The following is a 60948-nucleotide window of genomic DNA, read 5'->3' as shown; positions in this document are numbered from 1 at the left end:
TATCCCCACTCTCACTCTGAAATCCTTTTATTGCGTACTGTGTCGAATTCCGCAATTACGGCTCGTATTCTATCAAAACGAATAAAACTTTCGGAGCAGTTTTGCCAGTTAAACCTAGTCATATCAGTCGTTAATGCAGTAAGCCAGGCACTTATGTACCGAAGCTGAAGATTTTCTCGTGGAAACGGTCACTGCACTCGAAAAAAAGTCCTAATATTGTACGCCCGCATTTTGAATGCACAATAGGCCTAGCGCTGGGGTGTGACAATTTTTCGCGTAGATACTGGGGGGCAGTGGTTCAGAAGAAATTTCACAGCTGTGCGTCTCTACGGCCAGCGTTTCTAAGGCGTGGGATAGTCTAGACGCTCGCATATGCGTCGGCGTCTGGTTTTAGATAATAGACATTGTACGAAGAGTGCTAGAAATTCCCTCTAGAGGCTACCGCAACCCTTTGTGTTTCCGAAGCCCTGTCAGAACGTTCATGGCCACCTGAAGAAAGCCGACAACCGCGGTGCCAACGACTATTTTTCAATTTAGTTTTGTTTTCGCTGTACTTTTTTTCGGTGTCACTAAAGCCACGTACAAACGTCACAACTGTGAAAATGCGGAAAAGAAGAGGACAGATTCACCTCTTGTAATTTTGGTAAGTAAAATTTCAGGTTTGTTTCACTTACTGCCAGAAGCTCAAACAGCTATTGCTTAGTAGAACGCTTTGATATAGAGGCCGTCATGAGGACTCAAATCCAGAGCTAGTAAAATATGTTCTTGCCGAAAATTGACCGCTCACAATGATCTTTGCTGCGGCTGATCTCTGTTCCAGCTGCGTTGTGTACGATGTAAGTTAACCCATGAAAAAACTAGATTTACAAGGTCCGTTTTCTAAAAGCGCTCTTTTTCTTTAAATAGACATATTTTGCGACGATCTTCCGGAATATGAGACGAAAGTGAACACAGTGAATTTTATACGCCCTCAGGCAGATTCCTGCTGTTCAAGATGTTTGAAGCAAAACAGCATCATGCGTAGTGCCTTAAAGAAGTGCAGCAATTTATTTCAGCCCAATTAATATATGGCGTGAAATTTTATTTTTGGTTTCATATAGTGCCATACAAATCTTGTCGACACACTGGATGTTGCACACATCGTGAGCCCTCTGATCTTCGCGTAGATTTCGCTCACGAGACACCTGCAAGAGAGCGGTAAAAGGTGAGAGTTATTATACCGAAGACCTTAACGCTACACGAGACGTAGCTTGTTAGTGAAAACATCGTCAGTGTCATACAGTGCATTTTGATTACCCATCCTCTACGTAAGAGGATGCATGGGAAACAACCGCTGAATAAAAAACATGGTCATTGCTCATATAGGACTGAGCCCTTGTTCCAATCTTAAATATTTCCCCTTGAGCATCTAAGAATCTAAGACCTTCTATACAGAACGATTGGTGAAAGGCAGGACCCACCAAATCATTCCAGCCTGGATGTAGCAAAGGTTTTTCTTGCTTTTTTATGGTCACGAAACGCATCCAGTCTGACAAATATCAAGGTACTTATGTGCCTTTCAGTTCGTGTGGTATTGTATTATGTTGTCATCATATCACTCCTACACATGGGATTGTAAGTATTGCAGAGGAAGCCACTGAGGCCGCGTCTAACTGCCTTTAGTTCCGACTGCCAATATGGCGTTCTATCGTTCATGAGCCTCGCTTGCCTCGTGGAATCTTCGTTCATGTTTCCTTCTAGCGCCATGGCGCTCATTTTAGCCAAGCAGCACCAATTACTGGGCTAACTTCTTCAGCATTTGTTAAAATTCATCACCTCCCGATTGCACTTTTTAAAAGAAATAATATATTGTTACCGCAGCAACTTTTACAGACAAAAGAAGGAAACCAGTTCTTATTGGTTCCTCTGTTATTGAACTATGGCGCTGAGAAGCATACAGTATTGAATTAAATGGTGGGATTTGTGCTACTAAAGCTAAGCATCGCTTAACGTGGCCCAGAAAGGAACATGACAAACCAGGGAAACCAAGTAGGTGCAAAAATCAAGCCGTTACAAAACGCACGCCATGATGCAAAAAATCTCGTGCACAGAAGCTACAGCGAAGGCGGCAGCCTCGCTCCTGTGCCTACTTTCCCAACATGCTTTCTAACCCAGGTGGCAGATGTTGTGGTAGCACCTCTTGACCGACAAAGTGTTACTCTGGGGGGCTAGAAAAACTGCGTTCTAACCTAGCCAAAAGCTTCTCAAGTCAGGGGGTCCAAAACAGATACCACGCTGGCAGCTGTCATCCTGAAACTGCAACCTTTTTCAGAAAAGGCACTCAGAAGCATTTTAAATATATTGGCCGGAATATCGCACTTGCTGAAGCACTGAGTCGATAATTCTATATTTCTTTTTGTGCGACCAAACTTGGCAATACAGTGCTGGCGACGTAGGTGGTTCACACCACCTAATCTCCGCACTTCACTTCCCGGAAACCTAGCGAAGGCAGCAATGCCCGAATGGTGCTGTCTCATGGCAAGGTGTTGCATCGCAGAAAGCTTGCGGATGTCATTTCGGTGGTTGAAAAGCGAATTTAACCTTAATGAAGCGAAAACAAATACAACAAACGAAGTTAGGCTATGATTGAAATGCTTGAAATGAATACTGTGCTTTAACGTCTTGCTTTTATAATCGTCAAATATTGAGGTTTCGGGAATTTGCCTCTTAGCTGAGTTTCTTGTGTGTGTGTGGGCGCTGGACCTTCCAGCAAGCTGGTGACAATGCGCACCTGCCGGCGCGCTGCACAGCTTGCGACACTCGGGCGCTTCTTGATAAATCCAAAATTTTCCACATATGCGGGTGCGTAGTTTAAACAAAGAAATCTATGAAGCATATAAGGTTTTCGCCATTCTAGAAAAGAGGCTTTTCTAAGGATGTTACCCATTTTCTTGCTCAACAAAAAACGAAAGCCTTTCTCTGAGCTAGAGTGAGCTATAGTTTCAAGATAGCCTTCTTAAATTCCTTTTCCTTATTTTCTTTTTACTTACTTGTTAATTTCATACTGCCTGACGACAACTGCAAGGTTGCTTTCTTGCCCGGCAGCCTGACCTTGACATGAACTCCGATCACGTGCGCAAGCGGTTTTTGGCATGGTGGCACATCTTTTGTACCGGCTTTGACACTTAGAGATGTTTTTTTTATTTTTTTATAGGGGAGCAAAAGGACTTCTTTCCATTAAACCAGTTTTTTGGAAGCGAGCATGAGTCATATGTCCTCTTTTTAGTCGCTAAGAAATAGAGCTCTGATTTTTCTAGTCGCTGGCGAACCATTTGGGCAGTTTTTCTTCACTAGAATGGTGAAATAGGGTACGTGAAATGATGTTATAAACGCATTACCGGGATTCCCACTCCACGTCCCCTTCTAAAGAGTTTTCTTGTGCACACGGTACAAAGATTGCTGCTGTACAACAACGCTTATACTTTTTCATGAGCGGAAACGATGTTCCGGGCCTGTATTTGACACCTGGTTTGGGAGTTAAGAAACTAACGCGTTTGATCCCTACTGGACTCTGCTTTTTTCTCTCCCTCGATATCCTCCGCTGGCCTTCATGAAGCCTCCACCATTGAAAGCTGTGGGCCAGATTTGTCAAGACTAAACACACTCCCTGTGGCCTCTGGGAAAATAAAAGCCATAACATAAAAGGGTACTTCAGCAGCGTTTGCTTGGGGGCTTGTTACTAGTTGGTTCGTATTTTCAAGGCGGAATTCTTGTCCCCTTCATGTCTTGCGCTAAAAAGAATTCCGCCTTGAAAACTTAAAAGGGCTACTTGCAATGTAAGGTTCTTCTTAAAGTTCCAAACCTGGAATATCGCTCCTTCAGGAAACTAGTGCGATTGAAGTAGCCAATTGAAAACAAAGGAACAGGTGAAAAAATGAACTCATATATTCCTCAGCTTAAATGGCGCATCCGCATGACTATTATTTGCCTGCAAAAATGTTAGAATCAGTCTTCTTGCGACATTTTTGTCTTCTCTTAGTAGTCTGACTTGCTGGCTGTAATGAAGAATTCCTTCCGTGAAAAGGAATCCTGGCTTCTTCTCACTAAAGAGGCATGAAAGGGACACTGAGGAGCGCATCTAAGTCTTCTTCCCAGTAAAAATTCATTATATGGCTTTCTTTTGCTGTTTATGTCCAGCTGTAAAAGGCGCATTTTTTCTGAGTCAATTCAATTTCAAAATTTTCCCGCCCGTCGATTTAAAATTGGGACGCCAGTACCGACATGGACTCCGTGATCCAGCGCTCTTTGGCCAAAGATGCCCTTGCGCCACAAAAATCCATCATCGTCATCATCATCATCACAAATTCTCCCTTAGTGCATCTTTAAGACGCATAACAATTAACTTCGCATATCGCGAGAACAGCAGTCTGATAAAGCTTCTTTATGTAAACCATTAATACCTTAAAATTTGTTTGAAGAGCATTGTGTCTCCACATGATCTCTAACAGCAAAGCCAAACTGCGCACATCAAGCCTTTGAATAGGTGCCTTATGTAATTGATTCTGACAAAAAAAATGTACCTATATTATTCTGCCGGGTTCATTATCACATCTCCGCAAACCAGATTAAAAAAAATAAATCCATTGTTGGCTGTCAAGCTTTTTGTTTTGTTTTCTGCTACTGAGCAGTGGAGTCTACAGTGCGATATTCTGCGACGAGAACTGCTCTGCCATTCATGTCGAAGCCCGTGTCTAGCTCATTCTTGTACACTGGATGCATGCTTAGCGCGGGCCAACCATGGAAGAATCGGTTTCACAAATTCGGCCAATTTTTGCTTAAATCTCTCTTCTAATCCCCAAAACTAACTACTTCACCTGCCAGTCGCATTACTAAACAGCTTCATTCCGCGGGGTCTATATTTCAAGATTAAGAGATCAAGGTTAAAAGAAAATAAAAATCGTTCTTCCTAATTAAAATCAAGGGAATGTTGTTAAGAGTCAGCTAAAAGGGGGCTCTGAAAAGAGCTCTCAATATGTTGGGCTATGCTTGATGATAAAGGATGCCCTTTCACACATATTGATGCGGGTAGACGACGACGACAAAGAGGGATGGCACGAGTGAGAAGAGTAGAAGACGACAACGAAGTTCGGACTGTGTTCTCGCTGCCACTCGCAGCTGTTCTTGTCTATTTGTAAATATCTGTAAATATATTCTTTCCCGCAACATATTTGGTGGAGGTGCGGATTTCCCCTACGTCTACCGACGACGGAGCTCCGCAGCGGCCGCCAGTTGCCTTCACTCATCATGACCCACGACGCCGCCCAGCAAACCTCAGCCCCGGCCATGACATCACTCGTTCTTTCTCCCCCTCGTGACCCTGGGACATTTTCTGGTACCGACAACACTGACGTCGACGACTGGATCAACATGTACGAGCGAGTGAGTACCTACAACCGCTGGGATCCGACCCTTATGCTCGCAAATGTAATATTCTATCTAAAAGACACCGCCCGGGTCTGGTATGAGACACACGAAGACCATCTCACCAGCTGGGACGTGTGCAAAGAGAAACTCCGCGAATTGTTTGGACGGCCGCTCGGTCGAACGCTTGCCGCTAAGAAGGACCTCGCCTCCCGAGCTCAAACAACTACGGAGTCCTATGTGTCGTACATTCAAGATGTGCTGGCCCTCTGTCACAAAGTTGACGCCAACATGCCCGAGTCTGACAAAGTCGGCCACGTGTTGAAGGGAATCGCCGACGATGCCTTCAACTTGCTCGTATACAAGAGCTGCACTACAGTCGACGGAATTATTAAGGAATGTCGACGCTTCGAGGAAGCCAAAAGCAGGCGTATCAGCCAGCCGTACACACGCCTCCCCAACACGGCTGCGACTTCTTCATGTGAAGACCTGCGACACCGGGCAACTCTAGCGCCCCCAGAAAATGTGACCCGCATCATCCGACGTGAGCTCGAAGCTATGTCCCCTGCCCCCCTGCATCTACATGATGGCGACACCCGCTTACCTACCATCTCTCTGGTACAAGCTGTCGTCCGCCAAGAGCTTGCCAACCTTGGTTTCCCGCCCGTCAGTCCTGTACGGTCTTCACCACCACCCGAAATCACTGCGATTGCTCCTGGACTACCTTCGTACTTCACTCCACGTCGCCGAAACCCTAACGACTGGCGGACAACCGACGACAGGCCCATTTGTTTCCATTGCCACCGCATTGGCCACATCTCCCGCCACTGTCGAAATTATTGGTCCCGTCGCAGCACATACCGTCCTCTCAGCTCCCACCGCGACGACGAACAGCCCAGCCACTACACGCTCCCTCCAGCTCAGCACAGTGCTCCAGTCGACGGCCAGATTCCCCGCTCCAGCCGCTCCCCGTCCCCCCTGCGTCGCCAGTCTCGTTCGCCCCAACGCCGTCGCTCCTCTCCTGGCCCCTACGGACGCTCGCAAGCGGCAAACTAGACGCTGCAGTGTCTGGAGGTGATGCTGCAGTACAGCCCCAGTCCCGAAATCCTCGATTAGCCATTCGCGCACACCATAATTTGCTCGCCATTCATGTCGATGGAGTGCCTGTGAGAGCCCTGATCGATACAGGCGCGCACGTATCCGTCATGAGTTCAGCCCTACGACTCCGCCTCCGAAAAGTACTAACCCCTGCACCCAAAGCCGTTCTCCGCGTTGCCGACGGCGGAACTGCTCATGTTGTTGGACTATGCACAGCCCGTGTGACCATATCCGGCCGCCATACATCCATTCTGTTCTCTGTTCTGGACCAGTGCCCTCATGAAGTCATTCTTGGCCTCGACTTCCTGTCTGAGCATTCAGCCCTCATTGACTGCGCCACTAATGTTGTTCTGCTTGACCTTCCTCTTTCTGCTGAGTCGCCGTCCCCAGTTATCCACCGTCTATGTGCTGTCGACTTTGTCCGTCTACCGCCTCAAGCCGCAACTTACATTTCTTTCTCCTCTGTTCCCCCTGTACCTGATGGTCACTACGTAGTCACTCCGGAACTTGACGTCGCCCTGACGCGCAGCATTGCGCTTCCACACATTGTATTTACAATGTCGGCCAACCGAGCTTGCCTTCCGGTCCTGAACTTCGGTTCATCCATCCAACCGCTCCCGCAAGGCATCTCACTCGCCACGCTGTGCCCTGCTGCCGAATGTGTGATATCAGTGGTGGACAGCTGCTTACCTTCCACTCAGCAATGCCGGTTGCCTGCGGCCCCATCATCAGCGAACCCAACGGATGACTACGCAGACATGATCGCTTCTGACCTACCGCCGATGCAGGCTCGCGATCTTAGGTGTCTCTTATCATCTTTCCGCGACATCTTCGACTTTGATAGCCGTGTTTTGGCTCGGACCTCTGTGGTGACGCATCACATAAACACCGGTGATTCCGCTCCTCTCCGCAGACGTCCGTACCGAGTGTCCAGCGCCGAACGCACCGTCCTAAATCAAGAGGTGGACAAGATGCTCGCAAAAGACATCATCGAGCCCTCGTCAAGTCCTTGGGCTTCACCAGTCGTCCTGGTGAAAAAGAAGGATGGCAGCTGGCGCTTCTGTGTTGATTATCGGCACCTCAACCGCATCACAAAAAAAGACGTATATCCACTCCCAAGGATCGATGATGCCTTAGATTGCCTCCACGGCGCCAAATATTTCTCTTCAATTGATCTTCGATCGGGGTACTGGCAAATTGCCGTTGATGAAAAAGACCGCGAGAAGACCGCCTTCGTGACGCCTGATGGCTTATACCAGTTTCAAGTCATGCCGTTCGGCCTCTGTAACGCCCCGGCTACCTTCGAACGAATGATGGACTCCCTTCTTCGTGGCTTTAAATGGTCCACCTGCCTCTGTTACCTAGACGATGTTGTGGTTTTCTCGCCTACTTTTGCCACGCACCTCGAGCGCCTCTCCAATATTCTGACAGTGTTTCGTAACGCCGGACTTCAGCTGAACTCATCGAAATGCAAGTTCGGTCGTCGCCAACTCACTATTCTCGGACACCTCGTTGACGCTTCTGGTGTACGCCCAGATCCCATCAAAATTCAAGCTGTGAAGGACTTTCCTCTTCCAAGGTCGTCGAAAGATGTGCGCAGCTTTGTCGGCTTGTGCTCATATTTTCGCCGTTTTATCAAAGATTTCGCCGGCATCGCTCGTCCCCTCACCGATCTTCTGAAGAACGACACGCCCTTTACCTGGGGCCCTGCTCAAGAGAACTCATTTTCATCTCTCGTCCATTTGCTGACCACTCCGCCCATCTTAGCACATTTTGACCCGTCGTCTCCCACTGAGGTTCGCACCGACGCCTCCGGATATGGCATCGGCGCCGTCCTAGCCCAACGTCAACAGGGTCAAGATCGAGTCATCGCTTATGCCAGCCGCCTACTTTCAGCCGCAGAGCAAAATTACACCATTACACCATTAGCGAGTGTATTGCCCTTGTCTGGGCAGTAGCTAAATTCAGACCCTACCTGTTCGGCCGTTCATTCGCTGTTGTCACTGATCCCCACGCTCTCTGTTGGTTGTCTTCACTAAAAGATCCCACCGGTCGCCTTGGTCGCTGGGCATTGCGCCTCCAAGAATACTCATACTCCGTCGTGTACAAGTAAGGGCGCCATCACCAGGACGCTGACTGCTTATCCCGATACCCTGTGGAACCACCTGACCTAGAGGACGCTGAGACCCTGCCCTGCCTCTTAGCTATCTCCGATCTTGCTGATATTGCCAACGAACAGCGTCACGACTCATCTTTACGACCTATCTTTGATGGCATCCGTTCTGCAAACCGATCTCCGTCTCTGAACCTTTATGTGCTCCAGAACGGCATTTTGTATCGCCGAAACCTACGCTCCGATGGCCCTCCGCTCCTGCTCGTGATACCCCAACGTCTACGCTCTTCTGTCCTTGCAGAACTGCACGATCTACCGACAGCAGGTCACCTTGGCGTGTCCCGCACGTACGCTCGGGTGCGGCATCGCTTCTTTTGGCCTGGTCTCTATCGTTCCGTCAAGCGTTACGTGGCCGCTTGCGACCTGTGTCAACGTCGGAACAGGCCCTCCACTCTGCCTGCCGGTCTTCTGCAACCCATCGACATACCTCCGGAACCTTTTCACCGTGTTGGCCTCGACCTTCTTGGCCCTTTTCCGACGTCCCTCTCCGGCAACAAGTGGATCGCTGTCGCAACTGATTATACGACTCGGTACGCCATCACACGTGCTTTGCCGTTCAGCTGCGCTACCGATGTTGCCGATTTTCTTCTGCAAGACGTCATCCTTCACCACGGCGCCCCTCGTCAACTGCTTACCGACCGCGGTCGTTATTTTCTATCCAGAGTAGTTCACGACATTCTTCGTTCGTGTGACACGCAGCACCAGCTCGCGACAGCTTACCACCCACAAACCAATGGGCTTACGGAAAGGTTCAACCGCACGCTCACCGACATGTTAGCCATGTACGTATCGCCAGACCACCGAGATTGGGACGCAGCCTTGCCTTATGTGACATTTGCATATAACTCTTCCCTTCATGACAGAACAGGCTATTCTCCTTTCTACCTTTTGTTTGGTAGACATCCCACCTTGCCTTTGGACACACTCATGCCGCCTTCTTCAGCCCCCACCACTGCTTACGCTCGGGACGCCATCTCCCAGGCCACGCAGGCGCGCCAAATAGCGCGTAGTAGGCTCCAAGCCTCTCAAGTTTCCCAGAAGTCAGCCTACGACCGCCGTCACCAGGCCGTCGAATATACCCCAGGATCACTCGTCCTTCTCTGGACGCCCTCTCGCAGCGTCGGTCTCTCCGAGAAGCTTCTTTCGCACTACCGTGGCCCTTACCGTGTCGTGCGCCGTGTTACCGACGTGAACTATGAAATTGCTCCCCTTGCAACCTCGCCCTCGTCATCTGGCGCCACCACCGACATCGTCCACGTCTGTCGCCTTAAACCTTACCACGACGCTCATACGTCGCCGCCCTAACGCCGAGACGGCGTTTCAGCAGCCGGGGGTCCTGATGCGGGTAGACGACGACGACAAAGAGTGATGGCACGAGTGAGAAGAGTAGAAGACGACAACGAAGTTCGGACTGTGTTCTCGCTGCCGCTCGCAGCTGTTCTTGTCTATTTGTAAATATCTGTAAATATATTCTTTCCCGCAACAATATCTTCAGGCAAGAATTTTTCAGATACATTTTTGTTTAACCTCATATATATGCAGTAAAAATTTGAATTACCCTGTCTTAGTGCCTTTCCTTCTCTTCTAGTCACTTTTCGCACGCTGAACTGTCGGCGCTCCTTCGCCGGCCCCGCCCACTCAGTCCCTCCGCCGGCTGCGTATACGCCTGCAGGAACTCCGCGAGGGGCGGAGCTTTCTGACCCGCCGGACTGGCCGCGGACAGCGAACCAAAGATAACCACCTGGCTTTTAACGTCACTTGAAGGATATGACGTCGTGTGTCAGGTTTCCAGTGCATGCCCGACAACGCTGGTCGCCGCGAAGCGCGAAAGCGGGAATTTTTAAAATGTATTGTAAATTATCCGCTCACTTTTGAGGTCTCTTACCCATTTTGCCGAAAGTAACTGAGCATTAGGTTTTTGCTTCTCAACCGTATAACGCAGCCTTTGCAGAACCCCTGAAGAGCGAAAGGTGTGAGAACATAGGGACAAGGGCTCACCTTTTTTTGGACCGATTGAGACCTAAATGGCTACCACAAGTTATTCGCTACGCGGCTAAGAAATAAAACACCGTTCTCCGGTTACTTTTGGTAAAGACGGTGTGTGGCATAATGCTCGGTGGCCTGTAATCTGCTTAATGGAAACATTTCATAGCCAACTTCTAACAACCCTTTTCACAGGCTTAATATGTATAGGCTGGTATTTGTTCCTTACCCCTCCTTTAGTATTTAGCTTTTTATAACGCTTTAAACTCCGGGAAAGCTGTCAGTTGCTGCAAAATAGTCCGACTGAGGAGCTTGCGTCGAGGTAGCCTTAGCGTAGCCGTTTTTATTTCGTAAAAAAATCTACGCTCGCGAAATTAAAAAAAAAATGTCGCGTGATAGCGTGCTCCGTGCGTGCGAATGTACCCGCGATTACAGAGCTCTCATCCGCGACTCGGTCTAAAGCGCTGCCTAAGATAGTGCTTCGAGATAGTGCTTCGCGCTGTATGTAGGCTTGTAGCTGGTTCCGAAATAGCAGCCAACGTTTGCTGACAGCGCGCCTTTCCGGCGAGCCAAGAGCCGACACTAGCGCATACCTCGCAATCAACACAAGCCAAAAATTCTGACGTGGGCATTGGAGAAGGAACAAATTTGGCAGCGGCGCATTCTGGCCTATGGATCATATTTTCATGAGGTATTTTTTTACTATTCACGAGCTGCGATATTTGGCGAAGAGAAATGGCTGCGCGGAGGCTACCTCGTCGGACCATTTTCATGGCGCCAGACTAATGTCCTATTGACACCTGGGAGTTTAAAGCCATGTTTAGAAGCTTAATTAATGTCACGCAATTATTACGTAAGCGGAGCGGGAAAATTGCTAGTCTGTACTTTAGAAAACTCTACACACATTAACTTGATTTTAGTTAAGAAGGGCGCTTTGGGCTTTTTTTACATCTTCATCCGTTTAAGCTACGAGAACCTAAATACAGGGTGTTTCACCGAAGACTTGGTACTTCATAAAAATAGGCTTTTTTGTGTTAAAAGAGCGCACACTTCGGCATCGAATTGTTAGAGATGTGTGCGTCATGATGCAGCTATGACGTGTTTGCTAGCAGACTTGTCAACTAATACTTGTTTTCTAACAGACTTGTAAACTAATCCTGAATAGCTCACTTTATAACCATTAGTGTTAGGCTCCTCGTTTAATGAAAGGTCTGTAAGCCACCTACCTGAAATCCGTATTAGTTTTTAGATTTTCGAAAATGCCATTCTCTTCGCCGCTGCGTTGCAAGGTATTTTTGTGCCGCACACCGGAGAAAGCGAAGCAGCGTGTTCAAAACGAACGCTTGCCGCGCCTACCATTGCACGTCGCAAAGCGGCGCATGTGTCACGTTCTGTCTTCGCAGCGCCCTTGTGGGAGGGGCAAGCAAACGCAAACCACGGGCAGGCCCGCCGCTTTTTCACGCGCTCTCGTGGGTGAGAGTTAACAGCTTTTATGGTCGCGCGGATGCCGGTTTCGCTCATGTGCAACCCCAAAATTTGTCCTGCTGCAGCGACAACGACAATTGTATTTTCGGTCAATTACAAACTGATATGATATTACTTATTTGGGCTTACAAGCTATTTAATAATTAAGAGCCTAACTGCAGTAATTAGAAAGCAAACCGTTTAGTATTAGTTAATCAGCCTGTTTGTTCGCACGTCTTACTTGTGCTCTGATGCACACAATCGCAGGCAATGTTTTGCCGAACTCAGAAAAACTATTTAAGCATTTTCTAATTGCGTTTTGTGGAACCCCCATCATATACACTCGTCTTCCGACTCCCGTGTGGTGGAGAACGTCGCATTCGTAAGAATATCGGAGCTCCTCTACAACAGACACAGCCATCTGTTCAGAGTTATTTTACCAACATTCAACTTTTCACTGCCTCAACTATTTATCAGTTTTTTTTCGACAGGATGGCAAACAGACAATTTCAAAACAATTTCATCACAATATGATTGCTGTCAACTCACAGGTTCTGATCGGGTAGCAGGGTTTTCGTATACAAGGCCCCTGGTGCACTACGCAACGAGTTCCAATGGGACAGATGCGATCCTGAAAGTAAAAAAAGGAAACGGCACTACTGTCATCCAGTAAGCATGACAAAACGAGATGGCTTCTTTGATTCAATCCTGCATTTTTGGCTTGCCTCCTTCGTTTCAAAGAATTGTCAAAATTCGTAAACAGGGTATATTATTATCAGGAAGAGGGTTTACATTGGTTATCGTCTTCGTGCTGTATTTGCTTCAAAGCTCGCTTAGCCCACTTCATGCCGTCACAATTCCTCTACGAATATCTAATGTTCTTCTGAATCCTGATACCCTTACCGAATCCTCGGTACCATGCAGCGCTTATAATTTACGATGTTTTTCACTTATATTTCAAAAAAAAAAAATCTGCAAAGGTCAAGCTGTGTGTTCAGAAGTTTTTCGTGACAAAAAAAAAAGGCAGCAGCAATACTAAGTACTCGACCACAGCTCATTTCCTTTTTTTTATTCTCTTTCAATTTTTTACGGTTTCCGACGTGGGCACGCTTTCTCCCTTGATTGTTTATTTTTTTTCGCAAATCGAGACGCATGCCTGTCTGTATCCGCTGTAAAGCACAGAGCCTTTGATGCCTTCTCAGTATATCATTGCCATAATTCTTGCTTTCAGGCGCTGGCCATTGAGAAAGTTAATTACCTAGGTCGGGATTTCAGAGGCACTGGAGAACTTGCTCTGTGCGTTCACGGGATCAGAAAAAAGCTTTATTGCACACGCTTTCCTTGGAGGGAACGATGGCTATCTCTTACAAAAATTTCAACGACACTTTCTAGACTTTCTGTAGATTCTGTACTAAAAATTTTCAGAAGAGGGAGGCAATATAAAGGTGTCGCGGCCGACTTTTGCGCCCCTGCGAAAGCAAAAATTCTTCTCATATTCTTTTGCACTGAAATCTGTCTCGATTGCCTATATGTTGAAAATCGTCAGTCTCAGACCGAAAGCTGGCCGTAGCACAAACCTCTTGTTGTGATAAACTTAGTGTTGTTGTAACCGTACTTCGGACCACGTGGGCCCGATCAAGCCGCTACCGTGAACATTCATCGAGGCCTGCTGTTGTAACCGTAATTCGGACCACGTGGGCCCGATCAAGCCGCTATCGTGAACATTCATCGAGGCCTGCTGTTGTAGCCGTACTTCGGACCACGTGGCCCGATCAAACAGCTACCGTGAACAATCACCAAGGTCGACAACCCCGCGACGACCATGGGAAGTGGGATGTTTGGAATGCCCCTCCGAGCCTCAGCGGATTAGTGTAGCAAGAATGTCGAGGGCCATTGTCAGCAGAAACCCCAGCGACCACAGCGGAGATGACCACTATAGCGGCGACGAAGGCAGGCGAGGCCCAGGAGCTTTTGTCCGAGCAACCACCGTGAATGCGGAGGCGACTTGGCGGCGCCGGTCACGCTGGCGGATAATTGAAGAATTCTGTGTCCCCGACTCGCGTTCTGGGAAATCGGCGGGGAGGCAAGTTCATTCCCCTGCTGGAAGACTTCGGGAGGTTCCTTTCCCGCTGGGCTGGTTGAGTCAGCATTCTCCCCCTCTCATCGACCCAGCTGCGTTAGAGTGGAAAAGCTCGCACCTGCCCAGCCGTGGGTGGTGACAAGAACGTCCCCTTCGGTCCATCGGATTGGACAGTGCTCGTCGACCATTATTCCCCAGCCAGGGATCTGGGGAAACCGGACGATATTTAACTCGGCCGTGAGTGTGGCCGAGAAGCCTGCTAGCTCCAGTCGACTACGGTTGACGAAGACGTTGCCCTTCCACTGAGAGCCATTCTCAGCCCCGCTCTATGTAAATAATGTAAATATGTGAATACAGTTTTTCCTTGACTTCCCCTACTCCCCGTCTCCGGCCCACGTTCCTTCCTCCTTCGGCATTGCGGCGGTGATCCTGGACCCGATGCCTGGTGGGACACGCTTCTAGCATCGACAAATATATCAACTGGTTGGCAGCGGCGGGATCTTCCACGCTTGGTCCTGGCTTCAGCAGTGGTGAGCGCTTGACTTTCTTTAAGAATCTGCCAGGCTTGATAACTCTGGAAATTTATCACTACCTGTAGATTGTTTTTCTGCACGTGCTCGCTTAAGCATTTCACGTAGCAGCTTATTTTATGAAAGTCCTCGTTCGGAAGTTGCCATGGATTTGAGCAAGCTAAAGAAGCCAGAGTTGATGTTGCTGTGTGAAAAGCTGGGTATTGAGGCCAGGAAGAGTCACAGAAAGCCGCAGCTGATTGAGGCTATTAAGGAATGTGGTGCTAAGGAGGAGGGTGACAAAATTTGGGAGACCTGGGAAGTCATTCAGGAGGGAATCAGGAACGCTAAGGAGGAGGCCGACAGTGTTGAAAAGGAACGCAAGGAGAAGGCCGTCAGGGTGGAAAAAGAACGCAAAGAGAAGGCCGACAGGGTTGAAAAAGAATGGCAGGAGCAATGCCGTAAGAGACGCGCTGAGCTCGAGGAACTACGTAAACGAGAGCAGCAGGAGCTCATACGTACGACTCAATTTCTCAGACGGAAAAGGGCCCGAGATCGGTTGAGGACTTTTCAGAGAGGCGAGAGCTTCAGAACGTTCCTCGCGAATTTTGAACAGGTATGTGCGGAGGAGGAACTAGATCAGGGCGAATGGTCAATGATGTTGCTGGCTATCCTCCCTTGTGATGTCGCTGCCGTATTAGCGCGACTGTCCGATGAGGATGCCCGCAACTACGACAAAGCCAAAAGTGCCCTCTTCCGATACTTCGGAATTCGTGTACAGACCGTATCTAAAAGCCGAAGTGATAGCAGCGGGCAGCGCTCCCATCAGTGCGTCAGTGACCAGCCAAAGAGCCTCGCTTGGTCAGCTACGCACAATTTAACTGCTCAGAAGAACAGTGGCAGTCGGGAAGTTGAAGCGATAATCTGCAGCACAGAGCGTCGTTGTCAGTCACCTGACAGCGACTGTGGCGCTCCAAGCCAGAGCGCAGCGTTTGCTGAAAAGCGGGATGCCGCAGAGATTGTCCTTGCAACCCAGATAGGCGTAGGCGCAGCGCAAAAAGGTAGTCCTCCAGAAAGCAGTCGCGCGCTGAACGCGACAGATGAAAGTTCTACTGTTAGCGAGGAATGCGCCTCATCGCTGCTTGGAAACAAAGATCAGTTCAGCGATAAGGGAACGACAGCCGCTCGCGACCGAACACCCGAAAACGAGTTATGCGTCAATGAAAACTGCGTGTCTTTGCCAATTGCCTGCGTCGCGATCGAGAGCCCGCTCGGGGTGCGTCTGACCGAGGCAGCCATCTCCCAAAACCTGCCTAAGCAGCATCCCTCGATTTTCCCTAATCGCTTGGATATGCTGCCCCAAGAAAAAGGCCTTTGTTTTGGAGATAACGCTGCGAAGGTCCTTACCATTTCGAAGGCTCGTGAGGTCGCGGCGCCAGCAGAGCACGTGGTTGAAAAGGGCAAACCTGAACCTGTAAGCCCGAAGCCTATAAATTCTCACAGTGGTGAGCCAGAGCCGGCTCTAGTAAAGACTGGCGATGAAACGGACGCCGGCGACTTAAACTGTGACGGCTCCGCGTTACCTAATGACGAGTCAGCACAGGACTTACTCACTTCTAGCACAGGGATAAAGAGCACCGATAGTAGTGCAAGCTGTAGTGAGTCTTCCGAAGCAGGCGCAAGTGATGAGCTGGGGCTAGGTGAGGAATTGAATACCAATCTTGTGTTGCCCCACTCAGATGGCTTTCTCGAACTCCTTCGTGTGGACAGAGAAACGTTCACCGCTGAGCAAGAGAAAGACCAGACTCTACATTACTTGAGTCACCAAAGTGACATAGGTGTGTCACGGAAGAACATACCTTTCCAGCTCCGTTCTGGCCTGCTGTACCGCCAGTATAAGGATAGGAAAGGTATCCAATACGACCAACTTACTGCCCGCGTCGCGAACGAGAGCCCGCTCGAGCTGCGTCTGACCAAGGCAGCCGTCTCCCAAAACCTGCCTATGCAGTATCCCTCGATTTTATCAAATCGCTTGGATATGCTGCCCAAAGAAAAAGGCCTTTGTTTTGGAAATAATGCTGCGCAGGTCCTTACCAGTTCGAAGGCTCCAGAATTCGCAGAGCCAGCAGAGCACGCGGGTGAAGAGGGCAAACGTGGCCCTGTAAGCCTTATAAACTCTAACGGTAGTGAGCCAGAGCAGGCTGGATCACAAACTGACAATGAGGCGAACGCCGACGACTTAACCTGTGACGGTTCCGCGATGGCTAGTGACGCGCCCCGCAAACCAACAGCGAGGGTTTCCACAGAGCGGCGGCGTATAGAGGTGGCCAAACGGGGAATGTTAATGAAGGGGAAAGTGCGCCTCATGTTGACTGCTGCACAGAAAACCGGACAACCGGTTACCCGCCCCAATTTGGCACCTCAGCGCTCAAGAGTTCGCACGCGCCGCTTGAAGGGAACACAAGCTAAGGGGACGCAACGCGCGAACCCAATCCGAGAGAGACGGATACGCTGGCACGGCATTCGCACCCGTTCGTTCCCTTCTCGCATTCTGCTTTCTGAGCGTCAGCCAAACTTCAGAACCGCGAGACTTGGACGAGGAACAGTTAAGGGTCCCAAGCTGAAATTCCTAGCCTTGTGTCCTGTTGCACCTGCTAGAGTAGCTATCGGACCGCGGCCGCGCAGGGGGCGGCTGAAAAATAGGAACCAGTAAATTCCCTGAGTCGCACCGCTGTTTGCGGGCGGGTTCGAGGAATAACCCGTTCTTGAGTTGAATGCTTGTCTCTTTTGTTCATTTAACTCTCCTGTACAGAAATGCAAGCTGAAATTCCTAGCATTATGTAATGTCTTATCTGCTAAAGCAGCTGTCGGACCACGGCCGCGCAAGGGGCGGATATGACGCATAATCTCATATTGAGTTTAATGCTTGTTTTTGTCTTTTGTTCATTACACTCTCCTATGCGAAATGAGAGTGAAATTTTGGAGCTTGGCATTGCGGGACTCAGTTTACATGCGTTGCAGTAAAGTGCGAGGTAATGGAAACGCTGATGGCCTCAGCCGAAGCTTTCCCGTGTAATGCCCTTTCATGACTCCCCAGACGTTATTCCGCTATGCAAATTTGTATTGTTCTTTTGCTTTAGCGAGAATCATTTTTGCCTGTTTGTATGTGTGTTCAGCAGCTCCACCTTCCCTTTGTGCTCTCACGGGCGGTGGCTTTCTGTGACATACACCGTGCTACGGCACCCCCCCCAAAATTTTAAAAAAATTTTTCCCTTTTGACTAATCAAGCTCTGTGTATTCTGGTTTGGTCAAACTTGGAAACTTTCGGAGGAGGACGTAAATTTCACGCGACAGCTCATTTTTTCTAAACAGACTTTGTCGACCGAAAACAGCTTGGCAGTTCTTAAAGTCGGTTTGGCGCTTTCTGCTGGTTGGGCTGTGTACCTTGCTGGTTGAGCTCGTTACAGCTGTCAACGAAGCAGGAAGAACCTTTGGGCCCAGCTGTGACCAAAAGCCGAACGGACACAACTCCAGGTCTCTGCGCGCAGCAGCGTTGGCTGCAACCACTACGAGACCTCTTCGGGCGGCGGACGTGCTGTTGTAACCGTACTTCGGACCACGTGGGCCCGATCAAGCCGCTACCGTGAACATTCATCGAGGCCTGCTGTTGTAACCGTAATTCGGACCACGTGGGCCCGATCAAGCCGCTATCGTGAACATTCATCGAGGCCTGCTGTTGTAGCCGTACTTCGGACCACGTGGCCCGATCAAACAGCTACCGTGAACAATCACCAAGGTCGACAACCCCGCGACGACCATGGGAAGTGGGATGTTTGGAATGCCCCTCCGAGCCTCAGCGGATTAGTGTAGCAAGAATGTCGAGGGCCATTGTCAGCAGAAACCCCAGCGACCACAGCGGAGATGACCACTATAGCGGCGACGAAGGCAGGCGAGGCCCAGGAGCTTTTGTCCGAGCAACCACCGTGAATGCGGAGGCGACTTGGCGGCGCCGGTCACGCTGGCGGATAATTGAAGAATTCTGTGTCCCCGACTCGCGTTCTGGGAAATCGGCGGGGAGGCAAGTTCATTCCCCTGCTGGAAGACTTCGGGAGGTTCCTTTCCCGCTGGGCTGGTTGAGTCAGCATTCTCCCCCTCTCATCGACCCAGCTGCGTTAGAGTGGAAAAGCTCGCACCTGCCCAGCCGTGGGTGGTGACAAGAACGTCCCCTTCGGTCCATCGGATTGGACAGTGCTCGTCGACCATTATTCCCCAGCCAGGGATCTGGGGAAACCGGACGATATTTAACTCGGCCGTGAGTGTGGCCGAGAAGCCTGCTAGCTCCAGTCGACTACGGTTGACGAAGACGTTGCCCTTCCACTGAGAGCCATTCTCAGCCCCGCTCTATGTAAATAATGTAAATATGTGAATACAGTTTTTCCTTGACTTCCCCTACTCCCCGTCTCCGGCCCACGTTCCTTCCTCCTTCGGCATTGCGGCGGTGATCCTGGACCCGATGCCTGGTGGGACACGCTTCTAGCATCGACAAATATATCAACTGGTGGCAGCGAAGTTGATATATTTGTCGATGCTAGAAGCGTGTCCCACCAGGCATCGGGTCCAGGATCACCGCCGCAATGCCGAAGGAGGAAGGAACGTGGGCCGGAGACGGGGAGTAGGGGAAGTCAAGGAAAAACTGTATTCACATATTTACATTATTTACATAGAGCGGGGCTGAGAATGGCTCTCAGTGGAAGGGCAACGTCTTCGTCAACCGTAGTCGACTGGAGCTAGCAGGCTTCTCGGCCACACTCACGGCCGAGTTAAATATCGTCCGGTTTCCCCAGATCCCTGGCTGGGGAATAATGGTCGACGAGCACTGTCCAATCCGATGGACCGAAGGGGACGTTCTTGTCACCACCCACGGCTGGGCAGGTGCGAGCTTTTCCACTCTAACGCAGCTGGGTCGATGAGAGGGGGAGAATGCTGACTCAACCAGCCCAGCGGGAAAGGAACCTCCCGAAGTCTTCCAGCAGGGGAATGAACTTGCCTCCCCGCCGATTTCCCAGAACGCGAGTCGGGGACACAGAATTCTTCAATTATCCGCCAGCGTGACCGGCGCCGCCAAGTCGCCTCCGCATTCACGGTGGTTGCTCGGACAAAAGCTCCTGGGCCTCGCCTGCCTTCGTCGCCGCTATAGTGGTCATCTCCGCTGTGGTCGCTGGGGTTTCTGCTGACAATGGCCCTCGACATTCTTGCTACACTAATCCGCTGAGGCTCGGAGGGGCATTCCAAACATCCCACTTCCCATGGTCGTCGCGGGGTTGTCGACCTTGGTGATTGTTCACGGTAGCTGTTTGATCGGGCCACGTGGTCCGAAGTACGGCTACAACAGCAGGCCTCGATGAATGTTCACGATAGCGGCTTGATCGGGCCCACGTGGTCCGAATTACGGTTACAACAGCAGGCCTCGATGAATGTTCACGGTAGCGGCTTGATCGGGCCCACGTGGTCCGAAGTACGGTTACAACAGTGTAGAAAGCAATGTCTCTGAAATACTCTTTTGTCCTCAGTGAATGCCACTCACTCCGCACAGCCTTGGGTTAGTTCCCCCTGGAAAGCCTCCCGGGTGAACGTCCGGACCGGGGAATCCTCCCGGTATTCGTCCGGGATAACCGAAGGGTGAACCGTTCGGAATCCTCTCCGGGCCTCGCTCAGGGTAGCCGCCAGGGAACCCACCGCCGACCTCCCGGCCAAGCCCGCCGCCAGGAACCAGTCCACCCGGACGGCCTTCTGAGAAGTCTCCGGGCACCCGTCGTATGCCGCCGCCGTAAGACTGGGCTCGCACGGCGAGCACTGCACGGTGGAGAAAAAAATTCAGGTAACGACAAAGTACAATGATTTTGCGGCTAAAAATGTAAGGCCGAAATGTTTCCATTTGAACGCTTTCAGGTTTCTTATAACCGGATGTTTACATAAAAAGGATGTCAAATTTGTCCATACTGGCACTGCTTATATGGAGGCATCTCAAAAGCCATGCCTATTCGACATCAGGAAAGCGCTTAAAAGAAGGCTACACGTAAAGAGTAAAGGAAAATTGAGTAATTTAGTTGATTCTGACAGCAAAAGAAACTTGCCTTTTTTGGTACACCTTATAAAATTAATTATTCAAGTATATTGATATGTTCTCATCAATTAGAGGCACCGTTAAGGTAGTACGGTGCTAAATAGCAGACGAAAAGAATGCATTTCTTTCTCTCGCACTATTCCGGCGCCGGTACATCAGTTACTAGAAAAGTTTTTATGTTTCAAACAAACCGTAAAATGAGAAACTTCTCCGGCAGCAGCGCTCGTTTGAAGCTTTACTGGCTTAAAGCACTCCTTTAGTCGTAGTTATAGTTGCGTGTTTATATTCCCGCATCTGCCCTTGCTCTAACACGAGAGGCCGCTATCTTCGCTCACCGCGAGTTTCGCGCACTTCGTTGTGAGACCGGTAAAAGCGTTGTCTTTAGCGTTTAGGAGAACAGAAAGTGGGCAAGTTGTATTGGTTTTATTAGAAAGCAGCGCTAAAAGACGAACATAGAAACCACAAAATATACACCACACCAGTACTGGCGCGGTCTCTTTTTTTTTTGTCGTTTCTGTAGTTACCACTTCGCGCTATTTTCGCAACGAAATTCTATAGCTTGCATTCTGTCTCTTTCGCTTGTTTCATCCTCGTGCGAGGTGCTAGTTATTTTTTTTGCCTCGACTTTTATGAATAGAACTCCATTCAGAATGATGCTGTTGTCAAGGAGAAAATCGATGATAAGCAGAAAGTCATAGCGAATGGGGCAAACTTAGTCTATACAGGTTCAAGGGCAATAAATTTAGAGGAGCACTTGAAGAAGAAAGCGTCGGCTTAATCAAGGTCATCGTGACTAGACGGCAATGCACTACACGGAGCTGAAACTAGCGAGCCAGTCATGAAGCGCCCTCAGTGGGGCTGAACGTCGTAAAAATTAAGTGCAAGGATGTGAACATGGCCTCGAAAAAAAAAAAAACACACGCTGCGAACGTTTAGCGCCAGTGCGTGGAACAAAGAAAACAATAGAGCACTGCTTGCTGCTGATTAAATTTAAATACGCTGCAATTGTACATGCAGCCGTCTCCATGCACATGCGCATATGGGTATCTTCTTTGAGGCAAGATCAAAAGAGCCAACGGCAAGCAAGTTACACTCTTCTGCATAGGTAAATACTTGCCCACGCCTCTCGGTTCTCATCCCTAATGCTGGTCGCAGTTCATTCATTCATTCATTCATTCATTCATTCATTCATTCATTCATTCATTCATTCATTCATTCATTCATTCTCCATCATAGAGCATCTGACAGCAGTCGTGTTTAGAAGTGACTCTAACTTCGATATTTCAAAACAATATTTTCAACTTTAATGCAGGCGAGCAGGCGTACATTTGAGCTTAGTTATATCATGTGTTTTCAGGTTAATCTGAAAGCAATCTCCGGTAACAACATTCCTAATTAAGATTTATTGGAAAGATTTGAAGCTCGATCGGGTAGCGCTAGGACTTTTGGATGCATTTTGTTAGAAAGATCTCAGTACGCGACAGCTCGCTACAAAGTGTTCGACAAATTTTAGCGATGAATAAAGATCGCTACTACTGCAATAACCTGTGGGCTTCGGATCTCCTGTCCCTTATTAAGATCGTACCCTTAATGGCCATTAACTACATCCGCCAGCAAAAAAGTCTACCATAACCGACTCTTCCAGGCATAATCCAGTAATGTGGCTCTTTTAATCAGGGCTGAAGGAACCTGAAGTTTTAAGATATTAATTAAGGCATCGTAGAGTTTGTAAAACTCGATATTTTTTTAATGCTATTATAAGGAGGTTTCCAAATATGACCGACCCTTACAACACCGTATTGGAATTGAACTGCTGACCAGTATTAGATCAGCTCTCATGAGAACATGTCAACAGCGTTATTTCCTTAAGACAATCCGTGACTAGAATGACATTAGATCAGAAGTAGCGAAGCGACTTCAAACCAGCCATCGAAGACCGTCTTTACTCACGTTAATGCTATTTTTGTTTCCTGTTGTCAGCCCAGCCTTCATGCAATTTTTCTTGTGGAGCTTCCAGGAAAATTATCGATGACTAAATATGAAAAGAATGACCTGACAGCGAAAATTTCTTGTATAATTCAAGACTTATCAAAGCTTTTGCTCTTCTTGTAGTAAAAAATTAAGACGTCCCTCTCCTCCGAGTAGATGAGTTGCAATTTCATGCCTATGTCGTCAGGGAAGTTACTCCGAATAGATGGCCCAGACCGGCCGGCAATTCCTTGTTTTGCACTGTATATGCCATTTTTTTAATATCTAGAGCAAATATCCAAAGAGCATTATCAGTGTTCCGTGCCCTGAGCTCAGAAAAACTTGTGCCAGTTGCACATCCAAATGTACTGCAGCATGATTTGGTAAATGGGAATTTGTAAACAATCACGCAGTAAAGCTCCTTTGCCGCAACTATATTTTTGGGTATCACAAGACGGTAACTAGAAGCTTCAGACTGAACGGCGCAAGCCAGTGGGTTGCTGGAATAGGCGCACCACCCAAGTATCCAGTAATTGCTATTGTTTAAACAAAGTTTTCAATCAATCAATGAAGCAATCATCTAAAACGCAAATAACCCGGACGTGGTAAATAAAGAAAAAGCTCCGATAATCTCCGGATTTTCCGGAAAAGCAAAAAATCCACTCCAACACCGTCCGAAAACCTCAAAGACGTAGTTGAACCCTAATCACGCGCTACGAGCTTGAACGATGCATTTTACCTTCCACTAAAATAAAGTAGTAGCAGTGGCTGCGAGCACCGCGATCGCTACCGCGCCTTAACGCCACTAATGTGAAGCAATCTGTTTGCTTCGGTGTCCCTTAGAGCAGTAAGTCTTTTTAAATATGTTGACTTCCTTTCATCGCTTGCACCTTTTCTGCAAATTTGTAAGCACAGCCATTCACTCACTCTGCGTAACTTTCTACTGAAACCAGCTGTCATGAGCTAAAATACGACACGTACACCTCAGACAGCTCCCGTACGCTCCCGACACTCGTGCTGCCATCTAGCACGAGGCAACGAAAGCACACGGTCCGGAGCCGCTGCCGCTGCGTTTTCAAAACAGCGTCAGTGAAGAGCTTTCTTGTTCTTTGCTGTTGCGCTTCCCACATTGCCAGGTGTCTTGTAAGGGTAGGGTTAGCATGCCCCATTTACCGCCTATACGAAATTGCAAGTCCCTCATCTGAAGGACGAGTCTGTGAAACCCTCATCTCTATGGAGTCCTTCTTTATGCGACGAATGGTTCGGTAAATAGCTCGAGGCCGTCGAGTGTTAGGTGCACGTGTTCGGTCTTCTTCTCTGACCTCGTTAATTCTGCGGGTGCCAGAGCCTCCCTGACTTGCCCTGTGGAGCCGGCCCCGCATAGCGCTGCCTGCCGGGCAATTATTAAGCTACGCTTTCTGTACAATTAGCTTTTCGCGTATATTTTTTTACTTGCATTGGACTGTCGAGGTTTGCCTCGGCATACCTCTGGCTAGAGCTGCCTAAGAATCTGCCGGATGTCATAAATTACGTACGAGAAGAAGCGTTCACTGTCGTTAGCGGGCGTTCTTGATCCTTTTGACTTCGCAACGACCGGAAATATGTGAACAGCGCATGAAGGCTTGCTTTCTTTCGCAAGTTATTTGCAGGGACTCAGACCCTGCCTAGCCTGTTCGTGAGCGAGAATTTCATGCTCCTCCGTACGACAGGAAGACCGTCAACTGTTCATTGCTGAGGTGATTTTTCAAGCTAGCTTTTCTAACTAGGCTTCATAATCCGAAAACAGTTTCTAGGCGTAGACCTTCCATTCCCTCGTTGGTCGATTTCCTCAAGCTTTAAAGAAGCACCTCTGGTCACAACTCTATGCAAATTTAGTTAGTTTGAAAAAAAAAATAACCTTTTTGCCGCACAGCTGCAAAAATGAGAACATCCAGTTTCTTCCGGAATATGCGTAGCTTCCTCTTCAGCAGGAAAACGATATCTGAATGTTCCTTCCATAAGGAGGCGTCGGAGCGCGGCAGATACAGTTCATTAGGACTGATGCTTGGGTGAGTTGATACGCCATTTTCAAGAACAGCACGAAATAGACAAAGACTAAAGGAAGATACACACAGACAGCAAGATACGCACAGACAGCAGCGCCTGTCTATGTGTATCTTCCTTTAGTCCTTGGCTATTCCGCGCTCTTTTTCTTGAAAATGAGATACAGTTGAGGAGCGCTTAACGCCCGTGAGCTGCATTTTTCTTTTTCGTTTTCAGGCACAGCCCTAAAGCGGCGTGAGGTGACAAATGACCGAACAGAATCCGAAGTGCGTCAGAGACGCCTTTCAATGAGTAAGGTCGTCTTCTTTTATGAGAGGACAGGATCCTTTTTCTTTCTTTCTTGCAGTCTCATTGTATCTAGTATCAACATGGCTCAACAAGGCTGTGATAACTGCCCCCACACAGCAACGCTCTCGTTGCTATCCAGCCAGTCCCGAGTTGCGTTCCCCTTTCATACATAGCTGAAAGGCAGGAAGTAAAAGGGGCAGTTCATTGCTACCTGTGTATTTCCCAGTGCAATCCGGAATTCCAGCCTGATAGCTAGACGTGGCAACAAGCACCGCACGCGGAACTACGTGCGGTATTTATTCCACAAACAAACCTCTTCAGTTCACTTTAGTCACCTGATAGCAGATATGTCGTACTTACTCAAAACAACGCTTTTTTTAAGCCGTAAATTTGCTTAGAGGTGTGGTACACGTGATGCCATCACTTGAAGATTTGAATATTGTGCATTGATGAGGACCCTTCGTACGGGGTCATTGATATAACACTTCGATTTCTGCCTTGTGCTTCACAGGTTACTAATTAAGCTTCAGGTTTTAGCAATGCTGTTTTTGTTCATGGTTCACAAATTGCACTCTATTACATCAGCAAGTTTCAATTGCGTGAGCTCCTAAAACCTGCATGCAAGGCGAAAGGAGCAGCAGCGACATCTACTCGGGCCGACGCAAGTGGCGCCCCGTGCCACTACCTATACTCGAGGGCGGGCAAATGCCTCCATTTGGGCCTGTTCTCCCTCACCCTCATCAACTTCATCTTTGGACTATCCCTGATCCTCACTTCGTTAAATTTGCTAGTGCCCCCTCACCCTCATTAGGCTGGCCCTACCTCACCATGAATGGGCAACTAACATTTGAGATATTTTTTCATAGTGCGGACATGAGCGGATATCCATGAGTAATCAATGTATAATAGAAGCCCTGAAGGATTTATTGACCGAGCTAATTTAGAGCTGATCTTGTAAAGCTCTGATGTTTAGGTAAAAGCCCTCATAGAGAGAGGTCGTTTAAGTTTACTTGTGACGCATGAAACATTTACGAGTTGGGCCCTTGAGTATCACTCCCCGTGACATCTGCTGCATGCATTTACGTTCCCTGCACCTGTAATTGTTTTGTTATCGATACTCACTGTCAAAATGAGTAAGTCGATTGTTAGTCGTGTGTAACAAAGCGAACAATAATAAAGCTGCCACGGTGGCCCAGTTGTTGTGTTACTCGGCTGCTGACCCAAAAAAGACGCGTTCGATCACGGCCGCGGCGGCCGGATTTCGATGGAGGCGAAATTCTAGAGGCCGTTGTACTGAGCAACATCAAAGCATGTTAGAAATCCCCGGCTGGCCGTAATTTTCCGGAGGCCTCCAATGCGGCGTAACCTCATAGCCTGAGTGTCTTTCGGGCGTTAATCCCATAAAACAAAACGAAAATTTTATGCTCCAAGAAGATGTGTAACTAAACGCACTAGCATTTACAGCATAATTACAGTAAGTGCAAATCGCAGAATAGTTTCAGAAGAAGGAGTGCGTCAATAAAAGTTTACTCAGGGCCGTTGAAAATCAAGGGGCTGCTCTTAATAGTAGTATGTAAGCCTAAATATGATACTAACGAAATCGCCAAGCCTCATATGCACGTCTGCTCCTAACATAAACGCTGAACACGAAATACACTCAACGTATCTCTGTCCCAAGTATGCTCGCACAAGAACACGCAAGCAGGGACACCAATAACACAGTGTTGAGAACGCACTGTTGAGTGTTGAGAACGCAGTGTTGAGAACGCGCTCTTCAGGTCCACTCATACCACAAAAAAATGCGCCACAATCCTTCTAAACCCCACACGCCAAGCTGTTTTTAGCTGAAATATGTCACGATTTTTTCACGGCACTAAAACAAAAACTATAAAAGAATAAAACGTCCTAAAATGAACAAACAGCTTTGAGAGATACATTAAGCGCTTTCGGAGCAGGACTCCGCCAGGGAAGAGAAAATTAAGAGCACGAAAGCGAGGAAGTCGCACTGGAGATGATTCTTTATTTCTTTATATACCTTTCCACCTACAAAAGTTCTGACCTAGCTGTACCTGTGGAGCAAGCTGCTTTCCTCCTCGATTAAATCGAGACCTGTGTGCAACCCTACGAGGCTTGGAGGCTTCAGCGTTTTAGGATCCCAGAATGTCAAGGCATGTAACCAATTTGATGGATGAAATCTGACGCGCGACCGCATAGATACAGGCCAAACCAATGCAACTAATAAAACAAATTATAATCCTGTTATCTGCATAGCAGAACAGTGATCCGTTCATTGGCATCTCGTAGAGTGCAATGTGGTGGGAGTGACGGTTTATCATTGTTAGAATGATAAATGTACGCTGTTTGGCCTTTGGAGAGGCATGGGAGAGGCCTTTGCCCTGCAGTGGGCGTACTCAGGCTGATGATGATGATGATGGCCTTTAAGGTTCCGGTATTCCAGAGTACCCTAAGTTAAGAGTACGTTTCGATACGCTGGGGTACTGCAAGCGAATTCCCCCGCGCCAACTCAAAGTAGGGAGTTTTAGCAGAGCAGAGGAGTAGTACTACACCGGATTACAGGCGGCTAACTCGCATCCTCAGTAAGAAATGCGCCCGTCGTTTGCCGGTAGTTCGCTATACGTTTACGCTGGTGCTTCCGCACTGTGCTAGAACTCTCAAATTTCTCGCTTGGGTTTATAGCTAAGTGCTACCGTATCGTGCGGACACGAATCTATACACGCCCTGCTCTCCGCACTCGAAAGTGGGGCGCTTCATCAGATAGCATTGAGAAGGTTTCATACTTTTCGGAACAGCCGATTTCTTCGAACAGGTGCTATTACCAATGACACCGATACGAGCTTTGTAGTCCCCCGCATGCATAGCTCTCATTCAAGGGACCGATTGGCGGGACGTATCTGATAACGAAGCGACCGTAGCGGCGACGCCACCATGGAGCAAACATGATCGCAGCGTCTGACGTTTCATCCTCGATACGAAGGGCTGGAACTCAAGACATCCATCCATTCAGTCTCCCACTTCCATCTGTAAGCGCCTAAGGTCGGGTTAGGCACGGCTAAGATAAGTGTAACGACGCTGTAATCATTATCGCGCGTCCGCACAGATTTGCTCTTGTCATAATCTACAACTATAGTACGACAGACGCGACACAAAATAAAAGACAGAAAACAGCGCTGCTTTGTGATTTTTCTGCTGTGTCTCGTCCGCAGAACTGTAGTTATGAAATACCACTAACAACTGCACCAACAACCTGTATCGTAACCAATCTCGGTTACTCAGTACAGCTCAGTCCGCCCCCTGGGTTTCTTGCTGAGTTTTGTCCTCCCATTTGCACGCATGCGCTCAAAAGAAAAAGAACACGCACGTGAACACTCTCTTTTGCTGGAATGTCACCAAGCGTACAGGGTTTTGTTCATTCCGTTTGATGGTACCTTCAAACCGCTGTGCTTGAAACCAAGCCTTGGGGCGGAATGCGCTCAGCACCGACAGCTTCGGTTCTCTTCGCTTTCAAGTCAAAACACTCCATTAATGCTTAAGAACGAGAAAAACCCACACAAGAAAAGAACACGACGTCTTGTTGTGCACCCCGTCCCGTCTACCTTCTCTGTGTCCGTATGTGTTTCCCGTATTTAACACGGCGAAGGCTGCACGAACAGATACGCAACGTATAAGCGCATCACGTCATCTTGCCTGACTTATATTGCACGTAATCTCTACGTACGGCTCCGTGGCAGAGCCCACCGGGATTGAATTACCTGTTTTACATTTGCATCGTTTCATGAAAACATACGCTTCTTCCTTACGACAAGGTGCACCCGCTGTGGAGACCACGCACCATCGCGATTCCATCATCATCATCTTCAGCCTGACTACGCCCACTGCAGGGCAAAGGCCTCTCCCATGCCTCTTTAATTAACCCTGTCCTTTGCCAGTCGCGGCCACCGTATCTCCGCAAACTTCTTAATCTTATCAGCCCGCCTAACTTTCTGCCGCCCACTGCTAGGCTTGCCTTCTCTTGAATTCCACTGCGTTACCATTAAGGACAGCGCTTATCTTGCCTTGGCATTGCATGCCAGGCCCAGCCCATGTGCCCAGGGTGGCTTAAACACCCGCGAGAGATGCAAACGTAGAAAATTTAAAGTAACCAAAGAATACCTTTTCAGTGATGGTGTAGCGTTTAAACTTCTCACTTATGTTACAAATATGCCCTAAGAAAAGGATATTACGATTATAATGTGCTTTAAGGAAAAATATTAAGTTCAACTGTAAACTATAATACGCAGATTAGGAGACGTGTTTCGGCTATTTATATTTTCATGCACTGCCCATAAAAGTCACAGAGTATACTTCAGGACTACAGCTGTCATCATCGGCCCGTGGATGGTGCCCTCGACACTCCCTTACCTCACGACCTCCTCCCTCCCTGTACCTAGCCTAACGAATTTTTCTGCGCAATCCTCCCTCACCCTCACGTCACCGAGTGAAGCCCTCATGAGGTAGGGGTTAGGACGCCCTCATCACGGCTGGCACACTGTCGTGAAGGTGCTTATATCTGTCAAACTGGCACTTAAAAGGCGTGGGTTCGAATCTCAGTCGTGTTTTATTTTCGTGCGTCTGATAGCGGTGTCCGCAGGTGAACGGACTGCCAAAAATCTCCGCACAAGGAGAATTGGAAATATAGCCGTTCGATGCATTCCTGCATTAATATTATCCAAGAAATTCCAAAGTCGAAGCATCCATATGCATGACTGTCAGCATGAAAAAAGGAAGTACATTCTCTAGGTTATTCCCGGCTAGATGATATGTGGTGCTGACATCGGGCATTTCTTCCAATGCATACTAGAATAGACTTTCAGAACGAGTACACACACACACGCTCGAGTGGCCACTCACGCTATCTAAGCTCTGGATAGACATAAACATAAACAAATGGCGTAGTTTTGGGGCTTAAACCATAATGTGACAAATTTGTTTTTAGCTTGTATCGTCTGTGAAGTAGTCCATTGCTTTGATAAGTACAAACTCCGTTAATCTACTGCAATCCCTGTTACCAGTGCATACTCATTTCAACCTGAATTCCTTCCCAGCATTCAACGTTAGGACTGTCTGGGCATTATATACATATTGTTTACGAATTATATTTATTTATTGGTTTGACAACCTTCACTAGCTCCAGCAGCGCTTTACGCCTCACCTCTAACAGAGTGCTGTTTCTCAGAGGCAGTGAGACAGCAGTGGGATATATTTACTGCAAGAGGCTGTAAATATATCCCTCGCCAATGTTGTCTGCGCGCACGTGAAGGCGAGTGTTTCTGTACGCAACTGATTTCCGTTTTTTTTTCTTTTAGTTCCCCCGAAAGGCGCACGTGGTTCGAGGTCACTACTTTGCAGTCAGCCTTACGTTCACCCTAGCTGCATGGCCTAAAGGTCACAGACGTGCCGCGCAGTTTCGCCATGCATATACGAACGCGCTTCGTTGCAGTTACGGTGTAATAGCTCTTAGATTATAAACGGTGAACGCCAAGACACTGAGCTTGCAAGGGTACGCCGCAGAAAAGCGACGATCATTCAGCTACCCAAATGAGTATTCTGATGCATTCAGATATAAAAAGAAACGCATGCCGTGTTCATAGCTTATGTATCCACAAATGTGACGAAGAAAACCGTGACCCGTCGCGGTTTCTGAATGCATTGGCGTTTCTACTGATCGCAAGGTCACGGTATCCAATCCGTGACGTGGCGGCATCATTGCGATGAAGAGGGAATAAAAAAAAACGGCCATGAGCTGTGGGTTGTCAGGGCACGGTAAGTAACCGTAGGAGGTTTAGAAATTGGCAGTGGCTTAGCTAGGCTATACCAGTGAAAACGTAGCGAAAGCGAGCCCAACGACGAGGCAAGCGGTGTGACGTCATAGCAAATGGCGGCGGCGGCTCCGCGGCGACGCGCGCGTTGTGACGTCATGCCAGATGGCGCGGCTAGCGCACGGCGTCCGCCAGCTGCGGCGGTTGCTAGGCAACGGCTCAAGGTCGGTCTCTGTGCCTCCTCTGAGCTGCGCCACAGCGAAATCCCAAGTTAGTGGCCAATGTAGCTTTCTCTAATGTAATCCGGAGTTCTCCACTACAGCGTCCCTAATTGCTCGTGTGTCGCTTCGGGAAGTTAAAAACCAAAATTTACAATTTTACAAGAAGGCTGTTCCGAGTTGTACAAAGTTATTAACACATCGATTAACACACAACCATACGTCCTCGCGGTCATTGACCCGACATTTTGTCCTGCGAGCAAAAGAGAATGCTCTTTCTATTGCGCAGAATTTTATGTTGCATGGACATCATCAGTTCCTTTGACGATGATTCACAGTTCATTCACTCGGGAGACCTGCCCCCTGTGATACAGTTTTTCTCCTTTATGACCTCAGACAATACCTCGATTGTCATAGAACGAGAGAATTGACAATATAAAAATGTCCTCTTTATTACCCTTCCGAGAGTAGGTGACAGCGTGAAAGTTTTTTGCGCAATTGACATAGCGCATTCTATGAATCACAAATGCTGCTCGCTGCACTTTTTAATGTATTTATTTATTGCATTTTCAAGGCTTGGGACATTAAAGATGGTGCTTACTACGAGATTAACAACAGAAATGAAAATTAGATAGTGGAAGTGTTTGGTTTTTGGTTTTATATGCTTTAACGCGCCAGAAGTTATTCTGGCTAGGAGGGACGCCGTAGTGGAGGGCTCGGGATAATTTAGAACCCCTGTAGTTCTTTAACTTGCACCGACATCGCACATTACACGGGCCTCTAGCATTTCGCCTCCACCGAAATGCGACCACCGTGGCCGGGATCGAACCCGCGTATTTTGGGTAGCAGTCCACCATCATAACTATCGTCTTCTGTTACAGACCCGCCAGAACCGAAAAACAATCACCTAGTGAGTGCGGCTCGTGTTTAAAAATACTTGTTCGGTAAATTCTAGGCAGCATTGTGAGGACGGAGGAATGGTCACTGAAGTAAGATAAATGGTTTTGCCTTGACATGGGTTCGAATCTACACTGGAGTGAATTTTTCAAGTGTTAATTTTTAGGACCAAATTCAGCTTATTATATATTTCATTGCAGTTATGTTGGAAGCGTATTAGACTGACATTTCCGACAATGAGAGCTAAAGCATCTCACGCTTGAAACCTATTTTCTCTACGCCCCGTACCACTTGTCATGCGGACTTAGACGACGATTCATGAAGCAATGGGGTGGAGCGCATATGGCAGGTTATCTCAGATCATGAATGGCAGTTTACCAATATCCCTCAAGAGAAAAGTATACAACAGCTGTATCTTGCCGGTACTCACCTATGGGGCAGAAACGTAGAGGCTAACAAAGAGGGTTCAGCTTAAGTTAAGGATGTAAAGAGGAAGACGCTTAGCAGACGGAGCAACAGAACCGATGCGCGGCGCGAGGCGAGAAGAAGACGATCGGCAGCTGAAGCAGCAGAACCGACGCGCGGCAAAAGCATCAACTGTTCCGGGACCGGACCTGCCCTTGCCCGCTCTAACCGGCCTTAACAACCAGTCATCTCTTGCCAATAAAGGCCGCTACATCTTGGTGGAGGCTGCGGGATTCCGTCCTGGAGCTACGTAACCGTACCATCACTACCCCCATGCCTGCCAACACCAACCAGCCAGCCAGCTCCTCGCCGGCACCCGTTGCTTGCCATGGTGCGCTCCGCCAGCGCGACCCTGCCGTCTTCAGCGGCACGGACGATCACGACGTGGAGGATTGGTTGTCCTCTTACGACAGGGTGAGCGCTCATAACCGTTGGGACGACACTATGAAACTCACCAACGTCATCTTCTACCTAACCGGCGTCGCCCACCTTTGGTTCCAAAACCACGAATCGGACTTCACCACCTGGACCGAATTTAAAACCAGCTTCACCGACATCTTCGGCCGTCCGGCAGTACGCAAACTTCGCGCCGAGCAGCGTCTTCGCGTTCGCGCACAGCAGAGTGGTGAATCATACACCAGCTACATAGAAGATGTCGTCAATCTCTGCAAGCGCGTCAATGCGTCCATGGCGGAGGCCGAAAAAGTTAAACACGTCCTGAAAGGAATCGAAGACGACGCTTTCAATATGCTTGTGGGCAAAAACGTCACATCTGTCACCGATATATTCGACCACTGCCAAAGCTACGACGAGCTCCGCCGACAGCGCGTTTTCACTCGGCAGCCCTCTGCACAGACAGACACAGTAACTAGCCTGAGCATGACGACAGAGGACAGCTCGCTACTGCTCCAGATCAAGCAGTTTGTCCGTGAGGAGGTTGCGCGGCAGCTTTCGCTTCTTCCTACCGTTCCGAGTCCATCTAACCTAACTCCGACACTCCAGCACGTGATCCGGGAGCAAGTGTCCGAGGCCCTGCCGCCGGTTTCCTCCCAGTCTCCCGTCGCTGCGCCACTAACCTACGCCGAAGCAGTCAGGCGTCCCCGCCCAGACACATTCGTGTCGTACCAACATCCACCGCAGTCGACCCCATTTCGTCCTGCCCGGCCACCACCGCAACGTTTCCGTCCATGGCGCACACCAGACAACCTACCCATTTGTTATGCCTGCGGCATTCCTGGCCACGTGATGCGTCACTGCCGCCGCCAAGTTTCGTCCCCTGCTGCGGATACCGACCCTCGAGGTTACGCCTACGCCCCTCCCCAGCCTTTTCACCGCACTTCGCCTTCTGAGCCCACTGGTTCCTCCGATTACAGCCCCTCTATTCGCCGCCGTTCTCCATCTCCGCGTCGCCGCTCGGTTTCCCCGATGCGCCGTCGTCCCTCTTCCCCTTCGGAAAACTAGTGCCCGCAGTTCCGGAGGCAAGAACTGCGTGCTCGTCGCCAAGCTCAAGACCTCGACTTTCTCCGGCCAATCTGATCACCGTTTCTGTGGAGGGCACCGATGCTTTCGCGCTTGTTGACACCGGTGCTGCTGTATCTGTACTCAGTGCAAAATTGTGCCGCCAGTTACGAAAAGTTATGACTCCGCTATCTGGTTTTATGCTTCGCGCCGCTAATTCGCAAATTATCGCGCCTTTGGGGGCCTGTACAGCTCGAGTTACTATTCAGGACGTTCTGTACGTTGTTGAATTCATCGTCTTCGCATCGCCGTCTCACGACGTCATCTTAGGCTGGGACTTTCTCTCGCGACATGAAGCTGTCATCGACTGCACTCGTTCCGAAGTCACCCTTCTTCCATTCGGCGACGCATCGGTGAGCGCTTCCACTAACCCGTGCTCCAAGTTGACTGTGGCTGATGACGTCGTGATCCCGCCGTGCTCTGCTGTGCTAGTCTCTGTTCATTGCGACTCTGCATGCGACTCTGCCTTCAAGAGTACGATATTCGTGTGATCTATCGCTCTGGCAGGAAGCATAACGACGCCGACGCTCTGTCTCGTTCACCTCGAGCCAATGAACGTGCCTCTCCTCCCGCCATCGACTGCGCCTCCTTGTCATTGGACGATATGCCCAACGAGCAGTCCAAGGACCCTTGGATCACTTCTCTTGTACGTTATCTTTCAGACTGTTCTGTCGTGCCGGTACCGCGCGCAATCCGCCGTCAGGCTGCCCACTTCACTGTTTATGATGGGATTTTGTACCGCCGAAATTACCTCTCTGATGGGCGCAAATGGCTCCTAGTGATCCCTGGACATTTACGCTCAGAAATATGCGCAGCCTTTCATAGCGACCCGCAAGCTGGTCACGGCGGTGCTTTTAAGACCTACAACCGGCTTCGCCTCCGCTATTACTGGCGCGGCATGTATAACTACGTACGAAAATTCGTCCGTTCCTGCCCCGATTGCCAGCGCCGCAAGCTCGCTCATCACCATTCGACCGGCCCTATGCAGCCTTTGTCTTGCCCATCCAGGCCATTTGACCGAGTTGGCATTGACCTGTATGGATCACTTCCCTACACTGCTGCAGGAAACCGCTGGGTCATCGTCGCTGTAGACCACCTGACCCGGTACGCCGAAACAGCCGCCCTCCCAGCTGCTACGGCGCGGGATGTTGCAGCCTTCCTCTTGCACCATTTCATACTTCGGCACGGAGCCCCGCGTGAACTGTTGAGCGACCGTGGGCGGGTGTTTCTGTCAGACGTAGTTTCATCTCTTCTGCAGCAATGCAACATTACTCGCCGCACCACTACTGCCTATCATCCCCAGACGAACGGCTTGACAGAACGTTTCAATCGAACATTAGGTGACATGTTGTCAATGTACGTCGCGGCAGACCATTCTAACTGGGACGTCGTCCTCCCCTTCGTCACATATGCCTACAACACCGCCACGCAGAGCACTACTGGTTTCTCACCATTCTTCCTTCTATACGGCCGTGAACCATCCTCGCCGCTCGACACTATTCTTCCGTACCATCCTGATTCGTCGGAATCCACAACCGCATCTGAAGCATCCAGACACGCTGAAGAGTGCCGCCAGCTCGCCCGGTCATTCACGTCTGACGACCAAGGGCGCTAGAAATACCGTTTCGACCTCTCCCATGGCACAGACACTTTTCAGCCCCAATCCCTTGTTTGGCTCCGTGTGCCTTCTGCTGCCCCAGGTCTCTCTACCAAGTTGCTGCCAAAATACCACGGACCCTACCGTGTGCTTGAGCGCACTTCTCCCGTCACTTACATCGTTGAGCCCGTGACGCCATCACCCGATCTCCGACGACGTGGGCGCGAGACCGTTCACGTTTCGCGTTTGAAGCCGTATTACGACCCCTGCGTCCTGTTGACCCCCTAAATCGCCAGGATGGCTCTTTTTCCCCCGGGGGCCAATGTAAAGAGGAAGACGCTTAGCAGACGGAGCAACAGAACCGATGCGCGGCGCGAGGCGAGAAGACGACGATCGGCAGCTGAAGCAGCAGAACCGACGCGCGGCAAAAGCATCAACTGTTCCGGGACCGGACCTGCCCTTGCCCGCTCTAACCGGCCTTAACAACCAGTCATCTCTTGCCAATAAAGGCCGCTACAAGGACAACGCAGCGAGCTATGGAAAAAAAATGATAGGTGTGACGTTAAGAGATCGAAAGCGGGCGGAGTGGGTGAGAGAACAAACGCGCGTTAATGATATCCTAGTTGAAATCAAGAGGAAGAAGTGGGCTTGGGCAAGGCATGCAATGCGAAAGACCGCTGGTCCTTAATAGTAACGGAGTGGTTTCCAAGAGAAGGCAAGCGTAGCAGGGGGCGGCAGAAAATTAGGTGGGCGGATCAGATTAAGAAGTTTGCGGGAATATGGTGGCCGCGGCTGGCGAAGGACACGGTTAATTGGAGTGACATGGGAGAGGCCTTTGCCCTGCAGAGGGCGTAGTCAGGCTGATGATGCGGATGTTGACAGCAGGTATTTCAAAACACCAGAGAACATCTTTTTTTTTTTCTTAAAAATCGATTGCAGCCGCTACATAACAACTGCCTATAAACAATGTTTTTCTATTCAGTGGCATAAAACAGGGCCAGTTGCTTTCCGTTTGCTGCTCTCTTCAACTACCCACATAAATTAGGAGGAAGAAATCTTTCTACCAATTTTGAATGGAGCATGGGTAACGGTCCGGCTTTTAAGCCGCCGGACTGCGTAAATTGGTCGAATTAGAGGCTAGTCATCTGTCAGACATCTCTGACGACGCCTGTTTATTAGAATGATTTCATAAATGGACCTTTTATAAGCTAATGCCTGGCTTCATATTTTAATGCACAATGTCGCTCATGCTTAATACATGCAGCAGCCAGTAAAGAACATGAATAAAAAATCTCTTAGCGGTCTTCGATGAAGCGTTTGAAAGCGTTAGCATACTCTCTTGCTGCTAGTTCTGTTCTAGGTACAGATTAAGGGTAAGAGGCGACAGCGTTAATGGCTTATTGCCAACATGTCCGGAATTAGTGACTCTCTACTTTGCATTCGTAGGCCGCTGAGATTCCTCATGCTACACGTGGCGCAGTTGTGCGGCGGCTAAGCGATGCGCCACTACCCCGGCAGGTGACTTTTATAGCACAGGCAGCGCCGGGGCGTGTGAATCCCATTAGATAGCGACCAAGAATTAACTTAACTGCCACCTGCCTCTGTTGACAGTTTGCTCAAAACACGGTGGGCAGGTTGCGATGACGTCACAAGGTCTGCGCGGCGTCACGTGTGACGGCGGTCATCATTTCCGCTTGCACAGACACTTCTAACACTAACGCATTAATATTCATCTAAAAACAAAACCGTTAGGTGCTTATCACCACGTTTATATCATGCATTTTTTTACACAGCATTTGCTTGGGCTTCACGGCTTTTCTGTTTTTCATGAAAAATTCTGTTGCGCTTTTGGAGAAAGTCATGTTATAGTTTTCTGAAGTACTCTGAATGCACCTCTGCTGGTACCAGACATGTGCCTCCAAGATGGGCGGAAAGTTTTAGTAGGCTTAGCATTCGTGAATTAAAATACATTCGTCCAGTCGCAGAAATCTCCTTCTAATGGGGTAAACATGAGCAGCTCTGTTAAAACCACAGCAGACACACTGGCAACACTTAATAAAAATTCTATGCTGCAGCATTTGACAAGAATTTCAACCAGACTCCTCCCCTTATCTGAACCAGTGCGTGGCTAACATTTGTCGAGCTGTAGCATCGGCTGGCCTTGGGGATTAGAGTTTTCAAATCTGCATTATGTGGTTAATAAAGCGATTTCCCACTCTCTCTCTCTCTCCAGTACTTCATTTTATTAAAAATAATAAAGAGCAACCATGGAAACTGGGCGCCGTACTGCGCATTTGTAAAGCAATGCTACGCAGCTCCATACGCACCATGTCACAACGTAAATTCAGGGCCTCACAAAGACGAAAAATATGAATACTAATGTTGGCAGGTACATTTTGTTTGCCGGTCGCTAATGGTGTGATATGGATAGAATTTCATTAGTAATCCAGATAATGCATCGGTGCATGAGCAGAGATGAGCTGCGGTAAACAGAGTATGCTCGCCGATTAAGCGTGGTTTTGTTCTGATTGGATAAGAAGTTTAAAGCTTCCTAAGTCTACATCTGATCGTGTATCAGCAGCTCCCTCAAATTTTCGGGTACCACCGCATCACATCTACTGAAATAAATTAATGAGAATCCCTACAGGAAAGTACACATCACTTATGGCATAAAACCTCGTGACATAAAAATAATAAAGCGACAACGAAAGACATTTCTGCTATCTTGTTTACACATAATACGTCATGGATGTTGAAAAGTAGCGCAACACGCTACGATACCGGCGGGACAGTAAATGTCGTGAGAATTTTAAGTCTAATATTCATAGTAGCTATCGGAGTCCGTCTCTTGCTGCTGCATTCCAAGAACGCCCTAAACCCCGCGGATGCTGTTGCCGTCTCGATATCCTCCCTAGACAAAAAGCACAAGTTGCGAGTGAATAATTTAAAGTAGGTTTTTCCATGATATGCGCTCAGTTTCAATGAGGCACGTCGCTCACATCGATCGACGACCGACCGTAGTGTCGCTCGCATACTTGCGCTGACTAGACAAGCCTGCCCACAACCTAGGACTTTGCTTCACCCCCTGCTTTATTATTATCGGTTATCACAATCGCCTATCTCCCGTGCAGTGAGTTACAACGGTATCGAGTACCATTCACCCCTGCTTGGTCGTTTGTTTTGTGTCAGTCGGTTTTCCTGCGTCGTTAGAAAGTGTGCTGGGTAGGCCGGTATATCGGAGTGCCATTCACCGTGACCGATAAGAAACGTGTTGTTAAAGTGCGCGATAACAATCAAACGCATTATACTTGCCAACACAGCGTTCCTGACTCAGGTGCAACAATAAACGAAAACAACACCACAATGTACTGATCGAGGGGGATCCTACTGCGACCGCAATTACCTTCTTATCAAAAGCGTACACAAGTAAGCTGATACCTTTCATTACAAAAAGTTTTACTCACCCGCGCCGCATAGCAACACGAAACCCGCTATCTTAGCGTCCATGGCGGAGTCCTCCTGGCGTGTGCTTCGCAGCGATGAAGGAGCGCCAGTTTTCAAGGACGGAACCCTTTATCGGCTCGCACACTCACTGGCATGTCGAAGCTGCGGGGAAACACATTTTCCGGGAAGGCTTACTTGTCTTTATATATTAGTTTAACGCCAGCTCCGGAGCTTTGTACCGCCTCCTTCCAACCGGTCGACAAAGTTCGAAAAGCAAAACAAGAGGAATTGAACGAGGTGTCGGACAAGGTGTCATGCGGAAGTGAAAGTGCGGCTGCGGGTGCAATTTTTATATTTCTTGCCTATTTTTCTTGCACAGACTCGCTTGGCATCTGCCTGAGCGGATGAGAAGTCTAGCAGACTCACTGCGGCACACAGCGGTCTTATCAGACTTCCTTGTTCTTTCCCTAGCGCCTGCCGACACGGTGGCCTCTATCTAACTCTAGAAATCACAGCAACGGGTAAAGATGAAATTGCTTGCAATGCGGTTAAATATGGGAAGAAAGGTTGCAACTAACTCGCACCTTAGTTTTCTCTAGTTTAGGATTTGTTTTTAGAGCTATTAAATCGTGTATTTCCTTGCACATACCGATTTAGCCAAACAGGTTGTTGTTTCTTTTTTTATTCTGTGAGTGGGTGAACAGGGAGGAAAACCTGCTGCACAAAGCGCTGCTCGTGGACAAACCGTTGAGTGCAATGTCCCCACGCGCGGACGTAGTACAGTCCGGTTTCTCATCTAATGGAAATGTCTCCTACTTTTAGATTAATGTAAAGAACTGCTGAAATCCGGTTTGAGACGGAGAGAGTACGCGTGCTTGCAGTGTTTCGACACGAGAGACCTCATTGAGCTGAAAAACAAAACACCAAAGTTCAGCTACATGGAACAGACTGAGAGAAAAAACAACTGCCTTCTGTGACATAATTTTCCTTGAATTTATTACACGCCGACTTAACATGTCAGGCCAGTTCAAAACCGAAAGTTGTCGTCTGAACCGGAACTCTTGATGTAAATGAAGCATAAATAAAACAGCTCAGGTTGTGGTGGATTTCTATATGTCGGCATCTGTGTGTGTGTGTTACAACTTTCAGTTTCACCGACTTACCCATGCTCAAAGTTTCAGGGAGTTGTAACGCTTATTTCCGAGCTACCAATGAGTGTCATCATGGCCCGTCTGCTGCCATGCTTAACCTTTCGAATTTATATAAATTCTTGTGACTAAACTCTATGCAACCTGTCTGCAGATTTTATTGAAGTGTGCACCTTTCGTAGCAGAAAATGTTTTACGGCAGATAGTTTCGGAATCGTTATAACAGTTTTCTTTTTCATCCATTGGATTTTGTTGTGGCCCGCGTTCCTAGTGGCTTTGGGGAAACTTACGTCAGCTTTTTACTGCACTTATCTTATCTGCGCAAGAAACCCCCCCGCTAAGATACTTTAGCGCTGTGATAAAAAAAAAATTCTCCTCCAGCACTGCATCAATGTTCGACTTCATTAAGTGCGTTAGCTACAGGAGCTTCTAGTGTTCATATCGGTGAGCTCAGAAAACGTGAAGAACAAGTCGAAATTTCTGCGTGGGCTTCCGGAAACATCCATCCGGAAGCGCCATCTCCCTCTTGGATTTCGTACTATTATTGCGATTTACAGCCACGTTCGCTATATCCGGTACATTTCTGCGTTATATCACTTAATAAATTATAAACGTGTAATAACAACACGACTAATCGTTTGGAACCATCCAGAGCCCCCTGCGACAAACGGTTCCGCCGTGATGGCCGTCTGAAGGTCCTCGGAATGCACTGTTTGGGGGCGGAAAGGTCGTCGTTGCGAATCACACGCATATTTTGCTCTTCTCACCATGTCATTTGACACCACTTGAAACATTGTGCTACAAACAGGTGGCACCCAAATTTTATGCAAGCGATGGTCTCAGAGGTGTACAACTTCGATTGCCGCTATAACGGATCAACATAACGGATCGAAAGTGTAAGCAACAACTGAGGCGCTAAGCGCCCACTGTTTGCTATGTGATATAGCGTTGTTACGTAGTTGCTGTTTTGGTGAATCTGATCTTTATTGCAGACAGACGCGTCCTTGACAAACGTAAGCAGTAAGAACGCTCTTAAAAAATGGCGGCGGCTTAGCTCAGCGAACCTTGACTATGCAAGCAAAAGTCACGCTTGTATGACCAGTCACTCGGCACTCACGCTGCAGTCACGCTAACCAGACACACTGCAATCACGCTAACCTGTCACGCTGCGGCCTATTGCTGTAGTGACACGTGTCTGCCGCAGCGTTGTCTGCGCTAATGCACGGAGCCCACATCTCTCTCACCCCCGCCACGTACCTCAAAGCGCGATTGAGGCGTCCCCTGACCCAGAGAGCTATGTTGGCGCAACGCGTTTAACTTTTTACAGAACAAGAGACGAAACAACCGCACCAACCCAGAGCGCGAACTTACAAGTGCTTTTGATGGTGGGAACAGGTGATCTTTTATACACAAGATGTGAGCGTCATCAATGGCGAACAATGAAACGAAATAACATATTGGCAGAAGCAATCTCAATCAGATCCACACAACACACCAATCGCAATAGCCTAAACATGTCAACTTCTTTCTCAGACGACAAATACACATTGCTGTTACGCCTGTCGGCCCCGGAGGATTTAATTCCAAAAGCTTCTGCGATCCCTCTTTCTGTTGTATGTTTGGAATGCGAAATAATCGCGGTTCTTTCGAACACAGGCTTGCATTTTTTGCAGCGATGACTATGAATCGCCAGCATTCCCGATGGAGTTAAGTTGTTAACGTGCCCGCTTAGCCTCTGTTTATGGAACGGCCCGTTTGGCCAATGTACTTCATTCTGCAGATGAGCGGAATGACTTAAAGAACACGTGTGTCACATTCGACGTATTTTTTCTCATGGTTGAAGCTGTAACGTGGTTAGCGGGTCTTACCCTGTTCATTTACTTTTGCGCATAAACCAGATAGTTTTGGGGGGGGGGGGGGGGGGGGGGGGGGGGCGTGAAAACCACAGACATCGTGCCTGCCTTCCATCTTTTTGACACCGCCTGAAAATCTGTGTACGTAAAGAATGACGACCGAACGAGTGTTGTTTTTGGAACCATCCGTGTCTTTTTCATTTGTTCATTTCAATGTTCTTAGAACTTTTTCCGAAATCGATGCCAGGCGAGGATATCAGGGTACCCGCTAGCCTTCAACCTCTTAATCTGTTGGTTAAATCCCTGCTCTACCTTGTGCCCACATGACTTCCTGATACTCTGAACCATACACGCGTGCGAGATGGACCGTTTAGTTAACTTTGAGTGTCCGGAATCGCATATTAAAATTGCTTTCTCTCCTTTAGTCTTGTACAGCCAACACGTGCGATCTGCGCCCTCATGAATTTCGAGGTCTAAAAATATAACTACAGATTGTTCCGGCAGTTAAAAGGTGAAGTTTATCCTCTGAACGCCGTTTCAAACAGATTGAAAACGATGCTTGGGTTGACAGACCTGCGTGCTCACCCGGAAAAACATAGCAAAAAATCACCCCCATAGCGAAAACAACCTGGCACTCCTAATGCTTCTAACTGATGCTTCAGCGCCCTATTTCCGTTTGCTATTTATAGATCAAAACAGGATTGGCGCCAAACAGGAGCCGATAGAGATCCCAGTGCGCTGCTCGAAAAGGCTGCCTTCGAATTCAAAAAACAGAGAATCCAGGTACAACTGAAGCAAGTACAAAAAAGCGCGAACACTGGTACCACATTGATTCAAAATTTCGGAATCAACATGGTACCAGTGTTCAGTACCGTGGTACCTGTCATATGGTCGCGGTTGTAAAGAAAGAAAAAGTACGCATCTGCCTAGACCCCACGGCACTAAACAAAGCTTTGCTACGAGAGAACTACCTTATGCCGACCCTTGAAGATGCTCTGCTTAAGCTTGACGGGGCAAAATTCTCTACAACTTCAGACGCAGCGTCACTGTTCTAGCAAATGAAACTAGCTGACGCAAGTTTGAATCTCTGCACAATGAGCACACCTTACGGACGCTATCTCTTCCTGCGCGTGCCTTTCGGAATTGCCAAACGTCGCAGTAGTAATGGATGATATCCTCTTATGGAGAAAAGTCAGAAGGAGACCTAGACTACCACTTGCAGCTTCTTTTAGCACGCTGTCACTAACATAACCTGAAACTGAACTTGAAGAAATGTTAATTTTCCCAGACCGAGGTACTCTACTTGGGACACCTGCTCACGGCAGACGGCCTGCGAGTGGATTCACAACGCGTAAGAGATATTCTGGAAATGCCAGCACCAAAGAATAGTCAGGAACTGCCAGTTTTTCTGGGTACAATAAACTTTGTGCAATGTTTCATCTCTAACATGTCTGTAGTGACCGCCCCTCTTCGGTCTTTCAAAGAAATCGCATGGGCATGCACAGCAAAGCATCAAGAAAGCTTCGAAAAGTTGCGGGAGGCTCTGATAACAGCCCCGATCCTCCGTTACTTTGACCCCAGCAAAGAAGTTACCTTATCAGTTGACGCAAGTCAGCTCGGGGTAGGCGCCGTTCTGATGCAAGATGCGCACCCCGTTGCGTTTTCGTCACGGTCACTCACAGATTCTCAACAAAGACATGCTCAGATAGAAAAGCAAACTCTCGCAATAGTGCATGGCTGCACAGATTTCATGATTATCTTTTTGGACAGCACGCAGTAAGAGTTGAGACAGACCATCGGCCACAGGAGGCCTTATTCAGTACAGCACTCCACCACTGCCCGCTACGCTTGCAACGCATGCGAATGACGTTGCAACGTTACCTCATCATCATAACGTATAAACCTGACAAAGAACTGTGTCTAGCAGATGCTTTACCAGTACAGAGCATATGGAAGAACACGAGCAATTTCAAGTCAATGTTCTTTATTGCGTTTCAGCCTCCGAGCACTGCTTGAAAGGACTGCTTGCAGCAACCGGTGGCGACAGCCACCTGACAAAGCTGCGGGAATATGCAGAGACAGCGTGGCCTCTTCATAAGCTCGAAGTACCGAGACGAGATACACGCGCAGGATGGCCTCGTGTTTCGCAGCAACAAGGTAATCATACCCGAGACAAAAAGATGCATGATCTGCCTCCTTCACGAGGCATACGCTGGAGCGGATAAAATGAATACGAGGGCTAGGAACGTGATGTTCTGGCCTTACATGGCAAGGGACATTAAGCAGTTCTGCAAAGGCTACAAGGTGTGTCTCAAAAATCAGCCCCGGAACGCCAACATGCCCCTCTTAAGTCACGACGTTCCCTACTATCCTAGCAAGTTGTTGGCATTGACTTGTTCTTTTACGAAGGTCGCGAATTTGCCCTCATCGTCAAATTTTACTCGTTTTTCTTTTTTTCGAAATTCGGGAACATCGCACAGCCACAGCAACCTCGCTGAGCACCTGATGTTCTGAAATCTTTTCTGTTCATGGCTTGCCTGAGAAGTTGTGCAGTGATAATGGACCGCCTTTTAACAGCCGTGAGTTTAAGGATTTTCTGAACAGCCTAGGTATCGCCCAAGTCACGTCAAGCCCCTGCCACCTGCGGTCTAACGGCATGACGGAAAGAGCGGTGCAGGGAGCAAAGAAGCTTCTAAAAAATGCCCCTTAAAATGCCTGGATTTGAACTGGCTTTGCTTGAATCGCGCAGTACTTCGCCAAACTAGGACTCCTCTCCCGGTGCTTACAAGCTACTTGGAGCCACAAGCGATACGCAGCAACGTGGTCCACAGCCGGCATCGTGAGATATGCCAACACCAAAGGACGTACTACAACCGCGGCAGCAGGTGCCTGCCACCTGCGACACCAGGCCAGCAGGTCACCGTGTATGACACAATCAACCGGACCTAGTCTCCAGCTGTCTTCCTCAGGTCAGCTAACGAACCTTCCTCAGCGATCGTCAAAACGTAAGATGGCAGGGAAACTCGACGTACAGCCTTTGTCAAAAGTTTGGAGCCCAGGGGGTTTGCTTCTGAGCCACACTGTCTGGTTCGTAATGCATCTCCAGCGCTACAAATTTGCTGAAGGTAAGAAGATTTTTGATCCTGCCTCCTACAATGAGTAGGACTGTCACGCATGTTACAGGAGTCCCACTGCGAGCCTTAGAAGCAAACCCCCTGGGCTCTAAACTTTTGACAAAGACTGTACATGAGAACATCTACGACTGATAGGTCCGCAACCGGAAACCAGCCCCGCCCCTCCAGAAGGCCCTTGCACAGAGCCTACCCAAAAAAATACGTCGAAGCACAAGGTTGCGACGCGAACTTTGTACCCTCTACCTGAGCGGCGCTGAGCCCGGTTTGTCGAAAGAAAGATGTAGCAGAGCTGAGCAAGACAGACGTCACTCGCTCCAGCCTAATCTGCGCTTGACTCAATACATCAGCATAGTGTATGCATATGCCTTTTTATCGGGAGTACACGCGTGTTCATCACCCGTTGCAAGGCCGTGCAGATGCTGAACCGCGCCGTAAGAGAAGGAAGGGAGGTGGGAGTGAAAGAAGAAAGAGGTGCCAAAGTGGAGGTCTCCAGAATATTTGCGGCCACATGGGGATCTTTAACGTGCACTGACATAACAGAGCACACGGGCGCCTTTTGCGTTCCGCCTCCATCGAAACGCAGCCGCCGCGGTCGGGTTCGAACCTGGGTACTCCGGCTAGTTAGTCGAGCGCCTTAACCACAAAATCACCGCGGCGGGTTAGCTGCAGTGGCGCGTTTCTGCCACAACGTCAATACCAACGCATGCAGCGCACATCTGTCAATACCGCCACGTAGCTTAAACCGCGACTGAGGTGTGCTCTGTCCCACAGGACAAATTAAGCGCCATTTCCTTTCCTGAAAAGCCAATTTTTATTTATTTACCTTTCCTTTGCTTTCGGAGCTCCCGCCCTTCATCGGTTTCGGGTGCCCGTTTAGCGCGTTTACGCTCCCTATCGATTGCTAAATCCCTCGCACAGTTGGCAATGTCGACCGGATGATCAGACTCGGCCCGACGTCCGCGACGGCGGCGGAGCGTGCGGAGAAGAGCTTCCTCATCTCATCCGCCCACCTGACTCACTGCTACCTCTGCTACGTTTACTTTTTGTTGAAATGTACTTTCCTACCTTTTCCGATACCTTGTTCTCTTCCTGTTAGACGAAAGTGCATAGAACGAGAAGGACGATGGCAGAGGGGAGGGGTTGAGACTAGAATTCAATCCGGTTGGGGCAATGCTCTGCGCAACGCTGCGCATCAAGCTATGGAAACCAACATGACATACCATGTTCGTTACCACACCTCGATACGTTGTCTTACCGAGCTCGTATAGCAGGATGTTCCCTTTCATATCTCGCTACGTTGTCTCACCGTTTCCGTTTGCATAGCTCGCTACGTTACGCTGTGTTCAGTTGAGCATTGCAGCAATTCAATCTCAGTCTCGCCCCCTCTCGGCTCCTCCTCCCACTCACATTCGTACCTGCAGTTTAGGGACTAATGCCTTGCAACTCGGTACAGAGGAATGTGCCTCCTAGCCCTCCTAATCCCCGCGCTATGGGGGCATCTGAACCGCCCATCCACCCAGCTGCGCCCATTTGGGCGAAGCATTTCTCTAGTCTCTTTCGCCACGGAGAGCAACGCCGAGTGTAGAGTCAATCTAGGGGCTGGTTGGCGTGCATAATAAGGAAAGTGATTTCTCAACGCTGAGCGCTTGATCTGTTGTCTCCTCAGCCCCGTAATTTGTCTAGGTCTTGTCTATTTTGAGGCCGGCAGTCCCGACTGTTCCTAAGGCCACCGCTGCCCCGTTCCTGCGGCCGGTCAGCGGTTTATCGACCGTTTCTGCAGCTTGGGAATGTGCACCCATTGCCCTGCTGTAGTTGGCCGCGGCGCCTGCCCTCACCGGGAAAACACTCGGTTTGTCCGGCCTGCGGCGCTGGGAGACTCAGTGGGCCGTTTCATCGTCCTCCCGCGCGCGGTTGCGGTCCTCGCCAGCTCCCTTTTCTGGGGTGCTGGCCTTTTCTGGCCGCGTTTTTCGTGACGCTCGGTCTCTGGGCCTCGCACTGAGGCTTAGCCCTAGCAAGGCGTTGGGCCGCTTCCCTCCCGGGTCTCCGGTGTTTGAAATTCTCCGACGTTTTTTTTTTTTTTTTAGAAAGAGGACACTCCATGTGCCGATGGATCTGTACGAACAGGCCTGGGGTGCGGCCTGATCTCGGTAAATAGAACTGACAATGCACTTCCTCACCAGAGCAGGATTTGGCCACCCTGGTGTAATACTTGGCCGCAACTTTCTATGAACAACCCAATTAACCCTCGGCCCTCAGTCCCTAGTGGCCGAGGAGCAGCTGACCGGGGCGGCGGTCAGACCTGTGACGCAGCGGATGGTGCTAAGAATCATTGGCTCTGGACAGGCCGCCATTGGAAACTGAACCTAGCAACGTTTAAAGCAAGAACCTTATCCAGTGAGGCTAGTTTAGCATTGGTGTTGGAGGAATTAGCGGGTATTAATTGGGATATCATAGGGCTGAGTGAAGTTAGGAGGACAGATGAGGCGTATACAGTACTAAAGGGCGGGCACGTACTGTGCTATCTTTGATTAGCAGACAGACGAGAACTAGGCGTGGGATTCCTCATCAATCAGGATATAGCTGGCAACATAGAGGAGTTTTATAGCATTAACGAGAGGGTGGCAGCTATCATAATTAGGCTTAATAAGAGGTATAAGCTGAAGGTGGTGCAGGCCTACGCGCCTACATCAAGCCATGATGGCCACATCGTTGAAACCGTGTATAAAGACGTGGAATCGGCGATGACCAAATTAAAATCACAGTACACTGTACTGATGGGCGACTTAAATGCGAAGGTAGGCAAGAAGCAAGCTGGAGACTAGGCGGTAGGTGACCATGGCATAGGTTCTAGGAATAGCAGGGGAGAGTTATCAGTAGAGTTCGCCGATAGAAATAATTTACGGATCATGGACACCTTCTTCCGCAAACGAGCCAATAGGAAGTGGACGTGGAAGAGCCCCAATGGCGAGACTAAATATGAAATAGACTTCATACTGTGCGCTCAGCCTGGCACCGTAGGGGATGTGGAGGTCCTCGGAAAGGTCCGTTGTAGCGACCACAGAATGGTAAGGTCTCGCATTAGCTTAAATTTGAAAAGGGAACGCCGGAAATTAGTGAAGCGGAAGTGTATTAACGCGTTAGCATTGAGAGGGGAAGTAGAGGAATTCAGGATTCTGCTGCAGAATCGATTTTCCGTTTTAAATGAAGATGATCACTGTAATGTTGAAACAATGAACAATCGTCTCGCAGATATCATTACGGAGTGCGCCGTAGAAGTACGCGGTAGGATGGTTCCACAGGATGCCGGGAAGCTATCTCAGGAGACTAAAGATCTGATTAAGAAACGGCAAAGCAAAAGGACGACTAACTCCATAGATAGAATAGAACTAGTAGAGCTGTCGAAGTTAACAAATAAGCGCAAGGTAGCTGACATCAGGAAGTTTAACATGGAGAAAATCGAGCATGCTCTAAAGAGCGCAGGTAGCCTAAAAGCAGTGAAGAGGAAACTAGGCATAGGTAAAAACCAGACGTATGCGATAAGAGACAAAGAGTGCAATGTCATTAGCAATATGGATAAGATAGTTAAAGTAGCCAAAGAGTTTTACACAAATCTATACAGTAGCGATTGCAATCAGAATGTTACTGAGAGAGGCAGTAGAGCACAGCAATGGGACATCCCACCAGTACGAAGGAGGAAGTAAAGAAAGCCTTAGGAGCAATGCAAAAGGCGAAAGCAGCTGGTAAGGATCACATAACAGCAGATTTGTTGAAAGATGGAGGAGAGATTGTGCTCGAAAAACTAGCCACCCTGTATACGCAGTGCCTTGTGACCTCGAGCGTACCTAGAGCTTGTAAAACCCCTAACATTATCTTAATTCATAAGAAAGGAGACGTCAAGGACTTGAAGAATTACAGACCGATCAGCTCACTGTCTGTTGCCTACAAGGTATTTAGTAAGGTAATCGCTAATAAGGTCAGGACAACCTTAGACTTCAAGAAGCCAAATGATCCGGCAGGCTTTCGTAAAGGATACTCGGCAATAGACCGTATTCACGCAATCAATCAGGTGATAGAGAAATGCGCAGCATATAACCAACCTATATATAGCGTTCATTGATTACGAGAAAGCATTCGACTCAGTAGAAACCTCAACAGTCATGCAGGCATTGCGGAATCAGGGTGTAGAAGAGTGTTATGTGAAAATATTGGAAGATATTTGTAACGATTGCACAGCTACCTGAATTCTCCATAAAGTCGACAATAAAATTCCGGTAAGGAAAGGTGTCCGGCAGGGAGACACGATCTCGCCTATGCTATACACTGCCTGTTTACAGGAGGTATTCCGGGGCCTGAAATGGGAAGAGTTGGGGATAAGAGTTAATGGAGAATACCTAAGTAATTTGCGATTCGCTGATGACATTGCCTTGCTAAGTCACTCCGGACATGAACTGCAAAGCATGATCAATGAATTAGACAGGCAGATCAGAACGGTGGGGCTAAAAATTAACATGCAGAAAACCAAAGTAATGTTCAACAGCCTAGCAAGGGAACAGCAGTTCGCAATTTTTAGCCAGGTGCTGGAAGTAGTAAGAGAACATGTCTATTTAGGGCAGGTAGTGACAGCTGAGCCGGATCATCAGAGGGAAACAACTTGAAGAATAAGAATGGGGTGTAGCGCATATGGCAGGCTCTTTCAGATCATGAATGGCAGTGTACCAATATCCCTCAAGGGAAAAGTATACAACAGCTGTATCTTACCGGTACTCACCTATGGGGCAGAAACGTGAAGGCTAACACAGAGGGTCCAGCTGAAGTTAAGGACAACGCGGCGAGCTATGGAAAGAAAAAAATGGTAGGTGTAACGTTAAGAGATCGGAAGCGGGCGGAGTGGGTGAGGGAACGAACGGGCGTTAATGATATCCTAGTTGAAATCAAGAGGAAGAAGTGGGCTTGGGCAAGGCATGTAATGCGAAGGCAAGATAACCGCTGGTCGTAAAGGGTAACGGAGTGTATTCCAAGAGAAGGCAAGGGTAGCAGGGGGCGGCAGAAAGTTAGGTGGGCGGATGAGATTAAGAAATGGGCCGAAATACGGTGGCCGCAACTGGCGAAGGACAGGGTTAATTGGAGAGACATGGGAGAGGCCTTTGCCCATCAGTAGGCGTAGTCAGGCTGATGATGACGATGATGAGTGGAGTGCAGCGGAGCCCACAGGTAACGGCCTCACAACACTGGCTTTGTACGGAGAAATACGGAGTGGCCGTTACGATTCACATGATGACTATGGCCCCCGATCACAGATAAAAGGAGCATGGCTCAATATTCAGTACCAGGGAGCACGCAGGCAGTCAGGAACTCGCGTGTCAGGGCACGCTGCGCGATCTTCATCGCGTTCCTGCGTGCATATCAAAAGCGCTTTCGTGCGAATGCAGTGAAAAGAGAGTGAGTTACGCGAAGAAAAAGTTCAAAGTCAGCCTGTGGTGCTTAAAAACACCTCGGCTTCTGCGCGCCTAAATGTGGGGCTTGCCCGCTTCGGTAGATGACCTTGTGGCCTGGAAGGAACGGGGAACTCGTGGGTTGCCGACGGTAGTCGCTGCTTCCCCCTTAAAATGCGGCATCCCCCAAACCACTTTGTGACAGGGCCATAAAGAAAGATCTTATCTCGCCTGAACGAACTACAGAAACCGAAACGATCTTATCTTGCTGCAGAGCGCGTTCGTCAGTTTTGTCAATTATCGCTTGTATCGCGTGCAATGATGACCGATTCCTTAAACGCCAGATTAAACGTACTACGAGCTGAAAAAGATCGAATGTCTACGGTGTCAAATTTTCTTACTTGTATGACTCCCTACTATAAGTAGACATACGGCTGCGCCCCGTTGACATTATTGCCGCCACCGCCGCTGCAACCACGCGCGGCGTCGGCGTGAACTTCTTCGAAAGGCGGTCATCAATTAGCGCTCGTCAAAGACGTCATTCTCGAAAAACCTAAGCGCTGTAGACACAGAAATTATCATATTCGCAGCTGCAGATCTGTCATGCGGCCTGGAAGGAACGGGGAACTCGTGGGTTGCCGACGGTAGTCGCTGCTTTCCCCTTAAAATGCGGCATCCCCCAAACCACTTTGTGACAGAGCCATAAAGAAAGATCTTATCTCGCCTGAACGATAAGATGTTCGCCCCATAATTAAAAAGGGTTTTCATTGCAGGACACACACTATGGTTCCGACCGCCCCATTCATTGCAATCTGCGAAAACGTGTAAGCGGTGCCAAAAACAAAGCTCGCCTTCTGTTGCCATTCCTTCCATGCTTCCGACTTAGTGTGTCTGCATTTAATGCTTGTCTGTGTTCAATTAAATTAACATCCTAAAAATGAAAGTGGAGGACGCTGCTCCCGTCTGTGCGATCATTGCAAATAAAAAGCTCTTCTATAGTTATTTCCTCCCTGCATCCAGCTAAGTGTGTCTGCATTTATACTTGTGTTCACTGACATTGGCATTCTAAAAACCGTGCAAAACGCTGCTCGAATGGGCGGTGCTTCGTTCATAACATAGCGCGGAATTTCGTGACTGATCTAGAAGCGGAACATCGCTAGTTTTAACCTTTCATTAATGTTTCGAGCATTCTCCCGAAGAAATACTGATAGCTTTACTCCAGCATACGCACATCATCAGCGCTAGGTCTTCCTCGTAATTTGCAGCGCTGAATTTGCCGCACACGGGTGTGTGAAAATTGATTTTATGGTTCAAGAAGGTTGGTGCGAGGCACAGGCTATGTTCACGGGCAGTCACATGATTCCCCCCCCCCCCTCACACACACACACATACACACGCACACTAAAACGTCCAGGATAAACGTTGCAAACGCGATGCGCTAAGACGCAATGCATACCATTGGTTTTTTGCGAACTGGCATCAGCCTGCTCTTTATCTCACCCTTGAAACAGTTCTTTAACCATGAGACTGAAGTTTCAGCGTGACAGCTCCAAAAGTACCGCAAATTTGAGTTCGACGTGTTCGCTCCCAATGTTATCGCGGATGAGAACAAGCTGTCACAGCAACTGCCAAGCGCGAGCGCTCCGGGGGCTGCGGGCCGACAGCGACAGCAGCGCCGCGTGGTGAGTGGAAGCGGACGGGGGCCGCTTTCTCGGGCGCGGCTCGGGGGAGCTTGCAAACTGAAAGGGATCTAAAAACGTTGGTTTTCATGCCAAATACCCGACTTGGGTGCCCTCTGAGCTCTGTGCTCTGTGCATGTGCATTAATGCGTTCGTTAAAATAGTTACAACGATTTCTTTTTTAGAGGCCCGTGTACTGTGTGATGTCAGTGCACGTTAAAGAACCCCAGGTGGTCTAAATTTCCGGAGCCCTCCACTACGTCGTCTCTCATAGCCGTAGTCGCTTTGGGACGTTAAACTCCATAAACCAAACCACCATTTCTTTTCTATCATCATAAACGCTACTTCGGGTGGGAAAATGTGTCCATATTATTTGCCAGTTTTCCTCTATCCAATTTCGACATTGGCTCAAAGCCAGAATACCGGCTGGAATCTCGCCGCTCGACGGAGCAGAATATGAATGCAATGATCTTAATAGTATACCATCCTTGCTTGCGCGCTGTGGCAGTACAAGTCTTCTCGGGCTTTAATGTCGGCACGGAATTCTTCGATTCTTTGATTTTATATCACCCTCTCTAAGAGGCTCTAACGCCATGAAGGTCTACTTTTGATATTTATGGCGTGTAAGAGATATACAGGGTGTTCCAACAAATAAGTTCTGCAAAAAAGCGGTGTTGCAACTAAGCGGAAACTATGCAAGCGCCTAATGTTGTTCGTTTTCTCCCCAACTAAAATCATTTCATCAACTTTTTAAAAACCGCTGTTGACGTTGACGCGCATATTTATCTGAAAACTCGTGAAACTGTCGCACCCCTCCTTAGCCCATTCGCTGAAAATTTTTGGGCAAGCTCTACAGCTAAGATGCCGCCTCCAAATTTACATCTGAATTCATTCAATTATCCGTTTAATACGGTGGCTGTCGACACAAAACTCCCCGAATGTACACACACAGTGCGTATAGCGTTTCTTTTGTCAACGTAGTAGGGATAGGTGAGGCTTTCGTACCGCTTCCGGCTTCGGGATTTTTTATAATAACCTCTCACGAGTGCGCTTATTCCCTCTCATTTCCCCGTATAGGAATAGCTGCAACGTGCGCAAATAGTCGGCATCATGACGTCAAATCGTTGGTCAGCGCGCTTAGCACACTGAGAAAGCGGCGGTTGAAAGTGCGCCAGCGTTGACTTTCTTTTTTTTTTCAATATCTTTTTAGCCCATTGACGTCACCTACGCCGTCAAGCTTACAATATTTCCGCTACACTGCATTAATGATACGTTCTCTGATGTACACCCAATAAGGAGCTCAGGCAGTTCGTGTTATTGAGGAAAAAAGCTTCATAAACGCTACGGCTCACACAGCCTACATGTGTAAGGAGGGTAAATTTACACTCCAATATCGCATGCAAGCGATTGAACACCATCCTCACTTACTGCACAGTGCTTGTGCGCCAAACATGCAGATTCCAAATGTCCCTTTCCTTCACAGGCCTCGAGACCTGTCATAAAAACGAATGCCTTGAAATAAATATCCGCACAATAAATTTTCTATTTCATCAATGTCCAAAAGAAGATGCAGAAATATGGGCGAGTTTCGTAGTATAATTCAGACTTCATCTCCAACGGGGCGCTGCCGATTTCCACCAACAAGCGCGCCGTGCTGTATACAAGTACACATGCCATTTCCTGTATGCCGTACTAATAAATCAACAACTTAACTCAGTTGAAAGACGAAACTCTTAATAATCGCAGAAATGCTGTGAAAAAACAAAGCAAGCCACGAAAAATCAGAAATATTTAGTGAACCGCAACCCAGCACTCTTCTGATTTCTGTAAGTGCCCTTAGCGCACTCATTCGCGAAAGTACTGCATTTTTTCGCCGCTCTGTGCAAGCGATTTTTTATCTCCGTGTAAAATGAGCACACGAGGGCACGCTGCAGCCGGATCGTGTCGTAGGTTCTTCACCGCAGAGGCGTGATATCTAAGCCCATTTTTCTTCTTTATTTCCCTCTATCTCGGCCTTATTTTTAGACCCTCGAAACATCCGTGGCGCGTGGCCGTCGTACTCCTCTGCCCCTCGACAATATTGAAGAGAAATCTTATCTCGTCCGGTCACCCGCTCCCACATTGCTCCTACCGACAAGCAGAGCCGACTAACTGGACGAGCTTGGCCTCTATGTGAACTCCAGGCAGGCACGTATACTAAAGAGGGAAGCCTGAAGCCCCGTACCCCGTTTTCATGACAGGGGTCTTGTTGGGCATCTACAACACAGACGCCCCCACTAGGCACAAAAAACTACCTTCCAATTCTGTAAAAAAAAATTCCTGGCTACGTGCCTGCAATTGGGCGCTTTGTGTAGCATGCCTCGGAGTGCTACGTATTCTAAGAACGAAATAGCGGCAGTACTTCTGCCGATCACCTGGAGCCATTAGAAGCATGCACTTTTTTTTTACTTCTTCAGAGAATTAATGTACAGGATAGTTATTTCCTTCTCAAGAATTGTGTTAACGCTTTCTTGTACAATTTGTAACATCGTATGGAAGGCCGAAAATCGTCATAACTCCACTGTAAATGAACGAAGAAGCCACAGGAGTGGGCTCAAGAATCCAGAAGTCACAGACGCACCGGCGTGCATTGAATATACTGGGCCTAGCGGCACGTTTTTATTCGTTCCTATCTTCATGAGTGCGTCAGTCGCCACAGTGCTACCCCGGTGCTTTTGCTTATTTGCACGGAGCACGTGCTTGATGCCTGACAACGTCCACAGTAGTACTAGATTTTAGGCAGATCTTGCGTTTTGGCGTTTTTCTGGAAACCATTTCCTGAAATTTTAGGAATACCTCAAGGCAATCAAGTCTTTTAATCTAGCTATGCATGCGAAAAATTGTGTAACGAAACTACCTCAGGGTAGACTTGCTGACTGCCAGTATTGCTGATTTAACCTTATACACCACAAGAGGAGAAAAATGCCTTTATCTGTTCCTTCATGTCAGCTTAACAAATTGAACAGTTTGCGTTACTTATGTATCTTTGTGTGTTGGTTTAGTTCAAACTAGGCAAACAAACGCGCTTCCACTGCTTGACATCAGGTGAATAAATGACAGAAGCGTCATCCATGTCTGTAAAGCATGTAAAAACATACGGCGTGGAGTGACAGACAATACTGACACGTCGCAAGCCACCCTGACATCAGTGTCCAAATAAAGAGCTACAATAACTGCAGGGTTGGAAGGCGGGTGGGGGGCTTTGGTGTGTCAGCTTGGCGAGGTGTGTCATACTGCTGGGATGCATGTTTCTGGCCTAGCGTTTTAGATTCCTTTGTGGCATGGACGCACTTAGATTCACTATTTCATTTAAACGCAAATAGAAAGTTCACCCTTTTCGCTCTTTTCGGGTACCTCTACTACTACATGTCTTTCTTACATCTGTTTTACTGATTTTCTGTGTCTTATATTGAAGCAATTAACTCGCTTTTTCTGAATGCTCAATCTTATTAGTTGAAATAGGTGTCTACCTAAAATGCAGTTTATACAAATCTTTTCTTTAATGAGAAAGCGTATACGGTTATTGAGAATAAAAAAAAAACGTAAATTGCCGAATTGAGGAAAACAAAATCTCTGTCGACCTTATAGCTCACACCAGCCAGATGTTTAACAGATGGATAGCAGCTGATTTCAGTCCAACCTATGAAAGAAGAACTCCAGCAACATAGATACTAGAAATTACAGGACGTACAAACACCTGAGACATAAGACTTGTCTAATGCGTGTACACGACTAAACAACTTTTCATTGATCTATCAAGAAATGATGCGTACTCAGAATTAAAACATATGAGGAAGCTTAAGTAATACCAAAAGTTGAATGCAAAAGCATTATCCTTCACATTTGCCGCAGCTTCTCTTTCTGTCTGAGTTAGTTTCTTAGGAAATGCTGGTTCATTGACCGCTGTATTCAGACTGCTAGCTCCAGTACCAGGTTCCCCATATATGCTGTGACACTGTCGACATTTGAATATATAAATTTTTTTTTCTGATTTCGATTCTCTATCAAGGCGATTCTCTATCTAGAAAGTAGATTGCTCACAACCAGGTGGGCAGGTTGTAATGACGTCATTAATAATTTAATTTGCACCTGACACGGTGGGCAGGCTGCTCACACTCCGGTGGCCAGGCTGGCACCTGGAGCAGTGGGCAGGTGTTGATGACGTCGGAAGGACACGTGACCCCTCTCTGCCAATCACGGTGGACCATTAGGGCAGGCTGTAATGACGCAACAAGGTCGCGTCCTGTTTCCCGACCAATATAGAAATTCCGTAACAGCGGACATCGGCGGGATTTCGATGCGACAATACTATGTTATCGCATTAAAAAAAGTACAAAAGCTCATGCATTCATTTTACCGAATTAGACGAATTTTAGCAGCATTTTTCATTCGGCAACCAGCCAATTCGCGCTGAACATCTGAGGGGAGCGTGCAACAGAATGGCAACTGCTCTTGAATGGACGCAGACTGTCGGCGACCGCCACGTGCTCAAATGAGCTCTCGAGAAGTGTCAGGGCGTATGTGCGACGTATAGATAAATGCCCTTCCTTTCATGCGACTGGCAGGGGTTTATCTATGGTCTTGGGCAATCTTCGCATGGAACTGCATATGTCGGCCGGTCTTGCTTGTACCGTCGAGTCAGCCGGAGGCGACACTTGAAACTGCAATCGAGTGTGATCTGTTTCTTTATTTCTTTCTTTCTGGTATCTGTTTGAAGAAACGATAGCGACGCGCATTCTTTGAGCAGGGTTGTACGTAGTACACTAGCAGGTCGCGGAGAGACCTGCAACCTCTCCCTAGTAGAGCTTAAGGGCGAATGTACCATTTTTTTTTGCGGCATATAGATCGTGGACTATACTTGTTTCACGAATCAAATTCTACGCTTCATGGACGGTTTCTGAATACACTGTGTTATGCGGAACGCAGTTATCACTATTACGAATATTTATAGGGCCAGATTTGCTCTGCGCATTTAAAGTAATTGTCATAGCACAGCTCGCGTGTTATACGTGTGATTACTGTCACTGGCATCTGTCTCTAATCGAGGACTATCGTGCGCCTTATCACTGCAACCTATACAGAAAATCAAGCACACGACTCACCGTCAGGGCCTGTCTTCTAAAGTAATCCGCGTAGCCTTACTGGCATCACAATGGGACAAAGCATATGATGGCGTGCGTTCAGCCTCAAAGTAAGTATGGCTGTGACGTAGCGCTACTGAAGTCTGCTCTCGAAAAATGAATTCAGTACGAGGAACAGTTGAGACGAGCTTTTTCTGTATAAAAATGGTCCGCTTGTTTTGCTCCAGCAGCTTCAATAATACTGATGTTACAGATTCTAGGGCAGCATAATGTTTTTTGGCGGTCAGCAAACGAAACAGACACTCACCGAAGACAACAGAAAGAAAAAAACATTGATGACTCGTGTTCTCGGATTGCATAGTCGGAACATGCGTGGACCAAGTGTCGGGTGAGGATAATATAGTAGAGTCATTTGTTTTTCGAAGGGATCTGAGCTCTGTGGAGTAGAAACAGGGCGCGCATTACATTGTCCGAAAATTACGATATCATAGTCAAATGACGCTGATGAAGACGCATGTCACGGCATCGTCGGTGTGCGCCAGATCTCAGGCGTAGAATTTATTTTCTGGTATACCGACATGCAGTGTTGCTCGAGCTAGTGCGCTAGAGTGATGGTTCTCCATCCTTGTCCTTCTTCTCTCTCAACTCAAGTAACGATGTTGCATCAGGTCATCCGGAGCCCTAATTCAGTGCCCGTTAATACGAGTCGCGTTTTGCAAGCTCGGTCCGTAGTCTTACAGAGTTTTCATGCCGGTGGAAAAAAAATATCATGCAGATGTAGAGGGTTTATCGGTCATATTCCCACAAAAGTGTATTCGCTGCTCCATACGGTAATTCCTGATAATACACAAAGGAACAATTTCCTGTATTATCACACTTGTGACGCGTGAAATGCATTCAGCTGATTTGGTTATCGCATTCGTTCTTGTAAATGCGTGCACAAAAGTCAGTGAACTAAGACAAGCATTGTCCTCAAACTGAATCTTGGATACAAATCATTACTTAGCACCTCTCTTTCCACCTACGTCACAGCATTCCTTGCCCGCAGGGCAACGTAGCAAACCGAAACTATCTTCTGGTTGACCCATTTGTTTTCCCTCTTCTTCTTTATATCTATCTTCCAAGAAGACATGCCATTTGTAGCATTGTTCAGTGGTCAAAGCTCTGTTGGAAATTCCTCACTGAGTATCTCTGGAATATAGTTGCCAATCATCGGGAGAGTTAGCAGAAGGCACATTTTACAGAACACAGAAGGGTTTCAAGTTCTGTCGTCTGCGTAAATGGCACAACAGAAACTTGCAGGCTTCTTGCCATTACCTCAGTAGAACAAGTGGAACATAAGAGTTTTTTAAACATACCCTGACCATTGCTTCTTAATTGCTCAAATTACAAAGCGAACGTGAACTGCATGCTAATACTTAAAGCATAGGAGGAAAGGGGGCAGTAGATGTCTCGACATGCTGAACGCTGACGCTGTAAGTGCGGTGAGTGTCCACCCTGCGGACATCTGTGCATAAACAGTACAGAGCTTTAACGAACTTTACTGAGACACAAACCTGGAGTACACGCACTAAACAGCAGAGACGTGTGAAGTTTTATTTACAACTACTGCAATAAAGCAGCCGGGACAGGCTGGTACAATGGCAAGAATATTATTTCAATGAGATAAAAAACACGGAGCAACCGGGTGTGCTTCTGTGTAATCCTGGTGAAATACAGCCTTAAGAGAGCAACGTGGATAAGCAAAGATGTAAAACTACGTGATCACGATCTAAGCGCTTGCCATGCAATGTGCGCAAGCACCTTGGCGTCGTCTCAATACGGAGTCGTTTTAGATGATCGCGAAGGACACTGAAGACTGCGCTCAGATTGCAAGCTAACCCCAGCCTTCATCCCGCTAACGTTTGTATCTTCCCAGCAAACCAAAAACCTCTCAGAGACGTCTAGCTAGACGTCTCTGAGAGGTTTTTGGTTTGCTGGGTTTTGAAGAAACGTTGCCTTTGTATTCGGTGCGCAGAGAGGGCTTCTTCATTTGCCATAGAAGCAGGCCTCACCCCTGTTCTCTTGACTTCCGTAAGCTGCTCATGTTTTTATGTGAGTGCTTTGTGTTCCAAGGTATAACAATAACCTTCATCGCTGTTTTCTGCATTAGACTGTCAGGGTGCCAGGGGGCTTTCTAGGCAGATCATTGAGGTATTCTGGAAAGACCTGTTTTCACTCTAATACGCTAACGATAATGCTATACGGACAGTGAAGCGCATACTGAAAACGATAATGCATTTTAATGGGTCGAAAGCAGCTAGGAAAAAGAGCGCCATGGCGCAAAGTGTTTTCCAGTCTACATAAGGTGGGGTCAAATACCCATTTTATCTATGGTGAAACGCTTGGAAATACCCATTTTCCAAGCGTTATCCTTCAGATAAGCCGAAAACCACATCAGGGGAAACTTTGTACCCATTGTATCACCTGTGGGCGCTAGGCGGCACTGAGGATCGAACATCGTACCTCCAGCAGCCGCTATTACACTTCAGCGGCACTGTCGCGTGGGCCTAAATAATAATTGCAATAAATGACTTTATTACCACCGCGAATGTACAGGTGCGAAGATATGTAATCGGAGCATGCTATTGAGATCTAAGTGCAATCACGCCTTGCCTATTAGAAAAGAAAAGCATCGTTTGCCCTTGAGAAAGTGTGCCAACGTCCACTAGTACCCTGCACACGGCACTGCCGAAAATTCCAGTGAGGCAACACATGAAAACTATTCGAAGACAATTGCATGCTCTGTTTACTTTTGCCAGCATCTGTACAAAGTAGTGTTGTGCACCGCCTAAACACAATATCCCTCTAATGCTTGGGGGAAGTGGACGTGGGTCTAAAGATTGTTCGCGCACTTTAATGGCTGGAGAGGAATACACCCAACTAGCCACTCTCCGTATAGGACAAGGAAAGTTAGTGGAGGCTGCCTGGTGATTTGAGGGATCCGTGTGAATATCGGTGAATGCACAGGATGTGGAACAGTATCCTGTCGGCTCCTAGTTTCGGCAACGCTGAATCGTTGCAATCAAAGTTGTGAAAAGCGCCGGTGATGGTGCACTGTACTTCATGAAGTAATTCCGTCGACGGCGGCTGACGGAACCCCACATCCTCCCCCCCCTCACACACACACACACACACACACACACACACACACGCGCGCACGCACGCACGCACGCACGCACGCACGCACGCACGCACACACACTCCAATTCGCGGCCTAACTTCTTTTCCATGATGCCACAGCCTAGAATTTAACACGCTACTAAAACACTGAAGTCTGTTTTCGTATGCGCAACAAGCTGGCAAGTATGCGCAACGAGCTTGGAACGGAAGTCAGCTCACGGTTCAGCTCGCTAACTCTTCTTTTGTTTTGTAATGGCGCCACACTATCACGCGAGCTTATTTCAAGCGCCCATTCCTTTTCCAACTGCATCCGATCCACGAAGCGCTGATATCGG

General features: G+C 48.2%; 1 protein-coding gene across 1 annotated transcript; it reads right to left on the bottom strand.

Moving 5' to 3' along the window:
• Positions 1–1019: 1019 nt before the first annotated feature.
• On the bottom strand, positions 1020–39263 carry LOC149359587 (uncharacterized). Its single transcript, XM_089571749.1, has 4 exons — positions 39106–39263; positions 20292–20560; positions 12668–12749; positions 1020–1184 (listed from the first exon to the last, which is right to left on the bottom strand). The coding sequence occupies exons 1-4, from the start codon at positions 39146–39148 to the stop codon at positions 1174–1176; spliced, it is 405 nt and encodes a 134-aa protein (XP_089427875.1). The 5' UTR covers positions 39149–39263; the 3' UTR covers positions 1020–1173.
• Positions 39264–60948: the final 21685 nt, after the last annotated feature.

The sequence above is a fragment of the Amblyomma mixtum genome, chromosome 2, assembly GCF_055824585.1.
Source record: "Amblyomma mixtum isolate Tamu chromosome 2, ASM5582458v1, whole genome shotgun sequence".
NCBI lineage: Eukaryota > Metazoa > Arthropoda > Arachnida > Ixodida > Ixodidae > Amblyomma > Amblyomma mixtum.
Note: the sequence above shows the minus strand (reverse complement) of the source record. Positions and strands in the feature narration are given on the sequence as shown.

Excerpts from the sequence above, each read along its gene's own strand:
- LOC149359587 (XM_089571749.1), bottom strand. The coding sequence starts at position 39,148 with ATGGACGCTAAGATAGCGGGTTTCGTGTTGCTATGCGGCGCGG. Across the intron at positions 20,561-39,105 it reads CGTGTTGCTATGCGGCGCGG|TGCTCGCCGTGCGAGCCCAG; the intron begins GTGAGTAAAACT and ends TCCACCGTGCAG. Across the intron at positions 12,750-20,291 it reads CTAACCCAAGGCTGTGCGGA|GATCGCATCTGTCCCATTGG; the intron begins GTGAGTGGCATT and ends TTTTACTTTCAG.